The 69,751-nt window shown below is 48.8% G+C and overlaps 3 protein-coding genes across 6 annotated transcripts in view; 1 reads left to right on the plus strand and 2 right to left on the minus strand.

Moving 5' to 3' along the window:
- The window catches only part of FNDC4 (fibronectin type III domain containing 4), an 11,234-nt gene extending 292 nt beyond the window's left edge, over positions 1-10,942 (minus strand). The window contains exons 1-6 of one of the 2 annotated variants that reach the window (XM_074153085.1): positions 10,792-10,942; positions 5,240-5,355; positions 4,515-4,719; positions 3,552-3,641; positions 2,132-2,265; positions 1-1,391 (exon numbers count right to left, since the gene is read on the minus strand). The exon at positions 1-1,391 is cut by the window's left edge and continues 292 nt beyond it. In XM_074153085.1, the coding sequence (XP_074009186.1) occupies positions 1,356-1,391; positions 2,132-2,265; positions 3,552-3,641; positions 4,515-4,719; positions 5,240-5,355; positions 10,792-10,864 (654 nt within the window). In that variant the 5' untranslated portion in view covers positions 10,865-10,942 and the 3' untranslated portion in view covers positions 1-1,355. The remainder of the gene's footprint in view (positions 1,392-2,131; positions 2,266-3,551; positions 3,642-4,514; positions 4,720-5,239; positions 5,356-10,791) is intronic. The other variant, XM_074153086.1, reaches the window with a different exon arrangement.
- A 2,589-nt stretch (positions 10,943-13,531) lies between these two features.
- On the minus strand, positions 13,532-36,585 carry ZNF512 (zinc finger protein 512). Of its 3 annotated transcripts, none has more exons than XM_074153941.1 (14): positions 36,501-36,585; positions 34,073-34,131; positions 32,072-32,280; positions 30,075-30,167; positions 26,689-26,772; positions 24,748-24,872; positions 24,278-24,364; positions 23,019-23,117; positions 19,819-19,986; positions 19,001-19,195; positions 18,149-18,250; positions 17,054-17,116; positions 16,468-16,566; positions 13,532-15,985 (listed from the first exon to the last, which is right to left on the minus strand). In XM_074153941.1, the coding sequence occupies exons 1-14, from the start codon at positions 36,543-36,545 to the stop codon at positions 15,686-15,688; spliced, it is 1,728 nt and encodes a 575-aa protein (XP_074010042.1). In that variant the 5' UTR covers positions 36,546-36,585; the 3' UTR covers positions 13,532-15,685. The 3 variants fall into 3 exon arrangements, with proteins under 3 accessions (XP_074010042.1, XP_074010043.1, XP_074010044.1); XM_074153942.1 differs by lacking the exon at positions 36,501-36,585 and adding an exon at positions 36,293-36,357; XM_074153943.1 differs by lacking the exon at positions 36,501-36,585 and adding an exon at positions 36,293-36,347 and having other exon boundaries at positions 13,864-15,985; positions 30,075-30,164.
- Positions 36,544-55,324, plus strand: GPN1 (GPN-loop GTPase 1). The gene is given in 15 exon segments (XM_074153944.1): positions 36,544-36,582; positions 36,584-36,706; positions 36,793-36,886; positions 37,964-38,003; positions 39,518-39,584; positions 40,319-40,356; positions 40,853-40,931; positions 41,033-41,127; positions 43,522-43,567; positions 45,682-45,828; positions 47,976-48,058; positions 50,831-50,870; positions 51,576-51,666; positions 52,169-52,276; positions 52,509-55,324. Coding segments are annotated over 15 exon segments (1,203 nt in total). The 3' UTR covers positions 52,622-55,324.
- Positions 55,325-69,751: the final 14,427 nt, after the last annotated feature.

The following is a 69,751-nucleotide window of genomic DNA, read 5'->3' on the forward strand; positions in this document are numbered from 1 at the left end:
CCCATCCCCTCCCACCGCTGGCAGGAGGGCATGCCTGGGCCTGGCCTTGGCCACGGAGCAGTGCAGATACCCACTGACAGACTTCTGCCTGCAGGCGCCGGGGAGCAAACAAGCACAGACCGGACATCACTTCTTCACAGCCCCAGGGCAGTCGATGGCTCACGTTGTCCTCGCACAAGCAGGCAGACTGGGCAGGTAACAGCGAGCCAGCGGTCCGCCAGCTCTGGGATTCAGGGCCAGCCCTTTCCAACGGGTCTGTGTCACATCAGCCAACCTGGCGCAGGCCATGGGACCAGTTCCAGGAGCAGGAACATCAGCAGTGACCATCCCCCGCCAAGGCAGAAGGAGCCAGGAGCAGGATGTGACGCTTTTTGAAGCTAATTTTCCCTGGAGTGGTGATGAGCTCTGCAGTGCGCATCCTGCCGAGCCCACCCAAGACCCTGCTGGGCCTCACCACGTTATCTCCCCCGGGCAGCACAGGCACCGCACTGCTCACAGGGTGCTCAGCAGCTCCCCACAAACAGCCTCAATGTGTCGGGACTGAGCCCTGCCAGGGAAATGGCAAAGCCACAGCCATGCCCTGGCACTGCCCGCTCCCCCAGCTCTCTGGGCTCCCACCACCCCACAGAACGGCTCCTAGCAGCCCTCCCTGCCTAGCGGCATGCTCTGTAGGCCGTGGCAGCACTAGCTCCCTGTGCTCGTTTGTGTCCCTGCAGCAGGGAGAGGCCCTGGAACCCCTACTTGGCAATGATGGGGTGTGGGGGAACCCTGTTCTCCAGCAGGGATCCCCTCGCCAGCTCTGCTCGCTCGGCCCAGCCTCACAGACAAACCCTCCTGCCACTGAGCCACAACCTCCCCAGCAGCGCTGGAGCGAATGCCTGCGCTGCCCCATCCCCTCAGTCTCAGGGCCAAAAGGGGAGCAGCCCTGCCCTGTGAGTCCAGAGATGGTGGCTGAGAGCGAGGTCTGCTCCAGGCGGCTGGTACCACATGGTTGCACCTGGCCTTTGGCCAAGCCAGCTCACAGGGACGTTGCCTCCCCTCAAGGCAGCACACTGGCCCCTCCCTCCCCCATGGCCGGTGGCGTGTCCCCCTGCCCGTTCTCAGCTCCGCACTCCGCAGCGGCAGGGGAGCGGGGCCAGGCATGCGGGACGGGCAGGGCCGTGCACGGCGTGCGTGGCTGGGAGCCGGCTCCATGCACATCCCCGGACAGGCGCCCTCGGGAAAGCGTAAGTTCTGATACATGGATCTTCACATGCAGAGTTCCAGGCCGGGCACCTGGTGCTGCCTCTTCTTCTAAGGCCTGCTTTGGCTCTGGCAGGACACCCAGGACCCCAGACGCAGAGGTGGTACTGCACTTACACCTCAATTATGTTGACCGAGGGAGACTTCTTCTATGAGAGAAAAATCTGTGTTAAGTCCCTGGGATGCAGACCCCATGGCAGAGCCCCCAGCCTCCCACAGCAGGCACCGAGACCAGCAGAGCTCCTCTGCAAAAGGGCTACCAGCCACAGCCGAGCCCTCTGCCCCGAGCCGAGGTGTGGGTGAGCTGCAGCAGAGCCATGGCTTCAGCATCTCTCTCAGGGTACCAAGGGATCCAACACTGGAACCACAGCCTTTGGCACCCATGTGCTCTCCGGGCAGAAGGGTTCAGGTGGCTCAGCTGGTAAGTCCCTTCAATGACACACTCGCCTCCCCAGGAAGCCTTTCTGCCCACTGCTGTGCCCCAGTACCCCTGGGTGAACCAGCCCCCCTGCCCCACGCTCTTCAGCCTCCAGGGCTTGCAGTGCCTGGTGACTTCCGTCTGGTCCCTAGCGGTAGCCATGCTACAACTGGAGGCAGGTGCAGGGTCAGAGGGGTTAGGAGGGCATCTGCCATGGGGCAGAGAATCCACAAAGCATGGGACGACTGACATGGAGGGACAGATGAGGGCTGCTGGGTGCCAGGCATGTCTCACTGCCCCGTCCCTCACTGCCCCAGAGAGACCAGGGCTCACTGCACCACAAAAACATTCCATTTTTAGGGTGAGAGCATGAGCTGGGGTGTTTCAATTTCTGGAGAGAGCCAGAACCTGTCCCAGCAGCAAGCCACAGCAGATGTCATGCCATCCCTCCTGCCAGCACTCCCCGCTCACCTTGCTCCGCAGCAGCCCTCCGCTTGGTCGCTCTGGCGTGCTATGCTCTGAGGACGGCTTTGTCTTCTCTTTGTTGTTGTTGGAGTCGTTGTCCTTGATGATGTCATACTGTCTGCAGAAGAGGGCGATCACCGCTGCCGAAAGACAGAGGATGAAGAACTCCCTCACACCGGCAGCTCCCTGCTCTCCTCCCCACAGCATTCCAGCTGCACTGGGGCAGGGCACCCTGGGGTGCTGGTCACCCTCACCTGTGTGAGCCTGGGCCACCACAGGCACCTCTGCATGCGTGGCCCAGCCGGTCTCCTTGGACAGACGAGGCACGGATGTGGCTAAAGCTATCTGGGCACACGTGAGGTGCTCGGTGTCTACAGCTTAGGGCTCTGAGGCCAAAGGCAGATGGTGAGGCGCTCAGAGAAGGACAACCCTTGAGGTCAGTGAGCAGCTGAGTGGGTTTCTGAGTGCCTCCAGCAAGGCGCTGAAGTCACCGGTCCAGTACTTGCGACACTCACAAAAGCCAACCCTTGGATTTGTCCTGTCCTGCAAACTGACCATGGGGTGGGTGACTGTCATGGCTTTACAGCACCCATTTCATGCAGCACACATCCCATATCTAGGGACCCTGGGTCAATGCTTTGAACCGTCATCATTAGATGTGTTGGACCTGTTCAAACCAAAGTACGTGATCATGGCCACCTGCGGACTGGACCCGATTTCTCCCTGACACACCAACCTGCACGAGCTGTAAGCTAACAGCAGCTATCTGGTATTTTCTTCCAGTGCACTAGAGAAGTGTTTAAGGCTAGGACAAGGAGAGATTCCAGCAATAAGCCACTAGAAAATCCACATTTACTGAGAAGGGAGTAGGGCACAAATGATTTCCCATCTGCAGCAGCTGCACGTGACCAGTCAGGAGCTGACTGTTATCTCCTAGGCTTCCTTGCTCCCAGGGCACCCTGGCGTTCACTGGAGCGCTGGCTTTGATCAGCTGCTGTACAGGAGCACATCACCCATCCTATAGCTTCAGCAGACTGAGGCACAGCCACTACCAACCAGTGCAGCAATGTTATCCCATGCCAGATAAGCTAGCTAAGGCCCAACTTAAATAATAGTTAACATCAGCTGGGATGCTCCCACCTGTAATTCTGTTTTACTTGGCTCCCACATTGTCTCCTGGTCTTCCAGCCCAGCAGTTAGGCCAGCCAGCCCACATGCTCCAGGCCATCGCTGCTGAGCAGTGGCTCTGGCTGCTCCTTTTGGGTAAAAGTCTTGGCTCAAGCTCTACAGGGACTCAACAGACTCACTGGAAAGGATGCCAGACCCATACCAATACGTCTCTGCACTCTCTTGAGACCCATTCTCTTTGTGGACCCCGGATTGCACCTCTGCCCCAGCCTGCTGGGATGCTGCTTGTGGCACTCACCTGCCCACATGAGCAGCACAGCCACAATGATGATAATCTCGCCCGTCTGCAGCTGCCTATCTTTGTCCAGCCCTTCCATGGTGATGTCACCTGCAGAGAAGAGATGTCACTCAGGCAGGGCTGGCAGCAGACACCCTCCCACCAGAACCTACTCCAGGACCAGTAACGCTCTAGGACCTGAGAAGGAGCTCCAGAGGAGAGAGGCCCACCTCCCCCAAACAAGGACGGCTGTGGGATAACATCTTGGCTGGGGAGAAGACATGCAGCCTGTGGCTTTCCTGTCTCAGATAAACCATCCTCCCTACCAAAGGCAGTCAGGAATTCTAACAGCTTGTTTGGGTTCAAGTAGGGACTGCACAATGCATCTCAGTGATTACTCCCTATGTAGGGACCGGGGCAGGTTAGGAAGGCCGTGAGTCGAACACAGAATTTCTGAGGAAAGTAAGCCATCTGCTTGCCCTGGACTCTTCTCAAGTCCCCCTCTTATAGCTAGCGCTGGAGACAGACTCCCATGTCCAGTGGATGCTCTAAGCATCATCTCTCTTAGAATTCTGGATCATCTCTCATGGACCAGCATGTAGGCAACCCCAAGGCAAGAAGGCACAATATGGATATGAGTAGGAAAGGAGGCTGTGGGGCTCTGTCATTTGTCCTTTGGTAGCTTGCAGGCTGGGAGAACCCGTTCAATGGTCTGCTTCCTACAGGCAGCAGCTGAGCCCGCCACAGTAGTTGTTCTGCTTAGCTGAACAGGGTTCAAAGACCTGGGATAGGAGGGCTGTAATCCAGGAGGCTTGGGGACATTACCATGACACAAGAGCAGCCTGAACAACCCTGCTCCTGGTTATGACCCTGTGTCCCCCAAGGAGCCTGTGGCTCAGGGCAGCACCTTCCTCGCTAGCTGTGGAGACCTCCAGGTGTGGCCCCATCAGCAGCACCTGGGTGAGCTGGAAGGAGCTGCCTCACCTTGGTTGGAGCTGTTGGAAGGGAGGCGGTCGGTCTCCTTCAGGGTTCGGAAGTGCACGCGCTTACTGGCCTGGCTTTCCCCATAGAGGCCGATGCTCTGCACCTGGATGATGTAATCGGCGTCCTCGGCCAGGTCCCACAGCACGCAGGCCCGGTTGGTGGTGTTCACCTCCCGGATGAACCGCTGCATCTGCCCATCTTGCCGCTGCCGGAGTGAAGAGCTGTCATCCCCGGGAGGCTGTTCCCAGCGGCACCAGGCACAGGCCCCCGTCTGCAGGGCTGTGCCGGGCACACTGCCCTTACTCCTCCCTTCCCAGGCAACCATCCACCCCTGGGGGGGCCAGGCTGGCCAGCACTTGGCTATGCAGCATCCCTGTGCGGCCAGAGAGCCAGGCGCCTCCCTGGAGAAGCCACCATCGTCTGGGGCTGCGGAGGCGGAGCAAGGCAAGCAAATAAGGGTTATGTCATGGCTGAGGCACTATATTTGACCAGAGAAATCTCAGGGAAGCTACCGGAGGGATAACTGCCCCCAGCGCAGCCCATGGTCTGCTGCCGCCCACCAGGTTGGATGGCTCAGACAGGGTGCCCTGGCAAGGGCTGTTCAACAGCAGAAGTGTCCTCAGGCAGATGCCAGAGGAGCCCCAAACTGCGGCACAAGGGCTGCCATAGGAGCATGATGGTAATCAGCGAGAGATCCCCAGCCCCCGGGCACAGAGCCTGGATACCTGCTGTAAGATGGCATAGCCGATGACCACGTCTCCTTCTGGGACGTCCCAGGAGACTGTGGCAGAGTTTGCCTTCAGCTGCGTCACAGTCACGTTGACGGGGGACGGTGGCCTGTCTAGGTGAGCCAGGGATGGACCAAGGCAAGGCACAGGAAAGAGACAAAAGAAGATGTCTCAGAAAAGGCACTCGCCTTGCATACCACCACGCGTGGCCTCTCCAACATCTGCCCTTGGCAGCACGTTGGCCAGGGCAACAGGGAGCAGCTTCTCCAGTGAATCTGTCCCCAAGAGAGGGGTGGCACAGTGGGCGCAGAAGGCTGAGCCCCAGCAGCCACACACACAGGGCATGGTGCTTGCTGGGCTTGTGGGCAGCTGCCCATCGCGCGACGGGAAAGTCTGCAGGCACCGAGCTGCTCCCTGCCTGTGCAGCTACCCCTCTGTGACACCCGATGGGTTTGGCAGCCTTGGCTCACTGGCCAGGACTCCTCCCCGCCTGGCTGCTGGTGAGAAATGTGCTCACCGCACACCTCACCCTCTGCAGTGTCCTACAGCGGGGAAGGAGGACAAGCTCGTGAGGCATCTGACTGGCTCTTCTCTAAAGGGCTTGCTTGCGGTGGCAGACATAGCCCATAGCTCATCACACGTGTTCCACCCAAAAGGGATTAGCAGTGCTGACCACATGCCCAGGCTGCCAAACCTGGCTAAAGACATGAAGGGCCCCCAGTAGACTCCTTCCACCTTGCAGACATTGAAATGGGAAATGCATGAAGGCCTGTCCTGAGCAAAAAAGAATTACAGTTTAAGAGACTGTCATGGCAATTTAACCAGTCCCTGCAGCTCAAAATCACATGAAAAATCCCTGCAGCCTGTCTCAGAGCGCTGCAGAGACCCTCCTATCAGAGAGGAGAATGACATTCACATCAGCTCTTCACAAGGGCATCTGCTTGCAGATCTGAGATACCTTCGCTGCTGCTCAGATGTTCATCTGTTGGAAAGTTTACTTCCTTCAGCTCCAGCACGAGCAGAAGCAGGGCTGCCTGGCATGACATGCTCCTGCTCAGCCTGGGCACAGAGTAGGCTCTTGGCCGGGAAGTCCAGAGTTTCTGTAGGGTCCAGAAAGTCCAAAAAAATCCTACATTAATGTAATTCGTCAACCAAGACTGCAATGGTAAAATCAGACTCCTCTAAGCTCTGGGGCTGTCCCACGGATGTGCACATCACAAATGCCTGGCACACCACCCAGAACTGTGTAGGAAGCAGCCCAGACACAGTATTTATATATCAACTGTGACAGAAAAATGGGGCAGCTTGGAATAAAAACACCATGCAACTCAATCTGGCCATCTCATCTGCCTGGCATTGCTCACTGCTCTAGAGCGGGGGGGAAGCCCGATGCAGAAGGCAGAGCTGCCTTTCCCAGCAGTGCAATGCCATCGGCTGCAAAGCTGGCAGCAATACTCAGCTGTTGCTATCCTTGGGAAAGCTGGTCTGATTGACCCACGGTCTGCACCATCACCATTCTGAGATTTCCCAGCGCTAAGAGCATGGCAGGATCTTACACTGGTACACATACAAAGCCAAATTTTGGCTGGAAACTAGACACAGGAGCACATGAATAAAGACATTGAGGCTGCTGTCCGAGTATCCTCTCTCCCTGTATACAAGGCAGTGTCCTTCTACAAGCTGCTTTTGTAGCACAAGTTCAATGCTGTGATTTATAGATAGATATAGATAGAAAAGGGGCCCCAGAGGAAACCTGAGAACAAGAAAAAAGACAATCACGGACACCACCAACAACCACAGTTACAGTGACAAGGAAAGGTCATTTCTGCAGGTCAGCCATTTAAATCCATTCATTTACATTTGAATATACCCAGCTCCATGACAGATCTACCAGGAAAAGGCTGTGATTCCCACTCTGAGAAGTGCAGGTTTCTAGGTTTCTGGTTGGTCTCAGACGACTGAGACAGACAGGAGGGTGACCCACAGAGCCCAGAGAACATGTTCTCAGAGACACTAGGGCTGAGTGTATCACCAACAGAATCCTGTATCACAAGGAGGCAGTCACTGGAGACAACATGAACAAAGACATCACAGGATGCTACGCCCTCTCTTCCAGAACAGGAGCTGGAAAACTGGAAAGGATTCAAAGACACACTCAAGTATTCTTTATTCCATGAAGAGTGTGTCTCCTTAGAGTTTTGCCAGTGGGACTGTTTCATGATCTAACCTGTGAAAGGGAGTCTCTGAGCCTTATCTTGCTTTCCCACAAGCTAACAGCAAACCAGGCTGAATAAAGCTGCGTTCCCCAGAACTGGCCGCTGACGGGGGCAGAGGAACTGAGCTCCCCGCAGATGTGGTCTGGGAGTGTGTGTGTGTCTCAAGGGGCTGCAATGTCTCTGCTAACCTTCAGGCATAAGAAGAACAGTTGTTCAAGGCTACCACTGTGCTAGCAAACGTAACGAGGTCAGGAACAGCCCAGCAATCCAGTGGTGGAGACTAGTCCCAGGAACTGCTTTGGTGTGAACCATCCAGCACGTGCCCAAATCACCCTTGGGCATGGGTCAGGAGTTAGCACGAGCCATGAACCATTCCTAGTAGGTAGCATCAATGTGCTCCCCTCTTTGGAACTCATGAGCACAGTGCTACGGATGTGAGCAGACCCTGCCAGCTGGCCTCAGGACAAGAACAGGACCTGGTGCTTCACAGGATACATCTACAGTAGTAAATTAGGAAGCTTTTAACAGAACGAGAAGAGGTCTGAACATGCTCAAACTGGGGAGTTGGACTTCCCAACCTTTAAATATATGTGAGGAAATTAAAGGCAAGGTCTGACATTTCTGCACCACAGAAGTCTGTGGACGGAGCCTGTAGCAGGCTCCCAGCTCCGCATAAGAATTTTCTAGGCTTCCGCGGGGAGCCCAGCCTGGCCCAGCCCAGGTTTTCAGGCTGGGGATGTTGAGACACGGCCTTGGGGCTGAGTCACTCTATGATTTGAGAACGAGTGCGCTGCACGGACCCAGGAGCCACGCTGCTGGGTCCACACAGGGCTGACAGTGTTGCTTGTACGGCACTCAGCCAGAGTTTGCACAGGCCCTGCGTAGGGACCTTCGCTCCCCAGCAGCAGAAGGGCATCCCAGGGGATACGATCCTGGTATCAAACTGCAAAGACTACACTCAAAGCCAGTGTGATCTGCTATTGCACCCAGAGCCAATCCCTAAATGTCCCAAATAGAGAGAGTGCAAGAGCTCCTGGGGGGCACGACAGAGCCACAGTGCATGTGGCTGGTCAGTGCTTCAGACCTCATGCATCACAATTTGTGCAGGCTCCGGGCAAGCAGACCTGAACCTGTGTGACAGCGAGACCTGAAGGTGTCCAGCCTGCAGCTCTTCATTGCAAAAATGAGTGTCCCACGGTCAGTTTGCAGTTCAGCAAACTACAGAAAAGACATTTCTGAGCACGTAGGATATGCATGCCCAGCAGGAAGAGATAGAACAAGAAGTTTCAGAAGTCAAAACTGGAGAAGTTCATTCTAGAAACATAGGGCAATGTTTAATCCCAAGGATACGCAAGCTGAGACCTCACTGAAAGTTGTTATGACAAGACCTCCAGAGGACAAGAGGAAACAGCCTCAAATTACGCCAGAGAAGTTTAGGATGGATATCAGGAAAAATTTCTTCACAGAAGGGGTTATCAAGCATTGGAACAGGCTGCCCAGGGAAGAATCACCATCCCTGGAGGTGTTTGTAAGACGTGTAGACACGGTGCTGAGGGACATGGGTCAGTGGTGGTTTTGGCAGCGTTAGGTTAATGGTTGGACTCGATGATCTTAAAGGTCCCTTCCAACCCAGACAATTCTATGATTCTATGACAGCTCACACCATCGGAAGCTTTGCATATGATCCCCATATCAAGCCTAACGTTCTCCAGCCTACTCTGCAGCTGAGGCTAGAGCATTTTCATGCCAGAGCTGGTGCCATAAAGATCTGTGAGTGCAAGGACTTCAAAAAATGTACTCTCTGAAGCCAACTATTAAAAACATTCCTGTAATGCCAAGACTCTCCAAGACTCTGCTTGGCTCTTTGGCAAAAACATGCCACAGTGAAGCCCTGCCTAATGCATTAATCGCTAATGATTCTGCATCATTTATAAGTTATCCAGCTTCAGTTTTGATTAAAGCCATAATAAGAAATGGGCACCACCATAGAAAGAGCAGTCGATTTCTTAAGGCCTGGCGCACCCTTTTGTCCTGTCAGGGCAGCAGTGGGTTCCCTCCAGGCCTGCTGAAGAGGAAGAGCTGGTCCCGCCTGCTGGGGCCAGCAGCACTCCAGCCTGGAGCCGGGCAGCCCGGAGGGTGACCCACGGGGCAGCTGGGCACTGGGCTGCCACACAACCTGGCTTTGAGGATAAAGAGGGGGCCAGAGAGCTGCCCCACAAGAGTGATGTTGGCAGAGGGATGTGGCACAGCCCCGCTGGCGCCCTCCCCATCCTGCTGTGACTCAGGAGAGGGGACCTCACCTGCCCCTCAGCCTGTGCCCTTGGCACTGCTGCTCAAGGGCACCTAGATGTTTGCCCAACTTATCCCTGCAGCAGGGAGGTAAGCATCAGACTGCACATCTAAAAATAAGCGTCCCCTTTTTAACAACCCTGACTGCATTTCTTCCTGAATCCGTCAGGCACTGGAGTACATCTTTTGCAAGGAGACTGAAAACATGGCAGAACATATCAGAACACGTCTGGTACCCGCAATTCAATTAATTACATCAGTAGCCTGACAACGGGCAAACAGACAGCAGAAGGCTGCCGCTGACACAGGATCGTTCAGATGCACCAAGGGAAGAAGGGACGGGGGTACCCTGGGTGCCGACAGACCTTGGCGAACACCAGCCCTGAGAACGCACAGCCGGAAGGGCTGTCAGCCAGGGAGCAGCTCAGCCCGGCCCGCAGCGCCGGAGCCTCCCCGCCCAGGGGCATCGACGCCCTCGGGACTCCGGAGGGGAGCAAGGAGGGGACACGGGGAGCGCCTCCGCGGGGGCACAAGGAGAGCCCGCGCTTCCCCGCCGGCCGGCCCAGCGGCGGGAGGGCTCCAGGAGCCAAAGCCGCAGACGGCGACTCCGGGTGCCCGCGGGGGAGCCTGGTGGCCCCCCGGGAGGGCGGCACGGCCACACCGCCTGCACCCGGCCCGCGGGGAAGGGAGGCGACGCGGCCGAAGGCACGGCCGGCCTGGAGGCCGCGGCGCCCCGGGACCGAGCGCAGCCCCAGCGGGGTCGCGGCGGAGGCCGAGCAGGGGAGGGGGAGGTCGGCAGGCGGGTCTGGCGAGAGGCCCCAGCGCGCAGCGGGGCCAGGGCACGGCCAGGGACGGGGGATCCCCGCACCGGCGCCCGGCCCGGTCCCCCGCCCGGGGAGCGACAGCCCCGCGCCCGGCCCGGCCCGGCCCCGCCGCGGGCGGCAGCGCGGGCTCCCGGGGAGCGGGGCGGGCGGGCCCCGCGGCAGAGAGCGGGGCGACGCGCGGCGTTTCGGCCCCGTCCCGGCCCGTCCCGGCCGCACTTACTGGCTCGCACGAGGCAGAGGTCGCAGCTGAACAGCACCAGGACGGGGTTGAGGAAGGCCGAGAAGCGGGCCATGGCGGCGGGCCGGCGCAGGGGCGGCCCGGACTGCGGCCCCGGCCCGGGCGGCAGCCCTGGCACCGGCCCGGCTCCCTGCGCCGCGGGACGGAGCGGGGCCGAGCCCCGGCCGCAGCGCGGGGACGGGGGGGGCGGAACTGCCGCCCGGTCCTCCCCCGGCCCGCTCCGCCCAGCACCGCCCCCCCGAGCGGCGCCGCAACGGCACCGGCACCGGCACCGCCCCCGAGACCTCGGGCCGTGCCTCCAAATCGCCAGCGCCGCCTCCGGGGCCGGGCGGCGCGTCCGGGCCCGGCTGGAAGCGATGGGGGACAGCTCGGTCAGCACAGGGCCCCCGGCCGGCTCGGGGCACCGGGCTCCGGCCCCCGTCCCTCCAAGACAACGGGCTGCACCAGGGCAAGGGCAGCGGTCTCTGGAGGGAGCTGAGGGCACAGGGAAAAGGTCCCTCGGGGGCTCTCAGCACATCACCTGCTCTGCGGGAGCTGCCTCTGCCCCACGGTACAACCAGGCAACCGGGGCAGGCGCGTTCCCTGTGCTGTGCTTGGTGGGGAAGCGTGGTTGTTGGGTTGTTGTCCACTGGGCGCAAGGCAGGAATTGGAGTTGTCTGTCCCATTTTCTGCCTGCTCTCGCTTCCTTTTCACTCCATCTTTGTAGGCTGGTGTGTAGGATCTCCACGCAGGCTCTCCCAGTCCAGGGGCCTGCAACTTTCGGGCACCTCTTCACACTTCCTACAGCTGCCCTCCGGGAGCTGCCCGTCTTGGCGCAGCTGGTTCAGTGGATGTCCTGCTCCAGATTAGCACACAGAAACCAGTTTGTAACCAGTGCCTGCAGTCTTAGCTGCGTTGCAAGTTACTGAGATTTGGACCCGTCAGGAGACCAAGGCAGATACTTCAGTTGTTAAAGTGGCTAAAACTGACATACAGGTAACACTAATGACACACAGCCATGTAGAAGGGAGCAGCGCTCCATTTTTGGATGCAGGCTCAGGTGTACCTTCCTGTATCACATGTATTTTGGTTAAGTTTCACAATTCAGAAGAGTCGCACAATGAGGCTGATGCAAAAAATGGGGACACAGCAGGCTGTGCAGTGGGAACAACGACCACGGCTGCAGAAACAATTGCTGGGGCAATGAGTGGTGTCCCTCAGGGGTCCGTGTTGGCACCAATAATGTTGTCATCAGTGATGCAAATCAGTGATTGACTCAGGTGTGCAGATGGCACCAAGCTGTGTGGTGCAGTTGATTGACTGGGGGGACAGAATGACATCCAGAAGGACCGTGACAGACTTCAGGAACGGGCACATATGAACCCCGTGAAATTCAACAAGGGCAAGAGCAAGGTCAAGGTCCTGCACCTGGGTCAGTGCAACCCCAGTATCGATGCAGCCAGGGGTGGTGGTGAATTGATCGAGAGCAGCCCTGCAGAGAAGAACTCAGGGATACCAAAAAATTGGACACGAGGCGGCAATGTGCGCTTGCAGCCCAGAAAGCCAACTGTATCCTGGACAGCATCAACAGAAGCACGGCCAGCGGGTGGAGGAATGTGGTTCTTCCCCTCTACTCTGCTCTCATGGACCCCTGCCTGGAGCACCGTGTCAAGCTCTGGGGCCCACGGCACAGGACAGACACGGACCCGCTGGAGCGGGGCCAAAGGAGGCCACAAAAACGATCAGAGGGCTGGAGCCCCTCTGCTGTGAAGAAAGGCTGAGAGAGTTGGGGTTGTTCAGCCTGGAGAAGGGAAGGCTTTGGGGAGACCTTATTGCGGCCTTTTGATATTTAAAGGGAGCTTATAAGAGAGACAGGGAGACTTTTTACCAGGGCCTGTAGTGACGGGACAAGGGTCGATGGTTTTAAACTGAAAGAGGATAGGTTTAGATTAGACATAAGGAAGAAAATTTTTATAACAGTGGTGAGACATTGGAGCAATTTGCCCAGAGAAGCTGTGGATGCCCCATCATGGGAAGTGTTCAAGGTCAGGTTGGATGGGGCTTTGAGCAACCTGATCTAGTGAATGACACCTGTGCCTGTGGCAAGAGAAGTGGATTAGACAGTCTTTAAAGATCCCTTCCAACCCAAACCATTCTATGATTCTATAGGGTAGAATTTTGACCTGGATTTGCAAAATGCTAGGCTAACTGAACTCTTACCAAGGGGTTGACCAGTAGACTCATGAGTGCTTGAACAGTAAGTCTCAGCACGGTAGGCTGTAGTACAATTAGCTGGTTTTATGTCATTTATAGCTCTGGATATACATGATGTTATGAATTCCCCAATTAAAACACCTTCCTTGAGGCTAGATTCTCCCATGCCCCCAGAGAGGTGGAACATTGCTGCAGCCACAGTGGGTAGCCCATCAACCTCAGTCCATCTACAGCAAGATGCAGCTGCTCCTGAGCAGATCCCGCTCCTCAAAAGCAGCGGACTGTGCTGGTGGAGCAGCGCCACCACCTTCTACCACCTTGAGCCAATCAGCAAACCATCTGCTGTAACACTGATGGAGCATGAACGGATTGTTGGATAATGATTTTTTTTCCACATGCCCTGTTATGTGGGGGAATATGTTGTGGATGTCACTCTACAAAATCCAGGTGGTCATGAAGTACCCATGTCTAGAAAGCAGGTCTGGTTAGCAACTCATAAATGACAGTAAATAGGACTCTAGACTGAAATCCACTAACACAAACCTCCTTTAATTCACGGGTTTATCGTGTTGTCCACGAGGCACATGGTTTAGTGGTAACTGGGCAGTGCTGGGTTAACATTTGGACTCGATGATCTTAAAGGTCTCTTCCAACCAAACTGATTCTATGACTCCATCTATTAGGTGGGAAGGTAGTAGACACGTGTGGTCAAAGTACGGCTGTGTGGAGTACCGAGGAGAAGTCGTGCAGACAACTGAACAGCATGTCCAGAGCATGCAAGAGAACCAAGTGAGCAGACTGGGGTGTGTTGTGCAAGAAGGGATGGTACCAAGAACGCTACACACCAAACCGACAAGAAACCACATTCTCACACTGGTGACATTTTATTTTGTTGTCTTCTGATCTCACTCCTCTTACTGAAAACCTTAATAGACCCTGCACAGAAGTCTGTGTATTTATACTTTGAGCGCAGCACTGCACCCACAGCGAGGGCTGGTTCCAAAAGGCAGCATAACTACTGCTGGTAAACCACCGTGCAAGCGCAGCTGCTGTCACTACCATACGGGCGCTAATCCCCGCGACAGACAGACCACGCTCTGCCAGGAGCTGCTTTGCTGATTACAAGGGAGAGGCAATTCTTGAGAACACCTCGGCCACAAAGCACTTCCCGCTGCCAGGGCCGATGTGATTATTCAGGTAATAACACACCGGTATAAACCCACCTGTTCTCCAGGCACTGCAGCGGCTTCCCTCCCTGTGAATTTCACCACCAGCAACTGTGGTAGGCAGTGAAAATTCACAGGGAGGTAACATGGAGCCAGCTGCCTATTTTCTTGCCTGCAAAACTGCAAGGAAAAGGTCAAATTTTGCAACTTCCTGGTACAGTGGGTCTTTGGATAATAGTAATTCTGGAGAACCCATTCTCTGAAGGACAGAGTAGGACTGCCTGTGCTGCTGCTTCCTACCAGCTTCTATGACATCTGCTTCATTTACGGAGCACAAGAAGATACCCCCTATGATCCAGAGTTCATGCCAACAAGTGACTTAAAATAACGAACCCTCTTCTTCTAACCTTTTCCACACAGGGAAGCCACTGCCAATACGCCTCATTCACAGAAAGGAAGTAGTATTGAAAAGAAACAGGTGACAGAAAACCACAAAGGTGGCATCTACAGTGCAGAAAAAAGGACACTATGGGAGTGTGGGCACGACAAAGAACACCCCACCGGCAGCTCAATGGAACAGGGTTTCACCAGTAGCAAGGCTGCTACTGTAGGGATGCACTGTCTCACAGCACGTTTGTTTCCCAGCTGAATCTGAAACAAACGGTCTTCAGAGGACCCACAAAGGCCATCTTATTACATTAGTTACTGGGGGTCTCTGAAAGGCCAGTGAATCTCCAAAAGTCTGGAGAGCATTTATTCCTCACTGGACTGGAAGACCCTCTGCATACATTCAATGCCCAGTGCTACAGAATACAGATGCCAGGGAAACAGGGGGTTCCTGACAAGGGCATTCATGATGTCCCATCACTTCCAAGCAGACCAGAGCTCAGGTGCTACTGTCTGGTGCTGAGCTGAAACCTTGCTGTATGAAGCACAGTGCCCTGTGCAACCGGAGCAGACGCTAGGAAGGTATTTGCTCTTCTGGGGCAGCCTCGCTGACAACAAACTGGGCAGTTACAGGGCAAGCTAAAGCCTTTGCATTCTGCACGGTGCTGTTTAGTTTGTGTGCATACTGTGCAAGAAAGGATCCAATCCCCCCCTTAAAAGAGACCTAAGCACTGGGCTAGTCAGTCCCTTACAGGGAGAACTGCTAAAAAAGAATCCTGATCTCACCCATCACAGGAAGATGACAAAACAAGACAGCTGCTGTACTGGAAACCACTACACAAGGAACTAATGTGACCCAACCAGAACAGGAACTACACCGGGTACACTGCTAGTGCCACTGTCCAAGGGAACTACACCAGGAGAGGAAGCCTCTGTACCACAGCTTTGGTTTGAAGTCTCTCACAATGGACCAGAGGCAATAGTTTAAAAATCAAGGTCACCGAGTAGAATGGAGTCACAGTCCGAAAGACATTCGGTTGTTTGTATTAGTGCTGTGGATTATGAGCTTGACAGAAGTGGGGCTTGTAACGGAAAAGCTTTAGGATTACTCCTTCTCTTCTTGTAGGGTTTTACTTCCGGCCTCGCTTGCGGCTGTTTTTGGGAAATTTGGTTCTCTGTGCAACTTGGGGCTCCCTCTCCTCACTACTCACACTCTCATTGTCCACCCTCTGTGGACGACCTCTCTTACTTCTCCTCATTTTTTCAACTCCCGCAGTGGGAACTTTCTTGGTAGCCAGGGTCCCAGTTCTCTTCTTCTTGCCCCGGGTCAAAGGACGTTTCTTCCGTTGCTTCCTCTGCTCTTCTCTTTGGCGGATTTTCATTAGCTTCTCAAAGCTTTTGGTGGTACTTGTGTTCACATCAAACCAGTCCTGGAGGGTTTAGAAGGCAACAGGTTGGTACTCATAGTGGAAATACCATACAAAGCCCATCAGGGCTTATAATAAAACTGCCTTGTGGGACAAGGGGTTCCTGAAACGTGAGATCTGGAAAGGCAGCTGCCTAACAAAGCTCTGTTCTTCAGTGTTCCTCCTCAGGTGTCACTGTCTTAGAGGACTCAGATTTGATTTGGCAATTGCCTGGCTAAAGGGCATGGGAAACGCTGAAGAGCTGAACTGAGCAGCAGCAGCTTGGGACAAGACACGTGACACGACACAACACTTGCTCCCCAGACCAACGCATAAGAACAGCTATGTTTAAGCTAGATTTGCTTAAATTTTGCCACCCAAGTTTGGGATCCTGTTCCCAGCAGTGAGCAAAGGGAAAATAAAACACGGCAAGCATCCATCATCTCATTCACCCTCCCCACCTCCAGCAACCTGGGGTTTGAGGACATCCATTCTGCCTGCCTTACCTCAGCGTGCATGGAGTTGATGTGATACTTGACCCCGCTCTCTGAAATGAACTCCTTCTCACACAGCAGACACTTGTATTTACCAGCCACGAAGTCACCCTGGCACCAAAGCAAAAAAAAAAAATAAATCCATTGCCAATTGCTACCTAGAAGGCTGATACACCCATATATTGTATTTTAATCTTGCTGAGACATAACTCAGCAGTAAGAAATAGAAACTCTTATTCATACCATACAATGCTTTAGCTACAGGAGCACCGACTTTATTGACCAGTTAAACCCACAAAGCACAGGGCTGCTCTGTGAGATGTTACAAGGTCTCCAGCACTGTACCTGGAGAAAATGCTCTTGTAGCTGTGAATCTAAAGCCAGGACTGCAGTTTCACAAAAATGCATGCCATTAAGATGCTTCCTCCTTGCCTCAAGCAGTGTTTGCAATGGCAACCCTGTTAGCACATAAGGGAGCACTCAAATTGTGAGGAACTCAGCAGATGGCAGGACAACAGCTTGAACAAGGAGATATCTGAGGGACAGGGACAGTCAGGCTATTGGTATAAAAGATAATGAGTACAGCAAGGCTACCAACCAGGGTACATGTGCCGAGGTGAGATTTGAGTCCCGAGACACTGCCATACACAGATTCACAACCCTGAAACAGCAAAAAAAGTGCATGTCAGCAAAACGTCAGTAAGAAATCACTTCTTCCTACACAAGGAAGTCCTATTGTCTGGAAGACAATTCCAAAAGTGGTAAGAGAGGTCTGCCCTGCCCGCGTATCTGGTGGCACAGACCAGAAGTACCACATCCAACACCAATGGTCTCAATTAAGGGCACTTTACGGGCCTTCCCTATGTGGCGCTTTAGGCAGCAGTCTCGGGACACCAGATGGTGCTCAGCCAAGAGCCCAGACCCTGAAACAGGAGGTGGGTGCAACACATGCTCCTGGGTTACCGGTCAGGGAAATGGGACAGCTGCTTTCCAGGGACAGCTCCATATACAACATGACGCAAGCCTGAAAATTGGGGAGAGAGTGGTGGGGGTGACGTAGGGCAGGGGGAAGGCATTGTTGCTACACCAAACCCGGATGGAAGCCACCACTGACCCTTGGCTATCCAGCAGTGTGCATCAGCTGCATCACACTTAGCACAGTTTCCACGAACGGGGCCATTTCTTCTCACTGGATCTAACTGGTGACTGCTGCATGGGATTGTAAGAAACTAAGTGCACATGCATAAGCATCCCTAGACCAGGATGACAGTGCCATGCATGTCTTCTGTAGCCCATTTCCAGCTTGCAAAAGAAAACTTAAGTGCTGTGCCAAAGTCCCTCTACTCTTATATTTCCATCTTTACTCCTCCCTTCTTCTATAATCAGATTTAGTACACTGCTAGACAGGCAGGGGCCTGTCGTTCTTCCACTGCTCAAACTTTCAAATGGACCAGCTCCCAGCTGGATGTGAAAGCTGTTCCGGTCTGACACCAAGTTACTGGCTCTGAAGTGCTTAAACACATCATTCCTAAGGCAACAGTCCAAGAGGGTCTCGGTTGCACTAACCAACCGTACTGAGCAGAATTTGTCTCCCAGAGAGACAAACTGCAGTTTCAAGGTTGTGAAAAGCTGCTGGCTCATAACAGACCTGAAATCTGTCCCCTTTGAGGCTTCAGAAACACTTAAGGATTACCTGATTCGGGCAGTGGACTCTTCGGTACATCTTTATCTCTGTTTTCCATTTGCACAGCACATCTTGACTAAACGTGGGCAGTCCTGGACGAGTATATTTCAGCTGAGATAAAGAGATGGAATTGAAAGCTGGAAACAATGTTGGCTACACATAAGGCCAACTATGTCCCTTTCTCTCCCAGGCTGAGACACAGGAGAGATATTTCTTCTCCTAATTTAACAGCCAAACTCCCAATAACCAATGTTTTCCCATCTCAATGACTCTCTGCAAACATAACTGAATCCGTGGGAAAACTCCGACAACACCAGAATCCAAAACTTCCTGTAACTTTGACCATTTCGGACTTGATGATCTCAAAGGTCCCATCCAACCAAAAATATTCTGCGATTCTGTGATTTCCTCTAGATGTACTTGCCCCATTCAAACCATAAATCACCCTCTTCTCTTGGGTTTCCCTTACAGCCTAAAAGGTGCTCTTTGGAAACTCTGGAGTCTGAAAAACGATGAAATATCACTGCATGGTAGCAGTGATCTGCAGCCTATGACCTGTGAGCAACACACTGCCTATAACCGCCTTCTTTACTTGTGCCCACTGAAAATTACAGCAATAGGACTTGAAAGTCATTACAGCCTGCCTGGATAAAATACTTATACCACAGCAATTGCTACTGTAGCAATACTGTAATCTAAGGCCAGAGGAGCAAAGCCTGATCCCTCCCACAAGACATTACTTCTTCAATATTGCTTTCCATGGGCCACCAAACACTGGCAACGCTGGGTAGGTGCCAGTGCAAGACTCATCTCATGTGAAGAAAGACTCAAACCCTATATAGCATTTTTAAGGCCTTGTACCTTCCGGTCATCTGGAATCAAGTCCTGCAGTACTTTTCTCTTAGGCCACTCTTTGGCCAGCTCTTCTCCAGCTAGCTCATGCAGATAGTAGATTGCCACCTTTGCAGACCTCCTCTGAACTCTGCCTGCGTTATTTGGCTCCCGTTTTACTTTCTTCAGGCTCTCTGTTCTTCTCTCCTCATGGAGGAAAGTGACCTGCAATGAAGGCCAAAAAAGATGAGCCTTCTTCACTAGTTCCTATTTCAGTTACACTAAACACTGTGAATAAATATTCTGCCAAACGCCTCACAAAAATGCTGCTGCAGCTGTTCACTGTCACAGACATTGGACAGAAGGGCATCCCACTGGCGAGACAGACCCCCAGATCTACTCAGGGGGGTCACAGCAGCAAGGCTCAAGCAGAGAGTTTCATGCAGCCACTGGTCTTGAAAGAATGTCACATCATTCGCTGTGAAACCCTTACGGACAACAAATACAGTACTGCCTGTTCTGCTCCCATGTCAGGTCTTGTCAGAGCAAAGAAAAGCATGTCAAGTTATACATGTCAGCATCATTCTTCCGTAGAGCAAAAGTCAGGCTGGGGGAAGTTTACTGCTGCCACGGTGACTTACTACCCTTCATCGTAGTCACAGAACAGCAACAGTTGCTGCTAGAAGCAAAGTATCAAGGACAGAATACTCCAAATAGACAGAAAAATGCAAAGATTTGCTATCCCTAATTACCCACCCAAGCAGCAGACAAAAGCCAAGGTGTGCCTCAAGTCCGAACAGCTGAAGTACCACCACACTATCCCAATAACCATGGCAATTTGCACTTACCGGCCCATGCTTAGATCGGAGGTGGTAGACAAGTCCTGCCTTCGATTTGTATGCTTTTCCACAGTGATGGCACTTCATAGCCATTTTCTCCAGCTCCGAAGCAGCCTTCCCACATTTTTTAACATGATATAGGTATCCCATTATGCTAGTGAAGCTGCCTGTGCAGCCCTGTCAATGCAGGAGAAAAACGCGTGGAAGAAAAACACTCTCCAGGTGACCACAAGACCACTGTGTATAAAATCCACAGTTTGCTGACCAAAGTAATATCACTTTTCCTGCCAGACCAGACACAATCACATAGTGAAATATAACGTTAGTCTATTCAGATAGGGAAAATCTGGGACAAAGAATTGTATGCATCTGGGAGAAACTGTTTCTTAGAACTTCTTTGTAGGCAGCGGGCAACAGAAAATCTCAGTACATGGAATGAAGAAGCAAGGTATTAAACAAGGATGCACAAAATAAAAAGATTTTCAGATACAAATGGAGGAGTTGGGTAGAAAGAGAGGAAGGTTTTATACTTGGTTGGCTGGTCAAGCCATCTAGAACGCAGCGATACTAGGATGATGGTAAATAAAACTTTCAGCTGTTCCTAGTATACAGCTATTGTCTCAACAAAGACACCACTGATTCCTGAGGATGTCACTTACTAGAATATCTCCTAGCCCTGAATGCAGTGATCAACTTGACAATGAGCTTGGAAACAGGACAACTCAAGGAGGGCAGCCTGCTTGACAGAGTCCCTTGGGAAGCAGCCCTGAAGGGCAGAGGAGTCCAGGAAGGCTGGATGTTTTTCAAGAAGGAAGTCTTAAAGGCACAGAAGGAGGCCTTCCCTGTGTGCTGTAAAGCGAGCCATCGGGGGGAAAAGACCGGCTTGGCTGAACAGAGAGATATGGTCACAACTCGGGAAAAAGGAGAGTTTATGGCTTTTGGAAGAAGGGGCAGGCCACTCAGGAGTGCTAACAAAGGTGTTGTGAGACTATGTAGGGAGAAAATTAGAAGGGCCAAAGCCCAACTAGAGCTTAACCTACCTGGCTTTGGATGCTAAGAACAATAAAAAGTTTCTATAAATATATTAGTAACAAGAGGAGGACTAAGGGGAATCTCCATCCATCTTTTATCAGATGAATGCAGTAACAGAGTGACAAAGGATGAGGAGAAGGCTGAGGTACTTAATGCCTTTCTTGCCTCAGTCCTTAGTAGTAGAGTTGGTTGTTCCCTGAGCACCCAGACCCCCTGAGCTAGCAGGTAGGGGCGGGGAGCAGAATGAAGCCCCCCTAATCCAAAGAGAGGTGGTGAGGGACCTGCTCCAACACCTGGACACGCACAAGTCTATGGAACCGGATGGGATCCACCTGAGGGTACTGAGGGAGCTGGTGGAAGTCCTCACTGAGCATCTTTCCATCATTTACCAGCAGTCCTGGCAAACTGGGGAGGTCCCAGCTGACTGGCGTCTAGCAAACGCGACACCCATCCACAACAAGGGCTGGCAAGATGATCTGGGGAACTCCAGGCCTGTCAGTCTGACCTCTGTGCCTAGGAAGGTCGTGGAACAGATCATCCTGAGTGCCATTATGCGGCACATGAAGGACACCCAGGTGATCAGGCCCAGCCAGCACACGTTCATGAAAGGCAGGTCCTGCTTCACAAACCTGATCTCCTTCTATGACAAAGTGACCTGCTTGGTGGATGAGGGAAAGGCTGTGGATGTTGTTTACCTGGACTTTAGCAAGGCCTTTGACACCATTTCCCACAGCATTCTCCTGGAGAAACTGGATGCCCATGGCTTGGATGCAAGTACTCTTCACTGGGTTAAAAACTGGCTGGAGGCCAGGCCCAGAGAGTGGTGGTGAACTGAATTAAATCCAGTTGGTCGCTGGTCACAGGTGGTGCTCCCCAGGGCTCAGTACTGAGGCCAGTTCTCTTTAGTACCTTTATCAATGATCTGGATGAGGGGATGGAGTGCACCCTCAGCAAGTCTGCAGAGGACACAGAGTTGGGTGGGAGCATTGTGTCCAGTTTTGGGCCCCTCATGACAGGAAAGACCCTGAGGTACTGGAGCATGTCCAGAGAAGGGCAACAGAGCTGGTGAGGGGTCTGGAGCACAAGTCTTGTGAGGAGAGGCTGAGGGAGCTGGGGGTGTTCAGCCTGGAGAAAAGGAGGCTGAGGGTGAGACCTTCTCGCTCTCTCCAACTCCCTGAAAGGAGGGTGTAGCCAGGGGGGGTCGGCCTCTTCTCGCAAGGAACAAGCGATGGGACAAGAGGAAATGGCCTCAAGTTGCTCCAGGGGAGGTTTAGGATGGATATTAGGAAAAAATTTTTACACGGAAAGGATTATTAAGCATTGGAACAGGCTGCCCAGGGCAGTGGAATCACCATCCCTGGCGGTATTTAAAAGACGGGTAGACATCGTGCTCAGAGATATGGTTTAGGGATGGTTTTTGTCATTGATAGGTTGATGGTTGGACTTGATGATCTAAAAGATTCCTTCCAACCCAGACAATTCTATGATCCTGCCCCTCCGCTCTGAGGAGATACCCCACCCCCCCCAGTGCTGCCTCCAGCTCTGGGGCCTCAGCACAGGAGAGACATGGGCCTGTTGGAGCGGGGCCAGAGGAGGCCACGGAGATGCTGGGAGGGCTGGAGCCCCTCTGCTGGGAGGACAGGCTGAGAGAGTTGGGGGGGTTCAGCCTGGAGAAGAGAAGGCTCCAGGGAGACCTTACTGCAGCCTTTTAGTACTTAAAAGAGGCTTATAAGAAAGACGGGGGCAAACTTTTTATCAGGGCCTGTTGCAATAGGAAAAGGGATAATGGCTTTAAACTAAAGGAAGGTAGATTCAGGCTAGATATAAGGAAGAATTTTTTTTTGACAAGGGTTTTGAAACACTGGAACGGGTTTCCCAGAGAGGTGGTGGATGCCCCATCCCTGGAAACATTCCAGGTCAGGTTGGACAGGGCTCTGAGCAACCTGATCTAGTTGAAGATGCCCCTGCTCACGGCAGGAGAGTTGGAGTAGATGGACTTAAAGGTTCCTTCCAACACAAACCATTCTGAGATTCTATGATACTCTTGTCTTGAAACCAGATAGAATCTTGAAACAAGTCCAGCCTTGGCTACCACCAAAGCATAACCGGCAGAACTGTCATCATATTTTACGTTCATGCATCCGCTGCTGTTTAATTCAGGATACAATGCAGCTTACCTCCCTCGTACACTTTAGTTTTCCCATAAGCTTCAAAACCTTCCGAAGGCGGTCTCGCTCAAGCTGCTCATCCACTTCTCCTCCCTCCTTCACAACTGGCTAAAGCACGGTAGAAAGATGAAAGAAAAACACAGGATGCTCAGCATTTACAGTTCTTCTCATACAGAATTCACTACTCAGTACACTACTGAAGGAAAGCTTCTAAAATAATTAAATGACTACAACTTATGATTTTACAGAAGCGTATCTAATACAGTGACCACTCTCTATATCCCAAAACAACTGAATTGTCTTTAAAAGGAGTAAACTGCCTGAAAACCAGTTTGCAGATAAGAGTTTTAACATTTATATGGCTATCTATGAAAAAAACCTTGATAAGAAATAGTCCCAAACTATAGCTGCTGTGAAGGACAATATTTCCATTATTACTTTTCTCCCCTTCTGCCCATGGAAAGTACTTATTCATCTCTGTCAGGCATCTTTAACATTCAAGTTTTTCTCAATTCTCTCTCTGATGATTATTGTATATTATTTCCTACACTACCTTATAATCATATTACACCTGGACTGAATAAAGAGTTAGAACTGAGTGACACACCTATTCTTCAGGGCCAGAACAGGATCCCTGGCCTATTTAATTTACTAGTACAGCTGTATGTTCTAAAAGCACAGCACTGGGAACTATGTAAAAAATAACAGCAACTAATTATCTAAACCTTGCCCAAACTTCCGAATGACCTTTCCAAATGTTCTAATTCTTCACAGCTACAACAGGAGACCATTGCCTTCTTTAAAGTAATAGCAAAGAGGAAAAGTAGATTGCAGCATTAGTATCTTTACAGTAAGTAGAGACAAGAACTAAATTGCTGCTTCTGCTTTTTCACCTTTGAACTTGTAAAGAACTGAGATCTAGTCTGCTCCGGATATAGAAAAATTACTTTCTAGTAAAGGACTGAAAATTGCATCCTAATGAGCAATCTTTTTTTTTTTTTTTTCTGATCGAGAATACCTTTTACGTGTGACCAGCCTAAACAGAAATTCACCCCTTCTTTCTAAAATGCAGCATACCTAACATCTCTGGCAACATTTTACTGTTTCTTTTCAGATGTCAAATCTCACTGGAAAAAGAATAGGTAGGGAAGATTTAAACTGCTATAACATTTGAAAAAACACACCATGTTCTGTTTCGGTGTGTGTCAGGGAAGGAACAAAAGACTGTCTTGCCTGTAAGATTTTTAGATGCACAGCAGTTGTGTTACCTGATTGTTATGGTCTGCCATTACATGGTATTTCATTCCTCCTAAAGACTTCAGCTGTTTCCCACAGTGATGACATGTGAACATTTTCTAGAAATAAATAAGGACATTGTGTGTGTAACTGTAAATTAACCAAAGCAGTGGGAAACTCTTTCTGGGAAAGGAGTAGGAGAGCAGAATATTTTATTTGGGCTTGGTAATTGCCAATTAATAACAGAAGATATTTTACAGAGCCTAAAATTTAGGGGAACAATGAAATAGCTACACCTTTGTTCACTATCCCAAATCTCCAGCAAAAGGCTAAGCAAGAAGCCCTAAGCACAGCCTCTGATAGATGTCTAAAGGACTCTTGCTTAGAGAGATGACGATGAGATGAAACTGGTTTTAAACGCAACACAAAACAGTGTGCAGGCATTTCTACCAAGTAGCCGAAAAGGAGTAAAGAAAACATTGCTCACCTCTTGTGTTCTTACCTGCCTGCAATTTACCATATGTTTCTTCAGCCCTTCTACAGTCTTTCTCACCACAGCCCGGCATGTTGGACAGGTAACTCGGCCTTTGTCCTGAATTTCCAGAGACCATCGCTCTTCCATACTACCTGTCAAAATAAAAGGTTTGGAGTAGAACTGCAAACACGATCTATTATTTTTTAACTTGTGCACAATGAATCCTAGAAAGAAAGAGATCACACGCTACCAAACTTGCGTCCAGCTACACTTCAGCAGGTTTAGCTCATTCGCAGCTTTAAATGCGTCATGTGACAAGGTACACATCACTCCTTTTGGGAGATCATTTTATAGAAACTCTTTAATCCTACCATCCCCTTGTGAGGAGTGTTCTTCCACTTGTTCAGTGGAGATTCCTCCTTCCTTCATTTCAGTTACACAGTTACTCTAGCATGAAGAGTAAACTTTTCTTTCAGCATAAAGGGTTTCCACAGTAAAGGTAGTCACAGATGTGACAACGATTTCAGACGAAGTCCACAGTTCAGGTCTACTAATCAAATCTTTAGAACTCCACTTCTGTTAGCCCGCAGTTTTGGCACTGAAAGTGAACAGAGTCGCACCACCAGGCCACGTTACTCAAAAGTCAGGTAGAATTACCCTGTGTGCCATGGTTTCCAATTCCTGGCCTGTTTTTGAAATCCACAAGGATTATAAATTACTGAAATGGGTTCCGGGAAGAAAGTGGCTTACCAGCCATCTGCTTGAATTCTTATCGTAAAAAGATCTAAAGGCTTTCCTCTTTGCCCAGTAATAACAGGCTGGGCTTGTCCCTCCCCAGGTGTCTGGGGGAAAAGGCAAAAAGAACAGCACTTGGCAGAAAACTGGGGTACTTAATGAGTGCTGTGAGCTACACACACCAAGTCATTCCACTTGCTGAATCAAGGCTAAGGTTATTTTTCTAAGATGGACAGCTTGGGTCTCTGGCTACCCGGTTATCAGAAGAGGTGATTTGGCAGCAACAGCTACAGAGTTTTTCCTGCAAACATATCCCGCCGAGTAAAAAAGTATAAATATTTTTACGAGTTTTATAGTGCAACTATTTTAACAAGCTTTTGCTTGGTTCAAAAAGTGATTCCCCCTTCACTGTTCTGTTATGCAGTGGTAAAACCATGTGGAACTACACTATTCGGCAGCATGCAGTTCCTCCAGCCTTGCTCTGCAGTACTGACACAGTGCCAAAAGGACAGCAGACACTTCTTCCTTGTCAACAGTAAAGAGTACAGCAAAATGGAAACACCAGAAACAGCTGTCGCTCAGACTCAAATCCTAGAATCACATTTATCTTCTAGCTGTGCTGCGGTTTAACCCCAGCTGGCAACTAAGCCCCTTGCAGCCGCTTGCTCACTCCCTCCAGTGGGATGGTGGAGAGTATACGAAGACTAAGAGGGAGGAATCTCATGGGTTGAGATAAAGACAGTTTAATAGGTAAAGAAAAAGCCCCGCATGCCAGCAAAGCAAAACAAGTAATTCATTCACTACTTCCCATGGGCAGGAAGGTGTTCAGCCATCTCCGGGACAGCAGGGCTCACCATGCATACAGTGACTTGGGAAGACAAACACCAAAACTCCGAACGTTCCCCCCCTTCCTCCTTCTTCCCCCAGCTTTATATGCTGAGCATGACATCATATGGTATGGAACATCCCTTGGGGCAGTTGGGGTCAGCTGTCCTGGCTGCATCACCTCCCAACTTTTTGTGCCCCTCCCCAGCCCATCGCTGGCGGGGTGGGGTGAGGAGCAGAGTTCGGCTCTGTGCAAGCGCTGCTCAGCAGTAACCGGAACATCCCTCTACTATCAACACTGCTTCCCCCACAGATCCAAAGCATAGCCCCATACTAGCTACTATGAATAAAATTAACTCTATCCCAGCCAAAATCAGCTTTGAGCAACTGCTGTGCTCTTCTTCTTACCTGTGCCATAGGTTTCTGGTTCTTTCTGAACACAGTGGCCTTTTGTGTTGGAGTTTTGTTGTGTTGCAGTTTGCTGTTTTTTTCCTGTTGTAACACAAACAAGAAAGACCAGAAGACTTAATTCTGTGAGTCTTTTTACAAAAAGAGCAGAGATTTTTTGCTAGAAGGCTGTTATTTAGTCTGCTGTCTCAAAGCTACTCATTCAGAAATGCTAGATTTTTTTTTTTTTTTTTTTAAAGGAATTTCAAGATTATGTTCCCTACTCCTTTTCAAAATTGATAGCTATTTACAGCTCCAGGCATTAGTCCCATCCAGATATTTGTAATCTGTACGGCTGTTCATACACAAAGTTAAGGGAATGGGAACTCTTCACACTGAAACATCCTCTGTTCCCAGTGTGGCTGAGCCAACCTAATGACTTATTGACAACCAAATGTTCCAAGGGACAACAGTCCCATTCCTGTTTTCTTTAGGCTAAACAACTATTATTGCTTCAGTATTTTCTCAGGGGTTATGGTTTTTGCTCTCTTCTCATGCCTGTTCTCTTCAGCTGGTCCACGCATTTCCTGAACTGCAGTGCCCACTGCTGGAAACAGCACTCCAATGTGACCCTGCATCAGAGCAAAAGAATTACTTGACATGTCTGAAAGTCTACATTCCTGCTCAAACACCTCACTATAACATCTGCCTTTTTAAAAAAAAGTGTGACACTGTTGGTCCCTATTCAGCTTTTGATCTGTTTTAAATCTCAAATCCTCTTCTGAAGAACTGACACCTAGGAGGTTGTTGCTTGTCTTTCAGCTGTGCTAATATTTCTTCCTAACTACAGTATCTTTAATTTTACACACTATATTCCATTATATTTTTAAATCGTTTCTCTAATGTCAAGAACACTTTCAATTTTAGCCTTTTCTCCAAGACACTTTTCTATCTCTTTCAGCTTTGTGCTGCCGACATAATTCCAAGTTCTTGGTGACAAAACCAATAGTTAGAATTGATCCTAGGACAAACTGCAAACCATCATTCTATACTTTTTTCTATTTCACAGAAATCACAGAAACATTTAGTTTGGAAGGGACCTCCTGAGATCCCATAGTCCAACCCCTGCGTTCAAGCAGGGTCAGCTAGAGTAGGTTGCCAAAGAACACGTCCAATCAAGTTTTGAGTATCTCCACTGATGGAGACTCTACAACATCTTTGGGCAACTTGTGCCAGGATTTGACCACCCTCACAGTACAAAAGTGTATTCTTGTCTTTAGATAGAATTTTGTGTGTTTTAATTTGTGCCCATTGCCTCTTGTCCTGTCAGTGAGACTACAGAGAAGATTCTGGCTTCATTTTCTTCATTCCCTCCCATCAAGTATTTATACATACTGGTAAGATTGCCCCTGAGCCTTCTCTTCTCCAGACTGAAGAGGTGCAGCTCTCTCAGCTGCATAAGAAAGATATTCCAGGCCCTAAATTGTCTTTGAAGCCCTGTATTGGAGAGCCCAGAACTGGGCATGGTACTTCAGATGTGGCCTCACCAACACTGAGCAGAAAGGCAGGATCAGCTCCCTCGACCTGCTGGCAATGCTCTTCCTAATGTAGCCCAGAGTTCTATTGGCTGCCTTTGCCACAAGACTGTGTTGCTAGCTCCTGGTAAGCTTACTGTCCCCTCCAGGACCCCAAGCTCCCTCTCTGCAGAGCTGGTTTCCAGAAGGTCAGCCCCCAATCCTGGTACACAGTGTTATTCCTGCCCATCTGCAGGACTTCACATTTCTCTCTGATGAACCTCAAGAGATTCCTCTCTGCTTAATTCTCCAGCTCGTCCAGGTCCCTGTGGATGGCAGCACACCCATCTGGTGTACCACCACTCCTCCCAGTTTGTATCATCTGTGAACTTGCTGAGGGTGCACATTGCTGTCCAGGTCGTTAATAAGATGTTAAAAAGAACTGGCCCCAGTGTTTACCCCTGGGGTACACCACCGGTGACGTGCCTCCAACTAGACTTCGTGCTGCTGGGCACAGCCCTCCGGGCTGGCTTTCAATCCACTGCACCGTTCACTTATCTAACCTGTACTTTGGCAGCTCATCTGCGAGGATGCTGTGGGAAACAGTACCAAAAGCCTTACTGAAGTTGAGGTACACAACATGTACTGCTCTCCTTTTGTCCACCAAGCTAGGGACCTCATTGTAGAAGACTATCGGGTTGATTAAGCATGATTTGCCCGTCATGAATCCATGCTGACTACTCCCAATCACCATCTTGTCCTTCATGTGACTGGAAATGCTTTTCAGGAGGATTCTCTCCATCACCTTCCCAAGGACTGAGGTGAGGCTGACTGGCCTGTAGTTCCCCAGATCTTCCTTCTTTCTGTCGTTGAAGATAGGAGTGATATTTGCTCTCTTCCAGTCTTCAGGAACCTCTCCCAGTCACCATGACCTTTCAAAGATAATCAAGAGTGGCCTCACAATGAAATCCACCAGCTCTTTCAGCACTCAGTGCAACCTGTCAAGCGCCACGGGAGTTAGGTACGTCCAGTATGTTTAAGTTCTCTAACCTCATGCTCTGTCACTGAGTGTAACGCTCAGTGCCCTGCTCCAGACTATCCCTCTGGTCTCAGGCGCCTGGGATTCCTAAAGGATTCCTTTAGGTGATAAAGACTGAGACACAGGAAGCACTGAATACCTCAGCCTTTTCCATGTCATTTGCCACCAGCTCCCCTGCCCTGTTCAGCAGCACACTCACACTTTCCCTAGTCCTCCCTTTGCTGTTCACGTACTTGTAGAATCCATTCTTGCTGCCTTTCACATCCCTTCCCAGATTCAACTCCAGCCTGGCTTTCCTAACCTCACTCACCCTTGCAAGACTGGACAGCAAATGTATACTTCTGTGTCACCTGCTCACACTTTCACCACTTGAACACTTCCTTTTGCACCTAACCGCTGATTAACAACCCTTTGAAGGCATGAAAGACCTATGGTATCGAGCATTTCCCCCCTCTGTCTCTGTGATAAAATAAAATTAAAGTGGTTTGATTTCTCCGTAACGAGCCCATATTGCTGGTATCATCAATTAATGATGATACTCATTAATCTCCAGATGTTTACAAGTAATTTGTCTGATTATTTAGTCCAGAATCTTTTGGGAAATGAAATGAAACAGAGTAGTCCTATACTTTCCCTACTTCCTCTCCTCGCTCCCTTCATCAGACTTTTAAGAGAGACTGAAATTAGAACAATCATCTCCCACTGTGAAATAGAAGCTACTTAATAGTCTGATATAACAAAATACCCAGAATGAGACATAGAGTTGGAAGACAGCAGAGGATAGCATTTGGGCAGAGAGAAAGTCTGAAGTACCTGGAGGCTTGTAACTAGGAATTATAAGTTATTTGTATTACCCGAAATCTTCTGCTTCTTCTTGGGAGAGTCTTTAAGATCTTCGCCTTCCCCTTGCTCAGATTTCCTCTTGCATTTCAATAGTACTTCTCCTGCTAATGAGTAAGAACAGAAATGCTTCAGTCTCATTATTCAATCTGGATAACAGCTTTGAGTCTGCTGCTGCCTCAGCTTATCTTCATGTTCAATATTTTTTAAAAAAAAAAAAAGAAGTAGTTTTTGTAAGGCACCAGTAGGCTAGACTTTTGACTCTGTAACATTTAGGCACTCCACAGCCTGCAATCTTCTGACACAGAAGATGTGGAAGAAACAGTGCCACAGCATGGTTTGGGAAAGTAATACTCCTCGGGAAGAGGGCCAGAAAGTGCTAGGTTGTGTCAGAAAAACCTCATCTGCACACACAAAAGGAGCAACGCAAAACAATGGCAGGTGGGGATACGCAAATAACACCCTGCCTACCCTCACTGTTTCCAGGCCTATCAAAGGCTTACCTCCATGAACACTGAGAAGTACAGAAGCACAATGGCAGGCAGGGGAACAGAAATGATGGACTCAAAGAAATAGACACCTTCCTCCAGGTCTGTCCCAGGAGACCCACCAGGACGAGTCAATGGGAGCCGCTCTCTGGAGCACCCTTTGGAAGGGGGAAGAGGGGAGCAGTGAAAAGGGAGAGTGTGGTGTTAATGCCTATGGTTATGTGACATATGGGATGCTAGCGACGAAGAATTCAGGATTACACAAGACTGGGATGTTTAAGAGTGGTATCAAAGGAAGGGAGAGAATTAGCTGATTTGGGGAGGATCAAGTGCGAGAAAATGGAGGTGTTAGAGAATAAAAAGGGCCACTTGCTTGTAAACAGGCAGTTGGTCAGCATACAAGTCTGACCGTGCCTGACACCAAACCAGAGGGACAGGGAGTGCGGTATCTGTGAGTGTGACCTGTCTATGAGGAGGTCTACACAGTGACTGACGTGGGTCCATGCGCCGGAGGGGCTAGTAGATCCAGCACCAACCATCGAGAAGACCAGGATCCAAAGGCCAGACACTGAGTAGATTGAGAGTTAAAGTCCAGCTACAGGAGAGATCCACATAGCACATGTGTGCACACACAAATGTACACATATATATATGTAATTCTTTTATATATACTTTTCATATATGCTTCTTTCTCTCAGTAACACCCTGATCAGTCAGAGAGAGAAGCAGGATGGAGGCCATTGGTGCGACTGCTGAGTGCGCCTTTGTGTTGATCTGTGTGGCTGGCTGTGTATACATGTCGTATACGTATTTATACCTACAGCAATATATGCTTGGTCTCGCTACTGGTTGTACCTGGGGGTGTGGAGCTGCAGCAACCTTGCTTCTATCAAGCTACCAGATTTGGCTCTCCTTGCAACAGGATGGAATACAGATTCTAACTTAGAGATAAGAAGAAAGCGCATTAAAGAAGAGCACAGTTTTGGCTCTCCACCACAAGGCAAGTGTGGAAAACAGCTCCTGGGCCTGGAAATCTGAATGTTCATAATAAGACGCAAACCACTCCAAATCTGAAAATCATAACTGACAGAAGTGAGAAAATAAAAGAAATAAAAACATCCTTAAAAAAAAATACCAACCACAAAAGCCATGTCTAATCCCGAATACTGATGAATGGTCCCCTTTTCTACATCTTTAGTGTTTTTTTGTTCTATTCTTACAGCCCTCAAAACATATTTCTGATATGATTGGCAGAACCTTTATACATATCTCTTCTACAGATAAACCTGAGTTCGGCCACAGAATCAGTAACTTTAATAGACAAGTCACTCAAAAGAAACTGCGTTACATCAGAATTTACCTATGTTCCTGCAGTGGAGGAAGTTTTTTTCTTCTAATACATGAGCAGCATTATCAAACTTGTAATTTGTGGGTGAACTGCAGCATGTCTTTCAGAAGTCATCTAATCTCTCATAAAAGAACCAGAGAGAAAAACAGTTTTGCAACAAGCCAAACTAGAGTACCTTTCTTCTCTGAAGATCTGTTAATGCTGTTTTTTATTCCTCTCATTTCCAACCAGTAAGCAGGCCTGCGAATGCTCCGCTTGCTTCTGGACTCTGCACTTCCGTTCACTTGACTATTTGGTGAGGCAGAAGAAATGCTGCTGACTGTCTCATCACAGTTACTGTTCAGTCCCAGGACAGTAGTTTCCACCTCCTCAAATTGCTTAGACCTGAAAAATTGAAATCATATGTATGTATATATATACATATGTATATGCATACATACACACACAACCACAATAACTTGATAGACAACATCCCTTTCATCTTCCCAAGTACTCTAAAAATTAATTTCACAGTTCACTGAATCTCCTGAGTTTTGTGAACTGAAAAGTGCAGGCAAGATAAAACATGCTAAGTGTTATTTTTCAGATCTTCTAGAGAATGACATTAGAAAGCCACTCAAGAGGATCAGAAAAAAAACATTCAACCTACCTCAAAACTTCAACTTAAGAAGCAGACGCAAGTTAATCTCAATTTAAAAAATATACATTTGTCCTTACGCAACCAATGCAGAATATAAGAATTCTTCTACAGCTCATCATTACAAAAAAGACCTTTTCCATATGCGGGAAAAGAACGGAAGATTGGCAAGGAGGATTATAAACACGCTCAAGTGACCTGCAGCTGAGGTGTAGAACAACCCACATATCATAGTCATTGTTGTTTAGCCTTGTGTGTTGGAGAAGTAGAGCATCGGTCTTTCCGTAACACAACCCTGTAATAGAGGCTCCTATGATTGAGATTCCTGCCCTCCTGTGGGAAAGATCAAAGCACAGTGATAAACTATGCCTGTGTGAATACTGATGTACAGGTGAAAAGAGCAGGTTCAGCGATTCTCGAGCATGGACCAAACTCTGCGGTGCCTGCGTTCCCGCTCGTGTGCCTCTGCCCGGGTGCTGCTTCAAGGATCCCCCAGTTGGCGAGGTAACGGAAATAAATTTAGTCTTGGCATTTCATCCATGATTTTGTGGTCGTTCCTATGTCCTGCCTGTGCCGGCTCACACACCATCCCACACCAGGGCAAGATCTCCTCCAGTATGTATTCCCAGAGTCAGAGCTGACACCACACAATTAAGACTTAATGCTAGTGAGAATTTTAACCAGCAAGGCTTTCAGCAATGAAGACAGCCTTAGAGTATATCACACTACATTAAGACAAATTTAGACTAGCCAGCAGCACTGATTTTTCTTCCTAGATATCAGAGGGAACTTTGCTTCACGATTCCCAAATATTTCTCGTAGCCCTGAAATGCCTGGACACTACTGTACACACCAGCAAAATTATTAGGCATCAAAGAAACATAGACTGTCTATTATCTGGGTAAATACCATTAACGTAAGAGGAAAGAACAGCCAAAAGAAACAGTTTTCAACATATCCCATTGCTACCACAATTCACAAACTGAAATAATAGATCGCTTGAATGATAACTGTGATGGCCACCCCAGCAATACTCTCCCACACCCTGAGCTGTGGAGTCACATGTTTTAACACATCAATCCAGAAATTAGTAAGTGGGGGACACTGATGGTGCTATGTATATACTATGTTTCAGCATAGTATATACATAAACATATATGTATAAACATAGTATATACTATGTTTAAGGAGGTACTGCAGAAGGACAGGGAGAAGAGTTCTCAAAGCCTTTCAGTTGCAATCACACTCAAAATACATAGATTTTGGAACACCATTTGGTCTTGAACATGAAATATTTATCTTCCCAATATTAAAATCCTTTTAAAAACAATAAATGAAACCTAATACTCCTTTAAGTATTAGAAAAGCACTTTCCTACAAACTAATGAGCAAAGTCAATTGAGACTCTCATCACACAAACCAGAATTGTTGCACCTCTTAAAAGTCAAAATATTTTGTAAAGATCAGATATGGTTTCCCAATAGGAATCTCAGCTTTTTTCTTGTCCTCAGTCAAACTAGACAAGAAACATTCACATACTTTTTGTTTCCAAGAGACCTCTTGACCTTCTGTTGTCTGTGATGTCCAGGCCTGGTGTCCTAACAAAGCAGAACAACTCACATTAGCAGCATAATTTTTCTTCTTTTTGCATGTTTCACTTTTCAGTTAAACACAATCACCTGCACTTTGAGGATGTGTGTACCATCCTTTGGAAAGGAAACCACTGTTATCTGCAACAAGGAAGTGTTTAACCTTTTCAACTCCAGATGAATTAGTATCGGAATCAAAATAGGAATGAGCCCCTGCGCGCTCCCCATGTCAAAGCCACTCATTCCCCCTGCACTGAGGCTTGATGGAGTGTTCTTTGTCTCCAATTCATTCAGAAGGACCCACTTTCTGCCTAGACTTCATCACAGAATGACAAATATTTTAGATCCTAACTTACTAGTTTTTACATAGTACTTATTTTTTCATTAATGAAATAATTCTTGCATTTACCATACCAAGAATGTTGTCTCTAGTCTCTTTTATGCCCTCTTTTCATTTTTATCTCAATTACTTTGTTATTCTCTGTTGGCTGCCCACATGTTCACTTTATCCACATCACGGAATCCTCCTCCTTATTTAACAAAGATTTTTTGGTCATTTATTGCTTGTTGTTTCTTATGCTCCTATTAAGACAAGTAATTTAACAGGTACCACTGTCATTCCCAAGTCAGTACAAACAATCCATTTCCTGTATGTTGTTCCTGCCGTGTGGACAATTATTTATCACCTTCTTCCAAATACTAATAACTTCATGTCGTTCTTCATTGGGAAACCCAGGACAAAAATCTTGGTTATACAGACTAGAAACAAAAATCATTGCTCAGGAGAAGTACATGAAATACCAAAATTATAAACTAGCAACTTGCTGTGTACAGGAACTGGCTAAGAAACTGGAAGGAGGAAAAAAAAAAAAAAAAAGTGTCCTGCACTGCCGTAGAATCATAGAATGGTTTGGGTTAGAAGGGACCTTTAAAGTCCACTTGTCCAACCCCCTGCCATGGGCAGGGACATCTTCAACTAGATCAGGTTGCTCAGAGCCCCGTCCAACTTGACCTGGAATGTTTCCAGGGATGGGGCATCCACCACCTCTCTGGGAAACCCATTCCAGTGTTTCAAAACCCTTGTCAAAAAAAAATATCTTCCTTATATCTAGCCTGAATCTACCTCCTTTTAGTTTAAAACCATTATCCCTTTTCCTGTTGCAACAGGCCCTGATAAAAAGTTTGCCCCCGTCTTTCTTATAAGCCTCTTTTAAGTACCAAAAGGCTGCAGTAAGGTCTCCCCGGAGCCTTCTCTTCTCCAGGCTGAACCCCCCCAACTCTCTCAGCCTGTCCTCACAGCGGAGGGGCTCCAGCCCTCCCAGCATCTCCGTGGCTTCCTCTGGCCCCGCTCCAACAGGTCCATGTCTCTCCTGTGCTGAGGCCCCAGAGCTGGAGGCAGCACTGGGGGGGGTGGGGTATCTCCTCAGAGCGGAGCAGAGGAGCAGAATCCCCTCCCTCGACCACAATTCTCCCTACCCGCGAGGGAAAAACCCCGGGACCTGGTGGCTCAGCCACTTTAGAAAACTTTCCGTTTCAGTCACAGAATCATCAAATCATCGAATATCACGTTGGAAGGGGCTTCAAGGACCATCTGGCCCAACCTTTCTTGGCAAAAGCACGTCCCACGTTTCCATGTCTACCTGCACGCTTTGTGGACCACTGCCTCCTGCACCGACGGCCTTTCGGACAAAACGCCCGAGCGAGGCCGGCGGCCAGCAGCGCCCTGCTCCGCATCCCCCCGGCCCTCAGCCGAGCGGAACCGGGCCCGCCGCGCCCCGGCATCGACGTCAGCGGGCGGCCAGACCTTCAGACGGAGAGCAGAGGCGCTTCCGCCGTCGCTGCTGGCTCTCCGGGCAGCCCGCCCGGGTCCCGCTCGCCGCCCGCCTGGGGGCAAACAGATCGGAGCCGCTCATCTTGCCACGGGCACGCCGCCCGCGCAAAGCAGCGCCGGCCGGGCCGGGCCTCGTCTCCCTCCGGTCCCAGGCCCAGCGAAGCTCCCGGCCGAAGCACAAATCCCGGCTGTTCCGGCGGCGCCGGCCCGCTCCCGGCACCCCGACGGCGGAGCCCATCTCGCGGCGGTCTCCGGCCCCGTGTGCGCGCCTCGCCCACCCCCAGCCGCACAACGGCGGCAGCGGCGGCAGCAGCAGCGAGGCCCCCCCCCAGCACTCACCGAGCCGCTACCGCCCCGCATGCTGCCGCTGCCGCCGCCGCCACCGCCACGTCCGCGCGCCCCGCCCTCCCGCTTCCGGCCGCCCGCTTCCGGCCGCCCCCTCACTATGGTGGCCGGCTCCGGGTGCCGATTGAGGGTGCTGCCCGCCGCCCCCGGGCCCGACCGGGCCACCCAGCGCGGGGCGGCCGCGCGAGCCCTCGGTGCGTACCCGGCCGGCGGCGGCGGGGCGACAGCCAGGTCCTGCGCGCGTCATGGCGGCGTGCTGTGGGGCCGTCCCCCCACCGTCCTCGCCGCGCCCCGGAAGGACAAGTGGGTGCCGGGAAGATGGCGGCGGCGGCGAGCGCGGTGGCGGCGCCCCCGGTGTGCGTGCTGGTGCTGGGCATGGCCGGCTCTGGGAAAACCACCTTCGTGCAGGTGAGGGGAGGCTGGGGGGGAGCTGCCGGTTTACCAGCGCCGCCCCCGTGTGCGGCGGGGCCTGACGTCTCCTCGTGTCCCCTTAGCGACTGGCGGCACACCTGCACGGGCAGCGCTGCCCCCCGTACGTGATCAACCTGGACCCCGCCGTGCACGACCTGCCCTTCCCCGCCAACATCGGTGAGTCCGGCCTGGCCCGGCCCTGGGGGGTGGTGGCGGTGTGAGGGCGGGGATGGCCCCGGGCCAGAGGTGCGGGGTGTCCGTGGAGTCCGCCAGAATAAAGCCGGTATGTTTTACCGTGAATAAGTAAACCCGTTTGTGGTACGGTGCTTTCCCGAAGTTTCGCGGAAGCGGGGGGAGGGGGGCGGTGTATGTGAAGTATTTGGCTAGGTTGCTTATATTCTCTTTGATTAAAGAGATTTCAAGTCCTAACACAAGAAGGGCTTTAAGGTACTATTTTTATTTATTTATTTATTTATTATTTAACTTCATTGTCCTACCAATCTTTAACATGTCAATTTTTTAGGACCAAAGGCATTCTTCCATTGCATTTGTACGTTTTTTTACATCATCTGGTGTTATTTGATGTGTTTGGCTTCCTGTTTGTTTTTTTTTTTTTTTCTTTGTCAGCAGTGAACATATTAGCAGATTTGATCTGGTTTGCTACATCCAGAACAGCGCTAGCCATATGTGCTACCAAATAACTTCTGTAAAGCACTTGAAAAGACATGGATTTTAGAGAAAATACCTTTATTTAACAATAAAACAGACCTTATGTTTAGGCTCTCCAAAGGACTTGCCAGTCATTAGGTTTGCGAGGGTCCTGTCTGTTAAACTTTCTAAAGTTTGTCAGCCTGCCTCTCCAGAGGATAAGAAAGACGGTGTGGTTACCCAAGTTGTTTTGTTGATGTCAGATGAATAATTAGAGCATCTGTTTCAGTGCTGGACCTCTAATAATACGGTTAGGTTGTATACTTTGTTAACTGACATTGATCAACTGAGAATAAAATTCAACTGAAAAAGTTACTGCCAAATACCTAAATTGGTGGTGTTTCACGTGACTTATATTGGGTTTCATATGTATGTTGAGAGCATAGCAGATCTGTTAGATTTTACTTACTCTGCTTCGGAGATTTTTCCTGTTGGTGCTAGATCTACTACTTGAGACAAAAGGAGACTTGCTGGATCAGCAAATTGATGAAGAAGGATGTTTTAAATGTGATGTCCTAAAACTATTTATACGTCTTCCTCCTCTAGATATCAGGGACACTGTGAAGTACAAAGAAGTCATGAAACAGTATCCTTTTTTTTTGTCTAAATAATGATATTTGAAATCTCAGATTTTGTGAAAATAGTCTGTCACTTCTGCACACGACGTTGAAGGGGGTAGGGGGTGTTGGGGATTGCAGTAATGCAGAACGCTACATGAAGATCAGAAGTTTTTGACTATGTATTTCTTGCATGTGAGGTTAGAAACGTATGTTCTACAAGATTTGATACTTGTTAGGTAATTTTCTCCTGTGCTAGCAATGATTCTACCTAATAGTACATTTTTACAAATAATAGGCGCTCTCCCCACAGCTTTTTTTTTTTTTTCTTTTGTTCTGTCGAAGAGCTTGTGTCTTTCTTTGTGGAAGCCAGCAGCTTTCCCCCATATTTTAACAAGTCTAATTTTATTTGTTATAAACAAACATGCAAGTTCATATTTGCCCGTCGTAGGTGGAGAAAACTATTTCAATGTTGTTTGACCATAATCAAAGCACTGTTGTCTTTCTGAATCTTGAAGACATTGGACCGTTGGCTCTTGCTGCAAAGTAATTTGATGACTGTAGTTCAGTGACAGTATCCTAAAATGACTGTACTTCCAGAGGGGTATGGAGGTCCTTTGTCTCCTAAGTAACAGGTTGTGCAGATGGAGGTAGAGTTGTAGAATCATAATACACAGATTCAGAATCATAATAAATAGATAATATACAGTGTTTAGGTTTGTCTTGCTTGTGTCACTCTTAAATTTAATATTTTAGAGGAGAATAAAGACGGTGGGGGATAGAATTCTTGATTTTGGCTGTTGTATGTTACCAGCAAAACACCCGAGTATAATTTCAGTTTGGTATGTAGTTGCATTATTTGCTTTACTATGTCTGTTAGCCATTACTGGAGTTTAAATATCTTGTTAAATAATGCTTAAGGAGGGTGTCTGGCCTTGTGTTTGGGTATTGAGAGTAGTGGCCCTAGAAGACAGTATGTATTGTTCTTTGTTTCTTTGAATATAATTAATATACAGATCTGTGCACATGAAAAAGGATTTTGAAATCTTCATCTTTAAGCTGACACACTATCTTCACAACGTTCTTTCCCATTATCATTTAAATTCTGCTGAAATTTATTTTTGCAAGAAATCTTTTAATTATCTTTTGAAGTATACATTCTTCAAATTAAGTGAATTCAGGGTATTGTTAAATTCTGAGTTACCGGCTGTGTTGTTAATTATTTAGGAAAGACAAAGATGGCTTTGATGTATACATGTATGTATATTTTTTGTCCAGAATAGTAATGCTTGAAGAATGGCAAGGGGAAGCCATGGCATAGCCCCTTTTCCTTCTGTCACTCACGGGTTTTTGGGCAAGAGAGAGGCCACTGTATTTATTACCGACTGCATCACTTAGAAGACTTAATTGTGTGTTAGGGGGGGTATTGTCTTTTGCTGCAAGGTATCCAGTGTGCATTGTACATGGCCAACTTATACCAGAATTGACAAAGAAGCCTTCTGAAGTCTGCATGATTATCTGCTTTCCTAAATGAAGCACCTAGATACGGGCTGGGCCCAAATGGTGGAATAGTGACCTCTCTCAATCTCTTTGCTACAAGATTTGATCAGGTATGAGGTTTTTCCTATGTGACACTGTGCTACAAATACTGTGCTGGGAGACTGGAGGTTTTTATGTATTTGGAGTCTTGTGTTTGGTTAGCCTCCTAATATTTCTTTGGAGTTAGGGTATTCTCCATATAGAACCATGTATTTTACAAAGCAGCCAAAGCTTATTAGCTTTCATTTGAGAGATTTCAGTTTTTTTGGCTTTTTAAAAGTAAAATTTAGAAGCCGCATATACAGGATGTTTTTAGTCTTTGTACATAACTGTTCTGTTGCACTATGTTTGTTAGAAAATCTTGCATATGAGTGCTCTGATTTTTAAGTAGGGAAGCTCACTTCTGGAAATGGTTTAAGTTTTCCTAGGGTTATTTGATAATTGATTGCTCTCTTAAATCATAATGCTAAATCAGCACTGGGGTGGGAACTTATGCAAGATACTGAGAGAACGTGCAATCTCTTACTAAAAAGGTAGGGAACAAGTATATTTGTTATACCATTTCTTTAGCCAGGTACTGGAACACAGACAAAATCAACGTTGTCTTTGACCTGTGCAGTGTCTGAGCGTTTTCCACCCTTCCTTAGGCAGGGCATTTTCACCCATTGAAAAGCTTAGAGACTTTAACCTTCGTTTAATACATACATGCAGCTGTGCAAGTTAATGTAGTTTCTGTTATGAAATGACTGGGGAAGCTTCCTGTTGTGAGCCTAAATACAAAGTATACTTCTTCTTTTTCAATCAGGTGATGAAGTTTATTGAAAAAAGACAAAATGCATCCAAGTGAGTACATTCTACCAAGTTCTACTTTTCTGGGATAGTTGTGTGAAAAACATGTGAAACATGTTTTCTAGATGTTTTTCAGCCTTGACATAAATTTTATGTGGAAAAGAACATAGAATTAGAACAGATAAACTAGACTTTCTTTGGATACATCAAAGAAATGTCTGCTGATTCAGTTCTGCTTTTCTTGCCTTCTATTAGAGTGTCATTTTGTCTCACGCACTGTTCAAATAGGCAACAATTAACAATTACTAAGTGTCTGTCAAATTGATGCCTTTAACAGAATCTGAAGAGAGTACGTGCTTCTTAGTTAGAAAATTCATACAGGAAATTTTCAGGCACTCTCATAAATCTTGTCACTGTTTGGGAGAAGCTGTTCTTCCTTGAAGAACAATCATGTGATTTGCCATTACGGGCTTGTGGTAATCGTGTCAGAACAGAATCTTGTGCTTAACTAATTTCCTCTTATTGTTTGTCGGGGGTGACTTCTTAACAGGTATGTTATTATTGACACACCAGGGCAAATTGAGGTATTCACCTGGTCAGCATCAGGAACCATCATAACTGAGGCCTTGGTAAGTGTTTTCTGTATGACTTGACAGTGAGGCTGTGTGAAAGAAGTGGCTGTTGAACAGCATGTATTTCTAATTAAAATAACTTTTTTTTCTGTTTCCAGGCTTCCTCTTTTCCTTCAGTTGTTGTTTATGTGATGGACACCTCTCGCAGCACTAACCCTATCACCTTTATGTCCAACATGCTGTATGCCTGCAGGTAAGAAGAGCTGAAAATGCAGTCTGTCTGCTTTGATTGCTGTGTCTCTTTGGAGGGGAATCGTAGAATAGTTTGGGTTGGAAGGGACCTTCAAAGATCATAGTTTCCACCCACATTTCCATGAACAGGGACATTTTTCACTAGATCAGGTTGCTCAAAGCCCCATCCAACCTGACCTTGAACACTTCCCATGATGGGGCATCCACAGCTTCTCTGGGCAAATTGCTCCAATGTCTCACCACTGTTATAAAAATTTTCTTCCTTATGTCTAATCTAAACCTATCCTCTTTCAGTTTAAAACCATCGACCCTTGTCCCGTCACTACAGGCCCTGGTAAAAAGTCTCCCTGTCTCTCTTATAAGCTCCCTTTAAATATCAAAAGGCCGCAATAAGGTCTCCCCAAAGCCTTCCCTTCTCCAGGCTGAACAACCCCAACTCTCTCAGCCTTTCTTCACAGCAGAGGGGCTCCAGCCCTCTGATCGTTTTTGTGGCCTCCTTTGGCCCCGCTCCAGCGGGTCCGTGTCTGTCCTGTGCCGTGGGCCCCAGAGCTTGACACGGTGCTCCAGGCAGGGGTCCATGAGAGCAGAGTAGAGGGGAAGAACCACATCCCTCCACCCGCTGGCCGTGCTTCTGTTGATGCTGTCCAGGATACAGTTGGCTTTCTGGGCTGCAAGCGCACATTGCTGCCTCGTATCCACTTATTCTGTGGTTTTGCTTATTCCCCATCTTTGTGGTTTTCCCATTGGATAAGCAAAATAATTTAGGTGCCAATGGACATCTGGGTCAAGTTGTCATTGGTCAAAACTCCTGCTGACAGCATTAAATTATCTATGAACCTTAGTATGATGAAGGCTAGTTACATCAGATATAATACATTGCCTGTTGCTAATCATTTATCTAAGATGTATCAAGATAGCCTAATTTAAGCTCCTTCTTGTAAACACATAATATTTTGTTCAATATTTTAAATATTATTAATACTTTTCAGCGATTCTTCAAGATTTGTTTGGAGCTCAGTATAGCATGGAGTTCTTGATTTGTTGTCTTCCTCTTTGCACATGGATTTATGTGTTCTCTTTCATGTTAAACCAGGGGCTAAATAGCTATGTAAAGATGAACATATCTAGACTTGTCATAAGTCATGGTAAATGTTGTTAAAAGTTTTTCAAAAAACCTATCAATGGTAGGCCAAAAGCTGTATCACTGTAATAGGACTATGCAAAATGTATCTTATCACTTACTGCATTTTCTGACAGTAGTGTTGAGCAAAAGGTGCTAGAATCTATACAGTGAAATGAATATGTAAGCTCATGTTTCAAGGTGGGTTTGCTTTATACATGTTGTGATTTATTTGAATTCATTGCTTAGTTCACAAATAATATTTCAGAAACTAAAATCTGAGTCAAAAGATTTAGAAAATGTGAAGAGAGGTAAAAACTGGGATCTGAGAGTCATAGAAAGTAATCAAAGTCAACTGGGTGTATATAAGGAGTTTTTATATCTTAGGGGCATGCGCTTACATCTTGGGGGGGGCATGTTTTGTTCATCTATGGTGTCCTGGGTTGAGAGACACAGGACTAACTTTTCTTCTAATGCTGGGGAAAATTGCACTTTTAGAAGACTCTAGTGTCTGAATTTGTGAAAATATTTACTTTATAGCCGGCCAGGCTCTGTGGGATTCAAGGTTTTAATGTTTTCGAGCCTTGCCAGGTGCAGGGACAAGGAGGAGCAAGGCCTGGGCATTTGACCCAGGCTGGCCAACAGGATTATTTCATACCATGAACGTCACATCCAATATAAATTAGAAAAGTTTGCTGCATAGCTCACTCTCTCCCTTGATGGCGGCGGTCCAGACAACTGCTTGCCCCAGTGCTGGAACCCTGAGCCCTTCCCTTCCTCCTGAAGCCATTGCGCTTGCAGTGTCCCACATTTGCTGTCCACTGCTGGGAGTGCACAGCTTCCTACTGATACAATTGGCTGAGTGTAATTCCTGTGTATCTTATGTCAGTATTAGGATTAATCCTGGTTCTTTAGTAAGTATTATTGTTAATTATTTAGTCTTAGTCTATTGAATCTATTTATATTTCAACCCTTGTGTTTCTTTGTGTTCCCCAATTCCCCTTTTCGGGTGGGGAGGGGGTCATCGGGTGATAGAATAATTGTCTAACGACAATAGATTGTTATGGGTTCTCTCAAACCATAACAAATGGTAAGCAGGAAAATTACATTCTGATTGATGCAGAGAAAGATAATTATCTTTTGAAGTCAAATGTATTCAGTTTTGCACAAGTCTTGTCTGCCTTATGCTTAACTTGTTTTCTATTCTAGTGAGATTTAAATTAATTTTTAATTTTTTGTGTGTGTTTTTTTGTGTGTGTGTGTGTTTGTCCCCAGTATCCTGTACAAGACAAAGCTACCTTTCATTGTTGTAATGAACAAAGTAAGTTAAAGCTATGGTTTCTACGTCTATGGTTTCTGTGTCCTAGCGGAATGTTGTTCTCTTTAGCTTGCTTTGCTGTAGTGTCTTTGTCTCACTACAGTGATAAGTTTTTTAGAAAAGAGGGGCTGAGAGGGAGCTGCAGGCTGAAAACCAAATCTAAAAAGGTCTTTACTGTGGGATACAAACGCACAAGAAGAGTTGGGGATGGGCAGTTACACCCAAACATTCAAGTTAGAGAAGATACTAACAAATTGAAAAATGTTTTGCACTTTAACCCTAGGTTATAAGGAAACTTAACTTTGTAACATAAGGGTAAGTTCATTACTGAATCTGCTCCTACAGTCCCCTGCTTCCTCCAAACAAATATCTTAATCATTAATTATTTCTACTTGGCAGCAGGCTGATGACTCAGGGTGGGAATTGAGTAACACCTACCTGTTTTGAGGAAGGAGTCCCATGTATCATGGGAGGCAAAACCTAACAAAAGATGTTTGGTCCTGATCAATGACAGAAGAAAAATGCCAGTGTTTCCCAGAAAGCAGATAGTCACTAGCCTAAGAATACACCTCCACTGTTGTGTAAGGTGCTCGTAGCCTTAAAGGAATGCTTTTGAACTTAACAGCTAGCCTCTTTAAACATAACAACTCCACATACTAAAAGAATCCCATTAGATTTTTGGTGTGAATACTCTTCCTTTTCGCCAGAGACATCCTTTGTGTTCAAGGAATTGCTCCCCAGCATAGAAGGCTTTGTGTGTGTGCACACGTATATCCCGTACGCTTCCTCTAGAAAACCCATGCTTTGAATGTGAAATTTTACCTCGCACCAGCCAAGTAGGATTAGTATCTAATGTAGTCCAACTACACACATCTCCCAGTGACCCAAACCATGCATGTCTTTGCTTTCTTACTTAGCAAGTTTTCCCTTTAGTACTGGTTTCTTTCTAACTCTAGACAGCAATTTTAGAACAAGCTGTTAAGCTTTTTCCATAGAAAAAGGCATGAGCTAGGAAAAATCATTCTCTCTTAAGAAAAAACGTTTTTTGAAAGACTGAAAGAAATGGAACTTCATCAGTACATGTAAGGAGAGATAGGCCCAAGGCTTAGGATTCATAACTAAACTTCATGTTGGTCGGATGTTTAGCCTTTGGTAAAAAGTAAAGCCAACAGCACTTGAAGAATTTTTGACTAGCATTTTAAAATTGACTCTTGATAAGAATGGTAGAATCCCAATGAACTGATATATGTGCAGTGACAAACACATAGATTTAAGGAATGTTAAGATTTGCAGAGGGGGAAAGAAAAGCAATGTGTAGAGTTGATTTAATTTTATTTATAGAATTTAATCAAGCTAACTAAATAGTCAGGCTTTGACCCTAGATGGATTCAGTTCTGTCTCAAATCTCCTTGAGTAATGCTAGGCAATACTTCCTTTCTATTTTCCTCCTTCCTATTGGTGCTGGAAAATGAGATATATCAGGGTTTTAGACACCTCTATATTGTGATAATAGTGAATACACATGCGGAAAGGTATGTTTATAAAACTCTTTAATAGTCTGTTTACATAGTAATCCAAATAAAATTATTGAACCAGCTCAGCTGTTAGTGTCCATTGTCTTGCAGTGAGTTTAGATTATAACTTCTTCAGGTCAGAGCACAGTTCACTTTTTATAAAGATCCTGTAGGCTGTTACCCGATGTGGAAGTGGCTCCCTCTCCCCACTGACCCCCAAGCCAGTCAAGAAAGGATGGGATCTTCAATGAGGACTGTTCTTGTCTGGCCTCAGTCATACGATCTAATAAAACTTTCTTGTACGGTATGCATTTTTTGGATGCCCCTTTCCAGTAAACCATAGAAGCCTTTAGACTTCCAGCTGTTTTCTTAAACATGCTTTCTTAAAACTGGGGTAGTGGTTGTTTGTCTTCTCTTCCTGTATTTGAGTAGTTGGTTTGATAAAAACAGAGCTTGGAAAACATCAGACCAGGGCTAAATATTTTTAAAAGATCGGCATTTTGAAAGTAAGTTGAAAGTGGAAATTTTTTATTTGTCCGCTTAACAGCCTAAGGCTAAGGATTCATCATTATTGCTTCTGAAAGTTTTCTCTTCTCCTTCCAGACTGACATAATTGACCACAGTTTTGCAGTAGAATGGATGCAGGACTTTGAGACTTTTCAGGATGCCCTGAATCAAGAGACATCCTATGTCAGTAACCTGACTCGTTCTATGAGTTTAGTGTTAGATGAATTTTACAGTTCGCTAAAGGTAAGAATCTTTCTTTTTTTATTACCTCTCATAAAAGCCCGGAGAAGAGAAAGCTGAAGGAGGATAGTATTGAATGTATAAATACCTGATGGGAAGAAGTAAGGAAGACAGAGGCAGACTCTTTTCAGTGGTGCTCAGTGAAGGGGCAACAGACACGAAGTGAAATGCAGTAAGCTATGTTTAAACAGAAGAGGAAAAAAAGAATTACTGTAATTTTACTCATTGAGCACTGGAACAGATGGTCCAGAGAAACTGTGAAGTCTCCATCCTTGGAGGTACTCAAAACACGCTCAGACAAGATCTTGAGCAACCTGTTCCAGTTAATCCTGCTTTTTGAGGAGGAGAGGTTGTACTAGATGATCTCCAGAGAGATCTTCCAACTACAGCTGTTCTGTTCTCTGTAAAAGGGTTTTGCACTGCCCTTTTGAACTGGAATCTGTTGATGAGCCTTGCATCGGGGGTGAGGATTTGCTCATTTAAACATAAAGTAACTTAAGTTGCTTCTTACACTGAGTGGCAGCCTGAATCATTTAATACTGAATTGTGATTAATCATCAGAAGAAAGCTAAGATAGGCTGGTAAGAGGTAACATTCTGTGATGCAGCGTCTCCAATCTGAGATAATTTTCCTTGTTCTGAAAGTGTCAAGTGTAGTTAGGCAATTTACTATGTAGGAAGAAGGGAAAGAATCTCAAAAACAAACAAACAAACAAATATCCTGTATATTTGCTGACACAAGAAAAAGTGGGGTTTTTTTCCACTTACCAGGTTTTGAGAGGACAAATTCATTCAGTTTCTCTGAAATTACTATACATTGGAGGATGTTAATGATCCCATAGTCTGTGCTAAAAGGGTTCAGCTAATTGTGTTTTTATTGGCTTTTACTTAAGAAAAAGCAAGCAAATGGCTTTATGGATATTCCAAGAAAGGCAATGAAAATAAATTATTCCATTCATATAGGTAATGATAATTTAGCCAAACCAAAAATATTATAGATGCGGGACATATGCAGAGGATTATAGAGCAGAAGGCAACTTGTACTTAAATGCAGTGATATATATTAATATATATCAACACAGTGCCTAGACTAATTCCTAAAATCCTTTGGAATGCTTGATTGTCTGCATATTTACTGTACTATTGACAAAATGCAGAACTGTTGGAAAAATCTTAGATTTGAAAGTGAGTAGTTAAGACTGTCTTGCTAATGAAGAAGAGGGAGAGTTTTCATTAGAGGATGTAAGATTCTTAAGGGTCACCAAGTACTGGTTAGTAATAGTCTTAAAGGTATTTTTATATAATGGATTTAATAAAAGCAGAACAATTGGCCAGAAGTGAAATGACAGACAAGTTCAAATTACAACACAGATGTGCATTTTGAGTGTATTGCCATAGTAACTGATTAAATTCTCCATCTCTTGCTGTTCTGGGGGTTGGATTAGGTACTTTTAAAAATGGTCTTCAGCTAAATACGAAGTATTAGACAGAACTTCAGAGGCAAAAGCTCAGTTCTTGTGGTTTGTTTTGCTCTTTAATTCTAGTACACTGATATTGCAGCAATCATACTAACTGCTTATAATACTAGGTTCAGAATGAGAACTTGGATTAGTAACAACAACAGAGTAACCAGAGGAAAGACTTGATATTTCTTTTGAATTGCCCTATCTTGTTCATTATGTTTAGGCATTGTACTGTCTTAACTGTGTTTTTTGTGGGGTATTGAGATTGGAGGTACAAGTATGGGTGCTGAGTCAGATTTTCTTTTTTTTTAACTGTTGTTTCCCTCCCCCTGTGGTAAAATTTGTAGAACAGACGGGAAAACCCAGGTTCCTGAGTTAAATAAGAGAGAAAGAAAAGAAACAAAAACAAACCAAAAACTGGAGGTAGCAAATGTTAACAGCAGGTGGAGAAAGAGGTTGAAAGTAGGAATGACAGAAGCAGAAGTATTACTGCATACTCTTACACCACTGAGATCATTAAATGGGTTTATTAGATTCCCCCCCCCCTTTTTTTTTTTTAGTTGTGGTTTGTTTTTTGTTTTTGTTTTTTAAAGATACTGCTTAGTCTTTCCAGCTTTGATCATCCATCAGTTACCTAAAAACTTGGCTCAGTTACTCTTCAGTTCTGATATATGATTTTCTTTTATAGGTGGTTGGTGTTTCTGCTGTGCTCGGCACAGGCCTGGATGATTTTTTTGTTCAGCTTTCTAAAGCTGTAGATGAATATGAGAGGTAAGGTGATACCCTTTGGTCCCTGCCCCAGTGAATACTTGCTGGAGTTACTGATTCATGAGCCCACTCCTTTGATTTGAGGGACTGTTTGCTTTTCACAGCCAAGGTAGTTGAGGGTTTCTAATAAACTCAAGTGCAAGAGTCAGCATTAAAAGCAGCAGTCAAAAGAAGCTATTCAGTGGTGAATTTTTGTGCTAGCTGTACAGTGAAAAAGTAAAAGCTGTCTGCCAGCAAATCTGTGAAGTCACTTTTTATCCTTTGATTCCATACAACGATCAAGGTTTGAATTGTCGTCAGGAAGCTAGCAGATCGGTTTGGCAGACTGAATAGATAAGCAAGTTGAAATTCAGTAATTCTTTGAGAATTTGTTCCTTCCTGGATTCCTCCCAATGAAATACTGTCAGGCTGCTCTATAACATTAGAAACCAAATCCAGTAACTTAGATTACTTGGCAGTATCTAAACCAGACCACAGATTATTGTTAGAGGTAAATATATTGTGCTGAATTGGACAGATAGAGAGAAGCTGCTACAGCTTCATGCTCCCAGGTCTGATAAGTCTGGCCTGGGCATGCCCTCAACTCTGCTACTGCCTAGTCTGCCTATATGCAGAGAGACCCTTTTGTTCCCTTAGCCCTCTATTTCCCACACTTGTTCCTCCCCAGATCTCCTTAATCCCTCAGTTTTCCCACCTTTGGTCTTCCCCTAAACATCCCATAATAAATCCTGTGCTATCCCCATATGCTCTTTCCCTGCATCCCACCCCTGGGCAGCTACCCTTCCGTACTCGCAAGGTGATCCAGAGAGCTCCCGATGAGGCAGGTGATGGGTTTCACGCCTGGATTGTGGGGCTGATGGTTCTCCCGGGATAGCCCTGGGAGGAGCGGGGATAGGGTATCCCTTCCTCGAGTCCTACACTTGGATTCCCTGCCTGTTGCCGTGCCTCTGTGCTTCTCTAGGCTTGTAGAGATGGGTCTTTGGTGGTTTGATGGCTCTCCTGTGAGGGGCCCGGGAGTATCTGGGCAGGGTATTATTTGTGCTTCCCCTGCCCCGCAAATGTCTCTCTACATTCTTTTAGGTCCTGAGGAGTTTCACCACATAATCTAATGATTATTCTGGCATACATTGCCTACATAATGAAACCCCAGTTAAGGGTTTCGTTTAAGCTGCCAATGTGCGCTTGCAGCCCAGAAAGCCAACTGTATCCTGGACAGCATCAACAGAAGCACGGCCAGCGGGTGGAGGGATGTGGTTCTTCCCCTCTACTCTGCTCTCATGGACCCCTGCCTGGAGCACCGTGTCAAGCTCTGGGGCCCACGGCACAGGACAGACACGGACCCGCTGGAGCGGGGCCAAAGGAGGCCACAAAAACGATCAGAGGGCTGGAGCCCCTCTGCTGTGAAGAAAGGCTGAGAGAGTTGGGGTTGTTCAGCCTGGAGAAGGGAAGGCTTTGGGGAGACCTTATTGCGGCCTTTTGATATTTAAAGGGAGCTTATAAGAGAGACAGGGAGACTTTTTACCAGGGCCTGTAGTGACGGGACAAGGGACGATGGTTTTAAACTGAAAGAGAATAGGTTTAGATTAGACATAAGGAAGAAAATTTTTATAACAGTGGTGAGACATTGGAGCAATTTGCCCAGAGAAGCTGTGGATGCCCCATCATGGGAAGTGTTCAAGGTCAGGTTGGATGGGACTTTGAGCAACCTGATCTAGTGAAAAATGTCCCTGCCTGTGACAAAGGAGATTAGACCAGATGATCTCTGCACTGGTGAGGCCACAACTGGAGTATTGCATCCAGTTCTGGGCTCCCCAATTCAAGAGGGATAGGGAACTACATCAAAGGGCAACAAAGATGATTAAGGGATTGGAGCATCTCCCTTATGAAGAAAGGCTAAGAGAGCTGGGACTCTTTAGTCTGGAGAAGAGAAGGCTGAGGGGAAACCTTATTAATGCCTATAAGTATCTCAAGGGTGGGTTGAAGGAGGAGGGAGCCAGACTCTTTTCAGTGGTTCCCAGTGACAGGACGAGGGGCAACGGGCACAAGTTGGAACATAGGAGGTTCCACTTGAATATGAGAAAGAATTTCTTCACAGTGAGGGTGCCAGAGCCCTGGAACAGGCTGCCCAGGGAGGTTGTGGAGTCCCCTTCTTTGGAGATTTTCAAGACCCGCCTGGATGCAGCCCTGAGTAGCATTCTCTAAGCAATCCTGCTTCAGCAGGGGAGTTGGACTAGATGATCTATGTGGTCCCTTCCAACTCTAAAAAAATTCAGTGAAATTCAGTGAAATCTTTGAAGGTCCCTTCTAACCCAAACCATTCCATGACTCTAAGTGGAGGATATCCACATCTACTTTATCCTTATTTCATAAAAGAAAATTTCAAAGGTCCCATAGTGTTATTATAGTTTGGAAGTCTGTGAACAGTCTTTCTGTATGAGATCCTGTTTAACTGTCTTAGGAGGCAAAGTACTGGCAGAGAAAGTCATGACTGTGATAAGAGGAGAGTGATAAATCTGCTGATTAGGTATAGCAGTGAAATGAGTGCCTCGGTCGAGCTGGTTTTCTTATCCAACAAGATAGTGTGAGAAAGGTTTGCTTATTTTGCATCTGATGGTTTCAGAATCCAAATCTGGGTAAAAAGTACTGTTAGTCTTCCTGAAACGTCTCTCAAACATGTAAGCCTACAGAAAACTTTTGTTGGGGTGGGAAGAAACCTCCAAGATGATCCTTACTTAACGTTCAGCCTGAATGCACTCTCTTCATTTACCTTTTCAGAGAATATCGCCCAGAATATGAGCGTCTGAGGAAAACACTGGTAAGTATTTTTAACTATTGTATATACTTGGGCAGCGTGTCTTGGGGTCACTTTTATGCACACAATTGCCTCTATGTTGGGAGGGTCTGACATTTCATTTACTAACCGTACTCAGTGTGGAAAAACTCCTGTCTCACCATCTGCCCTATTTTCATAGTTTTGGTGGAACACATCTTCACAAAAATAAAGATGTTTTGTAAAACAGATTTGGATCGGTTTTTTAGTGAGAAAATGATGGGGAAAGATTTTTATATCTTCCATTCAGAAGAGTAGAGAATTTTTAAAAAATAACTTTCCAAAGTGATTTGTTGAGAATATCCCTGTATCTTTCCACACCAGTGAAGTGTACTGTTTTGACTTAGACAATTAATAACGAAGACTGAATTGCAGTACCAAATGAGTAGCACTGCTCACTTTGAGTTCTTGCTGTCCAGAGGACAGTTCTCTTCAGGCACAACTTCACTGAGTTTGGCTTCCTGATGCCGCTGAAAATGTTCTTGAAGTCCATTATGCTGCAGCGTGAGGTTGCTCTGCGTGTTTATCCAAAAGTTCTGTGTAACCTTAGTTAGAATCAGTGGTAATGTAAGACCTGCTTATTGACTTCTGCTTCCTGGCTGAGGGACAGACTGCTTGTTTTGGGTGAGATTACTCTTCTGCTGATGTTTTACATGTATTCAGAATCCAGATGTAACTTTGTACCTACAGGAGAAAGCTCAAAATAGGCAAAAGAGGGAGCAGCTGGAACACTTGTGGAAGGACATGGGCAGCGTGTGCATGCAGGGCAACACGCTTGCAGGTACGTTACTAGAGATAAAAGTTTACAGCAGAATTTGTCTGAAGAGTCTGTCTTGAGAAGTCATATAGTGCTTTTCTGTCTTCGCAGCAAAAGCGTGAAAGCAGCTTCATGTTAGTGCAGTGGGGCTTTAGTTCCTGTGGGATGGGTCAGACTTAGCTCTTCTACGTGTCAGTCACAGAAACCTGAAGAAACCCTGCTTTGTAGATAAAGCAGTGGATGGACTAGAATACTTTAGAAACTAAAGTATAGACTAAAGTATGGACTAAAATACTTCAGAAAAGGTGAGACAGTCAGATTAGAATATGAGAAAACTCTGCGGTTAGTTGAACTGTTGCCTTATATGAGGTTGAGTATGGTGGTGATGCAGTCTGTCCTGTATCTTTGGAATCCATATTTTTGGTATTAGTTGCTGTGTTTATGTGCAAATAGAAATGGTCAGGACACGAGCTAACTTCCTTGTTAGCATGCTGTTTCATGTATAGCCATTTCTGTTCCCTTCAAGGGTCTGATGATGCTTCTGCAATGGGTCCCTCTGAGCTGATCCTAACACGAGGAACTCTTGATGAGGAAGAAGAGAGGGAGAGTGATACTGATGACATTGACCATGAAGGTAAGGGAATGAGGGATCTGATCTGGTCTAAAAGCTGCCTGTCTAGTCAGGAAATACCTTCTGTATTTCATTAACTAGATTGATTGTAATGTGTTTCTTTTGCCTTGTAATGAAGTTGAAGATCAAATAGACTTTATGTGTTGCTCTGACTAGCCTGACTGTAGCTTTCTTCAGGAACACAAGTAGAACGAATGCCGTAGTAGTGCTGAACTGTGGATTTTTTTTCCCCCAGTTACTGAGGAGAGTCATGAAGAACCAGCCTTCAGAAACTTTATGCAAGAGACACGGATGAAATACCAAAGAAGCAGAAGCAGCAACCCAAATGAACAAGACCTTCAGAAATAGAGGGTTTGGAGTCTCTTGTAATGGAGTGAAAAGTAAAGTAACAGCATAAAGAAACTTGTGAGGAACCATGCATGAAGTCTTCTATCTGTGAACAGCTTCCTCTGATATATTTATATCTTTCTTCCTGCAGTAACTGTTGGGCATATGAGTTGAAGGTCTTGTATCCAACTGACTGGACACTTGGCCATCTGCCACAGTGATTTCCTGAAGCTGAAGGAACCAGATAGCACTTTCTTTTGCTCCAAATTCTTTAGATGTAGCTGTTGAGAGCTTAGATTTTGAGCACTGACAGCATTACCATCTAGAGGAGTTATTGGTCTCCAAAAGTGCTTTCTGTTCACCTTGTTCAGACAGGTGCCTGCTGCAGCCCGGACCTAAGTGGAATCTCTGCTACATGAAACTTCATCAGTCTAGTGTTTGCTATTTTGGTTTTAATTAAGTATATTTTATGTACTAACAAATGTGTGGTGGTTAATTGCAGGAGATCTCATTTCACTGTTCTAATGTGGGACTTTTTTTCTATGCTTACAGTCCACTCATATGGATGCACAGCAAATGCATCTTAATTACATTACATAGACACAATACAGGTGCCTCCTAGGAAAATGCTGAGTAAAGAAAGTTGCCAGGAGGGAAAGCAGTAAAAAGAATTTGGCTTGATTTAACTGAGAACCGAAGCGTGCGTGTCTGTGTACTGGCTGCATATATCTGTAGATAACATAAACCAAAGGCGTTTCTGGAGATGAGTGCTTGCATAGAATGTAGACAAGGACTTGGAGATTGGCTAATACTTACTTTCCTGGTAGGCACCGCAGGCACAGATTTTCACTCGCTGTTTACCGTTTTGAACTCTGGAATCCTTGTTTTCTTTCCGTGTGTGAGCCGATGCAGGCAGGGCGCAGGAACAACCACGAAACCATGGATAAAAGGCACAGAACAAGTTTAATCTCGATACCTCACAAATAGAGGAGTCTCTGAAGCGACAGCCGGGTAGAGGCACGCAAGCAGGGGACGCAGGTACTGCGGAGTGAGCAAAAGTCCTTGTTAGGCAGAGTCAAGTCCTTGTTAGGCAGAGTGTGGAAGAGTGAGAAAGGCAGACTCCCTGCTTTACCTGGTATTTCAAGGGTTCGAGCAGGCATAGTTCTTCCCCCTGTGCTTTGATCTTCTTCAACAACAGGGCAGGAATCTCAAGTGGCAAGATAAGATGTCCCTGAGTCCATCACAGACTTACATTATCTAAGTGCAGATGTTCTATTCTCAAGCTTATAAGACTAAACAACAATTTGTATGATATGTGTTTCCCAGGACCCCAGGTGCAAGTCACTTGAGCATATTTACAATCCTCCTTGCCAATCTTCCGTTACTTTCCCACATTCCCTCCACACATTATTGTGGCCTCACTAGAGAGACTTCTTAGTGGGAATCTGGCAGCAGTGTCTGCTAGCACAAGTTCTATAGGTTTGTGGAAAACCAGTTTATGTGAATTTTAAAAGTATAACTGGCAGGGAAGGGAAATGGACAACCCTGCCAGCTCCGATATGCGTACTGCTTTATTAATGTAGAGTGTTGAGAGATAGTAGTTGTTTAGCTCGGATAAGTAAGTTTTAATTAGAATAAATTACTTAGGGTTATAATATGGTGTGAATTACGCTGTTTGCTTAGCTTTACCTAGCATGATTAGCTAGGTAAATCTAGTAGCTAGATTTGCTGAAGCCTTTAGGCCACAATAGAGTTAATTTTCTTAGTAGTTTTCCTAGCAGATGGTACAGTCCTGTGTTTAGTCTTTTCGTATAAGAAAAATTATAACACTGATGTTTTGGCAGTGTTTTCCCAAAGTTCCCCCAGTTCTGCCATCAAGCGCAGGTGCACGAGAAGCTTAAAGCAGAAGATAAGGAGGCTCCAGCCCCCAGCAGAGACTGCGAATCAACAAGATAAGAGCAGTCAACAGCCAGCCTGGGGACAGAAAAGGAATCCAATATGGTGGTAGAAGAATCCAGACCAAAAATCGCCATTGGACTAAAAGTCACATGAACAGCGCATAAGGAGCGGGCGTAGAGATCCCAAGGGTATAATTGCCTGGGGGTTTCTTCGTTCAAGGTCCCTCCCTTTTCAGAGGCACCCATCCTGGACTGACCTTGCTGCTGTATCTTTCAATTAAATTAGTTATTTTTATAAAATCTGACGCCTGAGACTTTGCTGCAGGAAAGCCAGGGTCGAGCCTGAAGTGTTTCTCTTGGGTTTTGCAGGCGCTGTGGGGGTTGCCTTTTGAAATGGGTGAGGGTTTGAGGTGAGCGGGGTAGTGGAGAGGAGGCACACGGGGCTGGTGATTTCTTGCATGCTCAATGGCATTTTTGTGTCTTTTGGTCTCTTGGGCACCACAACCAGTGACTGCAGCAGAGTTTGATTCTGGAATCTGCAAGAGATTTCTGCCTGGTTTTCAGCGGCGCGTTTCCCCAATGGTCTGGTAGCATCTCTCTCGGGCAGTGCCGCCGGCCAGATGTCCCTCCTCCTTGGGTAGGAGAGAAAGCAGCCCCCGGTCAAATGACACCTGCGCGTTCTGGAGATGGAGAGCGCAACGGTGGGGGTTCGGAGCTGTGCCAGTTGAATTAGTGTCAAAGGAAAGTCAAACACTTTTATGGTATCAGTATTTTTATTGCATGTATATAAAGACAGGCACACCTTTTCAGCATAAAGGGAATGACCAAACTTTGTTCTTTATTGTTCCTTGTGCTCTTCAAGGTTTTACCCTTCCCTCTCAGCCGCATTGACCGAGCCAGCGAGAGGAGCAGCAGCAGCAGTGCAAGGGCTGCAGTAGCAGCTGCAGGTTTGTCAGTGTCATTCTGGTCACGGCACAGCCTGGTCCTGCCCCTTGCAGGGTGATCTCCCTGTGCCGCACTGGGAGGAAGGGGCCAGGTCTTTCCCTGCACCAGCCAGAGGGTTCACTGTTACGCTAGTGAACATGTTCAAAATGGCATCAACTAGTTTTAATATGGACTTTAAGCGTTGGGAGGGCTCCGGCTTTGGCAGGCTGTGCCATCTTTCCAGCGGAGCTATTTCCCCAGAATCACAGAATGATACGGGGTTGGAAGGGACCTCTGGAGATCACCTAGTCCAACCCCCTGCCAAAGCAGGTCCACCCAGAGCAGGTTGCACAGGAACGTGTCCAGGTGGGTTTTGAATGTGTCCAGTAACAGAGACTCCACCACCTCCCTGGGCAGCCTGTTATTATTCTATTTCCCCAGAATCCTGCTGTAGCTCAGCTCCTGTCCTGTCCCTCAGTCTGACGGAGTTCCTCTACTCTCCTCTGTGCTGTTTTGTTTGATGATACTGAACTACAGTTGGGGATTGTTGTTTTGCAGGGGCCTCGTTTTATGCGTCTCGGGCTGGGGCATCTATCCAGCAGCACAGGTTTGCATCCAGTGGTGGAGCCGCCTGAGAGGAAGGGGCCAGCCCTGGGTCTGGTTGTTCAGTGCCGTCTTTTTGTGATGAATAAAAAGGAGGGGTATTTGGGGAGTGATCGTGTCATTTGGGGTCACCCCAGCGTCACCGAAGGGGGTGATGATGCAGCAGAGGAGCAGGTGAATTGGGAATGTGTGGCCGCATGGGGTTCCCCCCTAAAAGAGGTGGGTCACAGCCCCAAAATATCTGAAAAGTCATGGGGGGGATTAAAAAATAACAAAACCTGTAAATATGAGTGTGAAGTGTTGAAATAGAGAACACTCTCTCATTTATATATAGATGGAAAAATAATATTTATGTATATAAAAGGAGTTCAGAACAAACCCCTCTATCTCTAAGGATTCGATGATTCTGTGATTCTATATTATAAAAAAGACCTTATAAAAATGTTAAAAAAATATTTATAAAAACATTAGTGTCAAAATAGATGTTGAAGCAGATAGCTTAAGCAGATATTCTACATAATAAGTGTTAATGTGTATGTAACGTCCATGTCTAACTCTAAGCCTAAACAGATATTCTATTTAAGTGTAAAAAGAGAGGATCTTTTCCCTAAACCTGTATATATCTGTGGCCACGCCTCCTGCCTGCTTGGCCCTGCCCCCTGCGCCGTTGGCCACGCCTTCCGCCGGTCTCAGCCACGCCTTCTGGCTATCCCTGGCCACGCCTCACGACAGCTTGTTCCCGCCCACGCCTTCCGGGGAGCGCATGCGTGGTTCCGCAGAACCCGGGGCGGGGCTGGGCCAGGCCCGAAGGAGAAGCGACCAACCCTTCCCCCTCCGACAACCGCCCCCCGGGATCCAGTGGGCCCCCCGCTATCCGGTACAGGTTCTGTAATGCCCAGGCCCAGGAGCGGCCTTTAGCGCTGCGGTACCGTCTCATACTACGCTCCGGGGCACCCGGAAGTACCGGTCCGTCCTCCGGAAGGCAATCTCTATGGCCTTTCAGTCCTCCAGGACAACGGAAGTTCCCCCTCGGTCCAGCAGCGAGAGCAGCGCCACCCTTTCTGCTGCGACCCGACCAATCGGAGAGCGGTGGTCGCGCTGTGATTGGCTCGTCCTCATGTCAATCCGCCCGGGATTTCCCCAATTTGGGGAAAACGGAAGCTTCCCCGGTCCCGCCTCCCCCCGCTCCCCGAGCCGCAGCGCCGGTTTCTGCTGGCATGGGCGGCAGCGGCGAGCGCAGCGCCTCCCTTTCTACTGGGCATGCGCCCCCCCCCGGCCCCGTACCTGCGTACCTGCAGTACCGATTTTTGTCCACAAGGCGGCAGCAGCGAGCACAGCGCAGCCCTTACTAATGCGCCTGCGCGACCGGGCGGGGCTTCCTCACCATGGCAACTGCTCCCTAGTGGATTGACAGGAGGACGAGCCAATCACAGCGCGACCGCCGCGCTCCGATTGGCCGGAGTGGGAGACACTGGAGATTGACGGCGCGACCGGCCAATGGAACGGGCTTCTCGAGGACGGACGCTACTTCCGGCGCCGAGACCAATGGGCGCGCGACATGCGCGGGCCGAGCGGCGAAGCGGACAGGGCTGGGGGAAAATGGCGGCGCGCGCAGAAGCGGCTGTGGCGCGGCGCGGACCTGACCGGGCAGAAAGCGCCGGACAGCCGGACAGCGTCCCGGTGCCACTGGACAGTGTCGCGAGGCAGCTGGACAGCGTCGCGAGGACAGCCGGGGGGGCGCGGGGAAGGCCGCCAGGAAAGGAAATCCCCCGAGATGAAAGGCTACGGTGTCAGGGGAACGTGGGGAAAGTGTGTTCTGGGTGTTTTTTGAGTCGGTCGGTTGGATGTTTTTAGTAGCAGACACACAGAAGCCTCGTAACTTTCAAAAAGACTCCCTCGCGTAACTTAATTTAGAAAATGGGGTTTTCAAAAGCCCGTGGAAACATTCAGGACTCCTGTAGCGATTCCCCCTGCTCTTGTGTCCTTTTGTGACATCCTGTTGGTAGCACGGGTACGGGCACCGCAGGAACGCGGTGACCAAGGGGTCACAGCCGAGACGTAGCGGCGCTCTCTGCGTGCGCCTCCCCGGGAGACGTCTGTCTCCCCTGAAACGATCTGGTGACCGCAGAAGGGCAGCTCGAGGAAGTCACAGCAACCTCTTAGGCCCAGCAAAAGCCAGAAAAGCGACAGCGGTGCAAACGCTGTGTATTGTGAAGCTTTTTGCCTGTTTTGTTTGGTGACCTTTGGGTCAATTGAACTGCATTTTATTTTTTGGTGGGTTTTCTCCTGTCTTGCTTTTAGAGCAAGGCTGATATTTTTGCGTGATTCTCTCGCCCGATTTTCAGTCTTCAGCTTCTTCTCAGGTGGCACTGCGATTTTCAAAGAAAAGCTCTTCCTTTCGGTTCAGTTCAGTTGCTGTCGTTCGGTTCTTAAATGGTAGCAACGTTTAGTATTCTATATTAGATAGTTTATGACCACAGACAGTAATGGGACATACATGGATAGACGTGAAATGTAAGTTGTCAAAATATTTATTGCCTTACAATTCTCGGAGGTAGGGGTGTGTTTCCTGGGGTTTCAAAATCTATTTCACTAAAAAGGTTTGTAACAAATCCTGCAAAGTGTTCAGCCCGTACCGGGCGACCTGGCTGTCGTCAGCCTCTGCGTACAAGGAGTGGTGGGCCATTAGCCGAATGTGTGTTAACCGACACGCGTGGAGCAATTCCGCATCCGTCTGCTTCTGTGGCAAAGCGGGTGCCCGCTCCCGTCCTACGGACACGTTCCACAGAGGGGGGAGGCACAATTAGTTTTCCTGAATCCGGGATGTTCGTTTTGAGTTCGTTTTGTGATGCGTCTCCTCATAATTTGAGGCATGGGTAGCGTGTGAATTCCTAGTTAAAATTCTCACAGTTAAAAAGGCAAAACTTCTCCCGAGAAAAAAAATTTCAAATTTGATTGCATAATGAAACGAGGCCTGTTTTTCTGCACAGAAACGATTTGTGGGAATCGTCCTGAATTACAAGCGTGTATACCCAGATGTGTACACTCCAAGTTGGCAGATAGGCTGCAGCAGCAATGTAAAGCATGCTTTAAGGTGAAAGATGGCTGTAACTGTGATGAAAACTTTAAGGTTCGTACTAGATGCTTTTAAAGTAGGATTTTTCACAGGCAGGCGCAGCGGCAATTTTAGAGCCGAGTGGTGCCGAATATTACCCATTTACAGACAGAATTCTCGGTACTGTCTTAGATTTACATCGAATTTCTATCAAATGAGCCACCTAGCCTTCCTATATAGTATATTTTGGTGCCCCGATATTACTTGGCGTATTTCATAAGTATACCTTTTATGGCCGTTTCTCGTGCTTTTCCGAGAGAGCTGCTTTACTTTTTCATAGTTGCACGGTTTTTGAATGCCTCTTCTGCCTTTCAGATCTTCTCTTTCTCCTACGCCTTAAATACTCGTACAAGAACAGGCAGAAAATGTTATGTGCAGCTGTAACGTGCTTTGGGGTTTTTTTTTGGTAGGATGAAATGGAAATACTGGGACTGGCGATCCAGAAGTCTGAAGAAGCCACCGTAAAGGACCGTCCCAGTGACTACCGTCGAGTTAGGATTATTAAAAGCACCAAAGCGACACGCTCGTAGAGATGGGGACTACCTCTGGACACGTGTTAATCCCGGTCAGGTGTCCTCGGGATACAGATGGTCTGCGCTTCCTGCTCTGACAAGACAGAAGCGATGAGCTTCAGGATGAGCTCCTGAAGACAAGAAAGAGGCCAGGTGCCGGGGTTCTTGTCTCTTTGTTTGTTTGTTTGTTTGTTTGTTTGTTTTGGGCGGGGGGTGGCGGGCGGGCGGGCGGGCGTGTGGCTTCCAAAACAGGGTGCGCGGTTGACTGCAGGTGGCAGCCTGCAGAGCTCTTTTGCTGCCTGACCTCGCCTTTTCTTTGTCACTCCTCTTTCATGGCATCTGCGCTGAAAGCCGGGGCGGTCAACGAAGAGACGTGGACAAAACGGGACGAACCGGCGCCGCTTCTGCCTGTTTTCCAGGCTTTGCCACGAACCAAGGAGCATCATCAGCCTCGTCACTGGTGGCGGCGAGTCCTGAGGTGGCTTAGGTGAGTCGAGCCTTCCAGGAACGTCCGTTGTCCGTAGCCTACGGCGTGTCATTTGGACGTCAGTCGGAAGGAGGTTTCCCTTTCTGAAAGGGCACCGGTTTCTCGTGCCAAGCGGTTGCCTCTCCTGAAGTTCCCACGAGAGGGGATCCTCGGAGACGATGCGCTGGGCAGCAGAAGTCATCAGCGAGGAGACGTCGCGCGCTCTATTAAATAGGGACAAAAAGAAAGACGATGTCCTTCCAAAGGCCCGAGCGCGGCACCTCTTCCGACGGCCGATGGCATGGCCGGCCTTTGGGCTCTGGGTCCCCCGTAACAGCGGGGACACGGCCAAACCCTGTTCCTCTGCGTGTTCGGCACAGCCAAAAGCCTTGGCCGGTCCGCCGGTCGTTTTCGGTAGCCTGGTGGATCGCGGCACCGGGGATTGGATTTCCCCCTGCCAAAAGTACAGCCGTTTGGGGAATCTCTTACCTTCCTGGTTTTTTCTATCGTAAAGGAGACTTTAAAAAAAGGGTTAAAGTCGTATAACGTGCAAACTGACTTGCAGGCTTTAAACGGCAACCGTCCACCGGCTGTAGCCTACAGCGTCTTAGGCGTCCCTAAGCGGCGAGGTATTTGTTCCAAATCTTTGAAAAGAGAGGCGACTGAAGGTAACGGGTTGGGTTTTTGGTTGGGTTTTTTTTCTAGTTTTTTTGTTTTTTGTTTTTCCCCCCCCTTTTCTTTAGGCGGAGCGCTCTGAAGAACCTGATTTCTGCCTGGCTTTCAGCGTCGCGTTTCCCCGGCAGTGCGGTAGCATCTCTCTCGGGCAGTGCCGCCGGCCAGATGTCCCTCCTCCTTGGGTAGGAGAGAAAGCAGCCCCCGGTCAAATGACAACTGCGCGTTCTGGAGACGGAGAGCGCAACGGTGGGGGTTCGGAGCTGTGCCAGTTGAATTAGCGCCGAAGAAAAAGTCCGAGGCTTTTCTAGTGTGAGTATTTTTCTTGGCCGTATCTAAACGCGCGCAGAGCTTTCCAGCGGCAGGGAAAGGGAAGGGAGGAGGCGCTTCCCCCCAGCGGGCGGAGGGTTTGTTCCGCTGTTAGGCTGAGAAGGTGTTGCAAGTGGCACGGGTCAGTCTGAATAGGGACCTGAAGCGTCGGGATGGCTCCGGCTTTGGCAGGCCGTGCCGTCTTTGGAGCGGAGCTGTTTCCCCGCAATCCTCCTGTAGCTCAGCTCCTGTCCTGTCCCTCGGCCGGAGGGAATCCCTCTACTCTCTTCGGTGCTCTTTCGTTTGATGATGCTGATCTCCGGTTGGGGTTTGCTGTTTGTTTTGCAGGTGCCTCGTTGTCCGCGTCTCGTGCTGCTCGACAGATGCCCCGGCCCGGGTTTGCAGCCGGTGGTGGAGCCGCCTGAGGGGAAGGGGCCAGCCCTGGGTCTGGTCGTTCGGTGCATTTTTTGGGGCGAATTAAAAAAAACGGTGTGGGGGGGGTGGGGGGGTGGTGGTGTGATGATGTCATTTGGGGCAGCCGGATGTCAGCGGGGGAGCGACGGTGCGGCGGAGGAGCAGGTGAGTGGGGGTTAAGTGGGGTTCCCCCCACAAGAGGGTGGGTCACGGCCCCCAAACGCCTGAAAACTTGGTGCGGGGCAGGTGGTTGGGGTTTTGGGCGGTGGTGTTTAAAAAATGTTAAAAGCTGTATATGCGGGGGTGAGGCATTGGAGTAGAGAACAATCTCTCATTTTTCTGTGTGTTGAAAACTAATATTCCCTTACGTATATAAAAGGAGTTCCAAATACCAACCCGTATCTCTAAGGATTCTGTATTATTTAATGGGAGTTTAGACGACGGAAAGATTTTTTAAAAGATTTATTTATAAAGAGAGATTGAAGCGTCAAAGCGGATGTCTGGACAGGTCGCTAGTCCAATTGGATGTTGTCTATCGTGCGTGTTAATCTGTAAGTCTAAACAGATGTGACTCTTAGCAGACGTTCTGTCGAAGTGTATCAAGAGCATCCCTTTTCCCTAAGTCTTACCCACGGGTCGGTCAGTGCGGAGGCGTAAACGCCTGTGCTGTAGATGGTTCCAGACTGCAAAGAGAGCCTATCGCTAGAAGGGATTTCCAAACTGGCCCTCCCCTCTGCTCTCTCTTGCCGGCGTCCAAGCGCTTTCAAAAGCGCTTTAAGCAGGAGTGTTGATTCCCAGGAGGATAGGGAAGCTCTACAGAGAGACTTAGGTAGATTGGATCGTTGGGCCAACATCAGTGGTATGAGTTTCAACAAGGGCGAGCGCCAGGTTCTGCGCGTGGGCCACAATAACCCCGAGCAGCGCTACAGGCTTGGGGAAATGTGGCTGGAAAACCACCTGGAAGAAAGAGACCTGGGGGTTCTAATGGACAAGCGGCTGAACGTGAGCCGGCAGTGTGCCCAGGTGGCCACGAAAGCCAACGGCATCCTGGCTTGTATTAGAAACAGCGTGAGCAGCAGAAGTAGGGAGGCGATTGTGCCCCTGTACTCGGCACTGGTGAGGCCGCACCTGGAGTATTGCGTCCGGTTTTGGGCACCTCAATCCAAGAGAGATGTCGAGGTGCTGGAGCGAGTGCAGAGGAGGGCAACGAAGCTGGTGAAGGGCCTGGAAAACAAATCCTATGAAGAGCGGTTGAAGGAGCTGGGACTGTTTAGTATGAGGAAGAGGGGGCTGAGGGGAGACCTCGTCACTCTCTAAACCTACTTGAAAGGACACTGTAGAGAGGTCGGTGCTGGTCTCCTGGCACGGGTAGGTAATGACAGAACGAGAGGGAACGGCTTCAAGCTCCAACAGGGTAGGTTTAGACTGGACATTAGGAAAGAATGTTTCACAGAGGGAGTGGTCGGGCATTGGAACAGGCTACCCAGGGAGGTGGTCGAGTCACCATCCCTGGATGTGTTTAAGAACCGTTGAGATGTGGTGTTGGGGGATATGGTGTAGGGGAGAACTTTGTAGAGTAGGGTAGATGGTTGGACTCGATGATCCCAAGGGTCTCTTGCAACCTAGACGATTCTATGATTCTATGAAAAGCAGCCCCTTCCCCCGTTTCCCCTCCCGCCCTGGGGAGCTGGATCGGTGCAGCGGGACAGGAGGAAAAAAACGCAGCCCCGTTTTCCTGCAGGGACGCAAAGCTCCCCGATGTCTCTGTGGTGGATAAGGCGGCACCCCCGCCTGCCTTCCTGGACGCCGGCGGACTGGCTGCTGTCGCCCCCACGGCCCCCGGGGCCACGCGCAGAGCGCCGCGGCGTCCCTGGGGCTGGTTGCGGGGCGAACACCGGAGGTTTTTGGCGCCGAGGCGACGGCTGCGGCTGCCCGGACTGCGAGCGGGGACAGGGCAGAGAGCGGGAAGGCCTGCCCGCTGGTAAGTGGTCACGGTCCCTGGGTGGAGGGAAGCGGGCTGAGAGCGGTCACCGCTCATGGCCCCGGTGAGGTCTCAGAGGGGGACAAGGAAGGGGGCGTGGGCGCTGCCCGGTGCTTTCCGCCCGCTGCGGACCGGTCCGCAGCGATTTCTGGGCTGGCCGCCGTTTTCCCCCGGCCCCCTCCGGTTCCGGAGCGGCTCGGCCCGCCCATACCGCGCGCCCATTGGTCGCGGTGCCGTAAGCGGCGTCCGTCCTCTAGGAGCCCCCGTCCCATTGGTCGATCGCGCCGTCAATCTCCAGCGCCTCCCAGTCCGGCCAATCGGAGCGCGGCAGGCGATCCGACCAATCGGAGCGGGGCGGTCGCGTTGTGATTGGCTCGTCCTCCTGTCAATCCGCCCGGGGGGCGGTTGCCATGGTGAGGAAGCCCCGCCCGGTCGCGCATGCGCAGTAGTAAGGACGGCGCCGTCCTCACTACTGCGCATGCGCCACCGGGCGGGGCGTCCTCACCATGGCAACCGCCATTGACGTCCCACTCCGGCCAATCGGAGCGCGGCAGGCGATCCGACCAATCGGAGCGCGGCGGTCGCGTTGTGATTGGCTCGTCCTCCTGTCAATCCTCCCGGGGGCGGTTGCCATGGTGAGGAAGCCCCGCCTGGTCGCGCATGCGCAGTAGTAAGGGCGGCGCCGTGCTCGCTACTGCCGCCTTGTGGACAAAAATCGGTACTGCAGGTGGGGGGCGCGCATGCGCAGTGGAAAGAGTGGCGCCGCCCTCGCTGCTGCCGCCGCTTGTGGACAAAAAGCGGTACTGCAGGTACGGGGGTAGGGGGGTCCGGCCGCATGCGCAGTGGACGGGGGGGGGGGGGCGCTGCGCTCGCCGCTGCCGCCCGTGCCAGCAGAAACCGGCGCTGCAGCTCGGCGGATGCGGGGGGGGAAGGCGGAGCCCTGGGAGGTTCCATTTTCCCCAAATTGGGGAAAATTATTCAATTTGGGGTTTTTTTCGGTGCTTTTCCGCAACGGAAAAGACTTCAGGGTTTTGTTAGGGTTTTTCTTGCCCTTCCCCGCCGCCGGGGACGGCGCCCATGCGGGGGCTGACGCTGCAGAACCGTAAATTGAACCCCCAAATTGAACCCCGAACATGAATAACATTTTCCCCAATTTGGGGAAAAGGGAACCTTCCCCGGTCCCGCCTCCCCCCGCTCCCCGAGCCGCACCGCCGGTTTCTGCTGGCACGGGCGGCAGCGGCGGCGAGCGCAGCGCCCCCCTTTCTACTGGGCATGCGCGTCCCCCCCCCCCCCCCCCCCCCGCCCTGTACCTGCGTACCTGCAGTACCGCTTTTTGTCCACGAGGGGGCAGTAGCGAGCACGGCGCCGCCCTCACTACTGCGCATGCGCCACCGGGCGGGGCGTCCTCACCATGGCAACCGCCATTGACGTCCCACTCCGGCCAATCGGAGCGCGGCAGGCGATCCGACCAATCGGAGCGCGGCGGTCGCGTTGTGATTGGCTCGTCCTCCTGTCAATCCGCCCGGGGGGCGGTTGCCATGGTGAGGAAGCCCCGCCCGGTCGCGCATGCGCAGTAGTAAGGACGGCGCCGCCCTCACTACTGCGCATGCGCCACCGGGCGGGGCGTCCTCACCATGGCAACCGCCCCCTGGCGGATTGACAGGAGGACGAGCCAATCACAGCGCGACCGCCGCGCTCCGATTGGTCGGATCGCCTGCCGCGCTCCGATTGGCCGGGGTGGGAGTCGCTGAAGATTGACGGCGCGACCGACCAATGGGACGGGCTCCCCGAGGACGGAAGCCGCTTCCGGCGCCGTGACCAATGGGCGCGCCGCATGGGCGGGCCGAGCCGCTCCGGAAGCGGAGGGGGCCGGGGGAAAATGGCGGCGCGCGCAGAAGCGGCTGCGGCGCGGCGCGGACCGCACCGCACCGCACCGGACCGGCGCGGGCGGAAAGCACCGGGCAGCCGGACAGCGTCGCGGTGCCGCTGGACAGCGTCGCGGTGCCGCTGGACAGCGTCGCGGTGCCGCTGGACAGCGTCGCGAGGCAGCTGGACAGCGTCGCGAGGCAGCTGGACAGCGTCGAGGCCAGCGGGGGGGCGCGGGGAAGGCGGCCGGGGTCCCGAGGCGGCTCCGAGGGGAGACGGCGTTGCGGGGGGGCGGGCTGAGGCGTCTGGGGAGGTGCTCGCGGCTCCTGGGGCTGGCAAACGGGCTCGCGTGGCTGGTGTTGGGGCTTCAGCCGGAGAGGGAGTCGTGTGGCTTTGGGCTGAGGGGCGGGGGTGGAGTCCGGCGTTTTGGGGACTCGAGCAGAGGCTCAGCGGCTGGGTTTTGGGGCTCGGAAGGGGGCAGTAAGTGATGCGGTTTGGGGGCGGAGAGCAGAAGCCGTTTTGGCTGGTTCTGCAGGGGGGGTGGGCAGGAGGGCGTTGGGGGCTGCGGGGGAAAGCAGGGGCTGGGCGGGCTGCGGGGTGCTCAAACAGCAGGTGAGGTTTTCAAATCTGCAACTTGTAACTGTTGCAGCTTTGTTCTGGCTTCCTCCATTTTTGCAAAAGCTTCTGTTGCTAGACAGAGCATTCCTCTGTGTATCAGCTACTTGAGCTAGTTTATTTCAATGCGTCTGATCAGGTTTGTCTGTTCAGCAAAGTGGCATTTAAAGGTGACGTTTCACCGGATGCCAGCGGCTGTGCCTTATTTCCAGTATAAAGATGTATTCCCCAAATATCAGAGTGGGATATAACAACTGCAGCTGGTCAAAAGTAACACTGAAATGCAAAATTTAGAATTTCTTTTTTCCCATTGGCTCCTCCTCAGTATGAACACAAAGTTAATTTCTATTCTTAATTCCTATTTATGCTACATATATGAAGGATGAACGCGAGGAAAGGAGACCATAAAATACTGGCCTATTGCTATTTGTATGCTGTGCTTTGAACAGAAGAGACAAAACTGTCCTTTTTGTGAAATAATACTGGCTGTATCAGTGCCGTCCTCGTGTTTTTATTCAAAAATGTGAGATTTGTTGCCCCGAATGGTGAGAGTAGTTTTTGTTAATGGAAGTCGCAAGAGGTTCTGCCACCTTAAAAACCATAGAATCGTAGAATGGTTAGAGTTGGAAGGGACCTTCAAGATCATCGTGTTGCAGCCCCCCTGCCTTGGGCAGGGACGCCTCCACTAGAGCGGGTTGCTCAAAGCCCCGTCCAGCCTGGCCTTAAACACTTCCAGGGATGGGGCATCCACAGCTTCCCCGGGCAACCTGTTCCAGTGCCTCACCACCCTCACGGTAAAGAATTTCCTCCTAACATCTAGTCTGAATCTCCCCTCTTCCGATTTAAAACCGTTACCCCTTGTCCTGTCGCTACCTTTCCCGACAGAGAGTCCCTCTCCGGCTCTCCCGTAGGCTCCCTTCAGATATTGGAAGGCTGCTCTGAGGTCTCCCCGGAGCCTTCTCTTCTCCAGGCTGAACAACCCCAGCTCTCTCAGTCTCTCTTCACAGGGGAGGTGCTCCGTCCCTCCGATGGTTTTCGTGGCCCTCCGCTGGGCCCCTTCCAACAGGTCCACGTCCTTCCCGTGTCGAGGACTCCAAAGCTGGACACCGTACGCCAGGTGGGGTCTCGCGCGCGCAGAGTAGAGGGGGGTAGAATCGCCTCCCGTGACCCGCTGGCCACGCTTCTCTTGATGCAGCCCAGGGTGGGGTTGGCTTTCTGGGCTGCCAGCGCGCGTTGCCGGCTCGTACTGACATGTAATAATGCTACTGACGTACCGTTAGCAGCCTCGTGTTAAAAGAAGCGAGAAGCTGTAATATCCTTAATTTAGACAGTTTTTACGTGAAATGGTGCATCCTCACTGTTTTGTCACTTTCAGGAGCGAGCAATTGACCGAGAGCAGGAGAGAGACCTTTTCCAGCAAGAGATAGGGAAGCCGGAACAACAGCTTAAGGTTCCACAAAGGATTCGGCCTGTCAGCGAGCATCAAACCGGAGAGGTAACGCGCGCTATTGCTTGTACTCAAGGGATCTAAATGGTACGCTGACAGCCGTTCGGATACCCTAGGGAAGCTGTTTTATGGTGTCCCTAACCTGCATCCGTTCGCAAGGCAGGAAAGGAAATCCCCCGAGATGCAAGGCTACGGTGTCGGGGGAACGTGGGGAAAGTGTGTTCTGGGTGTTTTTTGAGTCGGTCGGTTGGATGTTTTTAGTAGCAGACACACAGAAGCCTCGTAACTTTCAAAAAGACTCCCTCGCGTAACTTAATTTAGAAAATGGGGTTTTCAAAAGCCCGTGGAAACATTCAGGACTCCTGTAGCGATTCCCCCTGCTCTTGCGTCCTTTTGTGACATCCTGTTGGTAGCACGGGTACGGGCACCGCAGGAACGCAGTGACCAAGGGGTCACAGCCGAGACGTAGCGGCGCTCTCTGCGTGCGCCTCCCCGGGAGACGTCTGTCTCCCCTGAAACAATCTGGTGACCGCAGAAGGGCAGCTCGAGGAAGTCACAGCAACCTCTTAGGCCCAGCAAAAGCCAGAAAAGCGACAGCGGTGCAAACGCTGTGTGTTGTGAAGCTTTTTGCCTGTCTTGTTTGGTGACCTTTGGGTCAATTGAACTGCATTTTATTTTTTGGTGGGTTTTCTCCTGTCTTGCTTTTAGAGCAAGGCTGATATTTTTGCGTGATTCTCTCGCCCGATTTTCAGTCTTCAGCTTCTTCTCAGGTGGCACTGCGATTTTCAAAGAAAAGCTCTTCCTTTCGGTTCAGTTCAGTTGCTGTCGTTCGGTTCTTAAATGGTAGCAACGTTTAGTATTCTATATTAGATAGTTTATGACCACAGACAGTAATGGGACATACATGGATAGACGTGAAATGTAAGTTGTCAAAATATTTATTGCCTTACAATTCTCGGAGGTAGGGGTGTGTTTCCTGGGGTTTCAAAATCTATTTCACTAAAAAGGTTTGTAACAAATCCTGCAAAGTGTTCAGCCCGTACCGGGCGACCTGGCTGTCGTCAGCCTCTGCGTACAAGGAGTGGTGGGCCATTAGCCGAATGTGTGTTAACCGACACGCGTGGAGCAATTCCGCATCCGTCTGCTTCTGTGGCAAAGCGGGTGCCCGCTCCTGTCCTACGGACACGTTCCACAGAGGGGGGAGGCACAATTAGTTTTCCTGAATCCGGGATGTTCGTTTTGAGTTCGTTTTGTGATGCGTCTCCTCATAATTTGAGGCATGGGTAGCGTGTGAATTCCTAGTTAAAATTCTCACAGTTAAAAAGGCAAAACTTCTCCCGAGAAAAAAAATTTCAAATTTGATTGCATAATGAAACGAGGCCTGTTTTTCTGCACAGAAACGATTTGTGGGAATCGTCCTGAATTACAAGCGTGTATACCCAGATGTGTACACTCCAAGTTGGCAGATAGGCTGCAGCAGCAATGTAAAGCATGCTTTAAGGTGAAAGATGGCTGTAACTGTGATGAAAACTTTAAGGTTCGTACTAGATGCTTTTAAAGTAGGATTTTTCACAGGCAGGCGCAGCGGCAATTTTAGAGCCGAGTGGTGCCGAATATTACCCATTTACAGACAGAATTCTCGGTACTGTCTTAGATTTACATCGAATTTCTATCAAATGAGCCACCTAGCCTTCCTATATAGTATATTTTGGTGCCCCGATATTACTTGGCGTATTTCATAAGTATACCTTTTATGGCCGTTTCTCGTGCTTTTCCGAGAGAGCTGCTTTACTTTTTCATAGTTGCACGGTTTTTGAATGCCTCTTCTGCCTTTCAGATCTTCTCTTTCTCCTACGCCTTAAATACTCGTACAAGAACAGGCAGAAAATGTTATGTGCAGCTGTAACGTGCTTTGGGGTTTTTTTTTGGTAGGATGAAATGGAAATACTGGGACTGGCGATCCAGAAGTCTGAAGAAGCCACCGTAAAGGACCGTCCCAGTGACTACCGTCGAGTTAGGATTATTAAAAGCACCAAAGCGACACGCTCGTAGAGATGGGGACTACCTCTGGACACGTGTTAATCCCGGTCAGGTGTCCTCGGGATACAGATGGTCTGCGCTTCCTGCTCTGACAAGACAGAAGCGATGAGCTTCAGGATGAGCTCCTGAAGACAAGAAAGAGGCCAGGTGCCGGGGTTCTTGTCTCTTTGTTTGTTTGTTTGTTTGTTTGTTTGTTTTGGGCGGGGGGTGGCGGGCGGGCGGGCGTGTGGCTTCCAAAACAGGGTGCGCGGTTGACTGCAGGTGGCAGCCTGCAGAGCTCTTTTGCTGC

This window comes from Numenius arquata, chromosome 9 (genome assembly GCF_964106895.1).
Source record: "Numenius arquata chromosome 9, bNumArq3.hap1.1, whole genome shotgun sequence".
Lineage (NCBI taxonomy): Eukaryota > Metazoa > Chordata > Aves > Charadriiformes > Scolopacidae > Numenius > Numenius arquata.

What these genes read in the sequence shown, in the direction of transcription:
- ZNF512 (XM_074153941.1), bottom strand. Translation starts at nt 36,545, where the DNA reads ATGACGCGCGCAGGACCTGGCTGTCGCCCCGCCGCCGCCGGCCGG. An exon ending in GCCCCGCCGCCGCCGGCCGG is followed by an intron (nt 34,132 to 36,500) that starts GTACGCACCGAG and finishes CTGCTTTGTTAG; the next exon opens with GACACCAGGCCTGGACATCA. An exon ending in ATATGGTAAATTGCAGGCAG is followed by an intron (nt 24,365 to 24,747) that starts GTAAGAACACAA and finishes ATTTATTTCTAG; the next exon opens with AAAATGTTCACATGTCATCA.